The 72,089-nt window shown below is 37.5% G+C and overlaps 1 protein-coding gene across 1 annotated transcript; it reads right to left on the bottom strand.

The window, feature by feature from the left end:
- Positions 1-27,087: 27,087 nt before the first annotated feature.
- On the bottom strand, positions 27,088-61,478 carry EDN3 (endothelin 3). Its single transcript, XM_044661141.1, has 5 exons — positions 61,427-61,478; positions 60,169-60,484; positions 30,791-30,967; positions 28,975-29,066; positions 27,088-27,120 (listed from the first exon to the last, which is right to left on the bottom strand). The coding sequence occupies exons 1-4, from the start codon at positions 61,476-61,478 to the stop codon at positions 29,000-29,002; spliced, it is 612 nt and encodes a 203-aa protein (XP_044517076.1). The 3' UTR covers positions 27,088-27,120; positions 28,975-28,999.
- Positions 61,479-72,089: the final 10,611 nt, after the last annotated feature.

The following is a 72,089-nucleotide window of genomic DNA, read 5'->3' as shown; positions in this document are numbered from 1 at the left end:
TAGCTTCCACAGAGCTGGGAGGGTGAAGTGGGGGAGTGGAGGGCCGGGAATTCTAGACATTCAAAGGGCATCTAGGAACTATGAGAACTGATCTTAGCTCCCCCCTGAAAACAATCACATTGACCCTAGAGAAGGGTTTATGGCTCTACCATGCCTATATATGTCACTTTCACAGAAGACCATTCAGAGTTCCCGAGCTTTTGGTAAAAGTGACAAGGGTACAACTCAAAGCATATGTACCAGATAATCCCTAATTATTCCTAATTAAGAAAACACCTTGTTTTCATTTCAATAAGACATAAAAGAATATTGGATTTGGAGTCAGGAGACCTAAATAATTAAACCTCCCGAGGCCTCCACTTCTTTTCTGAAAAACAAAAAAGATTTAACTAAATAGACGGAGGTTTCTTTCTCTCTGGATCCAGGATCCCAAGGCTCTGCTCCTCATTACTTGTGTGACCTTGGATAAGTCCCTTACCCTTTCTAGGTTTCAGTTTCCTTGCCTCTACAGTGATACAGCTGGACCAGAGGTTCTCTAAGGTGCCCTCCAGCTCTGAACCCTATGAGTTCTCTCCCTTGACTATAGAAAGAAAGTGAAAATTAATACTCTTAATCCTATGTGATTCCAGTTTATCTGCTCGGAAAGTGGTCTCTGAACTTTGATTATGTACCTATATATGTTTTTAGAGAATGGATTTATTTAATGTATTTATAATATAATAATTTATTTGTAGATATTTTAATACATTTAATAAAAATGCTTTTAAAAGAAAAATTTCTGGCATGATCACAAAATAAGAATATTAAAATAGATAGCATTCATATAGTGCCTACTATATACAGGAATTGTGCTCTATAAATATTATCTGCTTTAATCTTCACAGCAAATCTGGTAGGTAAGGCCTATTATTATCCCCACATTACAGTTGAGGAAATTGAGGGAAACAGAGGTTATATGACTTGCTCAAGATCACACAACTAGTAAGGCTTGAGGCCAGATTAGCAACAAGTCTTCCTGACTCCAGATCCAGCACTCTACCTACTGTGCTACCTAGCTTCCCCAATAGGTGTATATTTACCCATATGACATATTTATCCACACTAGTATATTAGCAATTATGTATGTAGCCAATATGTTCTTTGCTCACTCTCCCAGAGCCAGGAAGGCTGCATCTGCCTCTCAGGGTTCTAGAGTTAAACTAATGGGTTCTAACTGCCTCTTCTCTAATACCTTTGGTTCAAGTCCCTGCCATATTTCTCTCACTATTTAATTCCAGGGACTATCAATGCAGTTCCATTTAATGACTTCATCTTAATTTATGAAGGGGAATTTACTTAGAAAATATAATAATAACAAAAACACACAAAAAAAAAACCCTCTCATTATTGCCTAACACATTCCTCTCCTTTCATTTTGGTGTCTGGGGAGAGTTAGGCTCATATTTAGTTCAATTCATGTACAGTATTGGTCTCACCAACTTCGAGTCCATGTGTAGCTTCTAAAAGTGTCTCAGCTACCTCTATTGGACTGAAGGTCATTCTTTGATCTTCTGGGGACCAAAGCTGAGTTAGCTGCAAAATCTGGACATTGGGATGCCCAGACATTCAATGTCCTGACCTTTCAAAATTCACAAGATTGGAGGCTCCAAACCCTTCACTTAGAAGGGAAAAGAACAAACACAGAGGCTAAGAATGAGCCATAGGTTTCAGGAGGCAGTTTCAGAGCAAAATGGCCACAGTCCTCATTATCAGTCCCTTTTGAATTCCCACCTAAAAGGCTTCTAATTACAGGATTGTTGTTGTTCAGTCATTGTAGGTGTCTCTGATTCTTTGTGACCCTATTTTGGGGTTTTTGAGACAAAGATAGGAGTGATTTGCCATTTCTATCTCCACATTATTTCACAAATGAGGAACTGAAGCATTCAAGATTAAATGACTTGCCCAAGGTCACACAGCTAGCAAGTATCTGAGACCAGATTTAAACTCAGGTCTTCCTGACTCCAAGTCCAGCATTCTATCCCCTGAGCCATCTAGCTGCCCTAATTACATGACTAGCAAGTCAGAAACAGTAACAGAATGCCTATACATGCTCCATTTTTTCTTACTTCAAGATATATTAAAAACATTCAATAAATAAGAACAAGAATCATTCCCCAATAAATGGTCAAAGTATATGAACAAGATATGAATTATCAAAAGAGGAAAGGCAAGCTATCAACAACTATATTTTAAAAATTCCAAATATCTCTTTTGGGTGTCAATTATAATTAATATCTTCTATTTATAATTCTACTACACATCATCACAAATATCTTGGGAGCAGGGCCTCCGGTCTCTCCCATGGAAAGGAATCTACAACAATTGGGTGCACTGATGCACTCTTTGCATGTACCAGTCCCCTGTTATATGTACATTGTAAAACCTACCCAAAAATAATAGCAATGAAACAAGATGAATTAAAGTTTAAAATGCAAGGTAGCCACTGGAAATTTTTGAGTAGAAGATCAACACAGTCAGACATGTTTTAGGAAAATCACTTTGGCAACTGTGTACAAAGTACATTGAAGCCCTTTCTAACTACTCTTTCTCCTACTCTTTCCTATATTTATCCAGAAGATAAAGATCCCAGTTCACCCATAGCAAGGATTACAATGAAATGAACAGGTAAGAGGAGAAGGACTTCCTTCTATTGTTCTTTCTTCTTTTTACACCAATTCAAAGAAATGGGTCTGGGGGGGGGTGCGGTGTTTGTTACTTTTTCCAGTTTTTTTCTTCCTTCTCAGGTTTGAGTTATCATCAGTAATTCTTATGGGAGCTAGATGTATGAACATGACAACTTTGGAGTTGGGATTACAGGAGGGATAGTGTGGGCAGTTAGTGCATTATGGAAGCTCTGAGAAGAGAAAGTGCCTATGATTTGGACATGAAGGGGATTTTGGACTTGGAAGTAAGCCTTTTTTATAGTATCTGTACTACACCGTGAACCTAATCCTCTTTTTTCCCTAGAGTGATGTGGTATAAATAAATAGTGTGGGAAATATGCCTCTGATATATATATTCAAATATATTGTCACAAATATACATATATTTGTGACAATATATTTGAATAGATGTGTCTTTACAAAAGAAAAAATTGTAATTTCAGGGGAGAGGATAATTTGAGGCCCAATTAGAAGACTATTACAAAAACACAGATGATAGGTAATAGAATTTTGAATTAGGGTGCAACTATATGAGTTGGAGAAAAATAGATATTAAAGTTAGAAATGACAAGATTCCAAAGGGATTGGATATGTAGAGTAACAATGAGGAGCCAAAAATAGCATTAAGTTCTGAACCTGAGTCACTAGAATGATAATGGTTAACTGGACAGAAATAGGGAAGTTAGGAATTTAGAATTTAGAAGGAGGGAGGAAGGAATTTAGAAGAAGGGTAGGTTTAGGAAAAGAAAAGGGAGAAGACAAGATCGAAGATGTAGACTACTACCCATCCATGCCTGCTTATCCTATGAGGTTCACTCTGTCCCACTCAAAACATGTTCCCTATCTTCCCACTATGATTAGTGGATCACATACACTCTTTAGTGTCAAGTCAGACTCCAGAAAGCCCCAGTCCACACTTTAGAGACCATTATTTTATAATAGAGGACTACTTTCCCTGAATTGAGAGAAAAGACATGTCCAATTGTTTGAAGAAAACTTCTCTGCCTATTAATATCGCTGTGTTGTCCATCACCTCTCAATGACCTGAAGGTCACTTACCACTGAGATATGCAAATATGTACAAACCCTTAGAAAAAGGAAGTTGAAACCAACCAGATGGGAAACTGATCCCACAGGCACTGCCCCCCTGAGCAGTGCCAAGGAAATTAAAAAACTATGGTTTGGTTCCTGAGATGTGACATGGGAGAACTTGTGGGTGGAGAAAACTGCTTATAAGGTCAGACTCAGCAGGAAGTGAGGGGCTTGTAGCTGGAGTTGGGAACCTGAAGGAACCCATGGTGGTAGTGATCTTCAATCCATCATGTAGATGTAGAAAGCGAAGCAACTCTCTACCCCTTTCCTACATTTCCCTCTCTTTACTATCTCTACTTTGATGTAATAAAGTTATTAAAGCTACTAACAGCCTCATAATTTAATTTTAAATATCATACAACATCAATTAAATAGAGCATTTATTCCATGCTTACTATATATTAGGCATTGTGCTAAGTTCTGGGATATAAATACACATAAGCAAAAATCTCTAGCTTAATGGAATTTACCATCTAACAGAGGAAGACAACGCATAGGGAGAGCTGGAAAGAAAAGCAGAGTTTTTATGGCATAGAAAGTCACAGAAGTATTCTTGAGGCCTGGTTCTGGTCAAGATAAGGCAGAAGTTCAACCATTAGAGCCTAGAGTGGTTCAGGGAGTGGATATCCAAATATCTATACAGAAATGGCTGGGAAAATAAGATTCAATTAGAGATTTTTGACTAGAAAAATCAGGCAGCTTATACTCTTCTTTGGAAAGTGACTCTGGAATTTTCAGTGATAATTGGAATTCCTTTTGCACCTAGGAACAGTTATAGCCAATGTTGCCTAGGCAGCTAGATTTCATCTTCATTTAGATATTTATATAGATATATTTCAGTTCTATTCTTAATGGTTCAGAATGCAGCTCCTTTATACCCTTTCATCCTGTGGTATTCTTCTAATAAGTCTTCCCAAAAATCTTTTGTAGAAGATCTGTCACATATTCTGAAAACCTTCCTTTTTTATTTTTATTTTTTTGGCATCTCAGGGATACTCATGTAATATATCTTATATTTTTATACATTTTAAGATTTTTTTTAATGTCAAAAAATTGTAGTCACAACATCCTCTTGCAGTAGGTGCTATCAGCTATTATCCTCAGAAAATGAAGACCAAGAGAAGTTAAGTTACTTGCCCAGGGTAACAAAAATATCAAATAACTGAGGCAAAACTGAAACTGAGATCTTCTAGACTCCAAGTCAAGTTTCTCAAACAATGACTTCGATGAACTCAACAAGGTATATAATTCCTGTTTACTCTGTTCTGATTGTTTGATCTAATCAAAAAGTTTTCTGCATTTTCCATAGCCCTTTAGGTCACTTTATAATTTAGCTTAATATAATTGAAGAAGTCTCTTTGAGAATAATGAACAAATTAAGTATTAAAATTGCTTTACTGTATTTTTTCATTATCTTCTAAGTCAAGTGCTATATTCTTTGCATATTTTTATATGTGCTTTTTTTTAAGATTTCAAGAAACCTTTATTTCATTAGTGTTGCTTTTCCCTCTATCAGTGCAAATCCCAAATCTCTATAAGTAAGTAATGGAAAAAATTATTAATTAATACTTTATGAATTGTTGTAACCAAAGAATTCAAGGGCCATTGGCCAATATTCTGATAATGAACATCTCTGAATCAGCTAGGTTGGTCCTTAGATAACAGGCACATGATCTGTTGCCAATGCTATATTCAAATTCTTTCCAGCTTGGTAGGCCTGCCAGTGCATGCATTCACCTGGAATAGACTTTAAAAACTCAAAGTTACTTCCTCATCACAATTATCAGAATCCTTTAGCTTTGGGCACAGGCATACTTAAGAGAATAGGTACAGATTCAAATACTGCGGTCAAAGATGAATAGCCCAAGGCATAATAATAGGTATCTGACACATGTGCAGATAGCACAACAGTTTGCACAGTTGATGCAGCTTTTTGCATTAAGGTTGCTCAGAGCGAATCTCACAGGATGAGCAGACACGAATGGGTTGGGATCTGCAGCTCAGATATTACTCTCTTTCTCCCTTAATTTCCCCCTTAAATCCACCCTTCTTCCTAGTTCTGTCCAGGGCTACAACCCTCCATCAAGTCATCTAGTTCACAACCTTTATGTCATTTTTGACTCATCACTCTGACTTACTTCATATATTTGACAGCCAAATGCATTTTTTCTATCTTCAAGACAGTTGTGAGAACCTGTTGCAATGATGGACATAAAGCACTTTTTAAAATTTTAAAACAATATATGTTTGAGCTATCATCATCATTGTTGTGTTGTTGTTATTATCTTTGCTACCTCTTAATAGAAAGTCTTGGAAATCCTCATTTTTACCAGCATTTTTCCTTCTACCGCCAAAGCCCAAACTTCTCTCCAGTAAATTTGCTGTGTCTAGGCATGTTGAGTATACTCCCAGATGTTGCCTCTTTCCAAAATTTATTCCTTCCACACATGAATGAACCCAAAGACCCTATTCATTAACATTCTCCTCACATTTTCTTTCAACACAAAGAACTCCATGAACGCTATTCTAAGATATTTAGACAATGACACAATTTAGGCTAAAATTCTTGCTTTGCTGATTTTAAAGTTCCAGAGCTCTATCTCGGATCTCCAGAGATCTAAAAAACCCTTCAAGATTTTCTTCACTATATTTGAGGTTGAATCAATACAAATTAAACTTTTTCATCTGTATCATATGACTAGAACATGAAGAGATTTAAAAAATTTGAAGTTTACCAATCAGTTTTGTTTAATATTGTGAAGAAAAAGTAAACAAATGAGTTTGGTACCCTGGGAACCTGATGGCAAGTAGGGACAGACTAAGGCACACCACACAAGGTGAACAAAGTATATCCTCTCTCTATCACTTTTCACCAAAGGCCTGTAACCTTCACTATCACAGACAACTTGGTTTATTACAAAGTCAATCCTTAAGAGTTATAAAAAGAAGAATTTTCTATCTTTAAATATATATATATATATATTGAATTTTTAAAGTTCTATTAAAAGATATTTTATATTGCATCCCCTGCATAGTGTGCCCTTAGAAGCTGAAGTTCTAGAGATTTTTTTCCTACTTCTGGGTCTAGTTCTATTATAGAGAACTTGTCAAAAAAGAATCCAATAAATCAAGTTCAATTGGTGTGTTGATTTGTTTCGATGGATTGATTTTTCCTTATTTTATTTTTTTTTCATTCATTCATTCTTTTTTTATCATGAAGAATGACTTGTTTAAGAGAAGGGGGGAAAGAATTTGTTGATATTTGGTTGTTGCAGTTGTGTCCAACTCTCCCAGATCCCATTTGGGATTTTCTTGGCAAAGATGCTGGAGTGGTTTGCCATTGCCTTCTCTAAGGAGAAAAGGATACATTTGGAAATTAAGGCAGATACTCAGACACTTCCTAGGGATATAAAACATAAGCAAGTTACTTAACCCTCATTGCCTAGCCTTTACCACTCTTCTGCCTTGGAATCAATAAACAGTATTGACTCTAAAATGGAAGTTAGAGGTTTAAAACTTTTTTTTATAATTAAGGTAGATAGAAAAAAAGGATAATCCGGAAAAATATATTTTAAAAATGAGCAGCACAACAGCACAAGGATTAGAGTTCTGGGCTTGGATTCAGGAAGATCTCAGTTCATATCCTTCCTCCTTACTAGCTATGTGATCTTAGATAAATCATATAAAATCTCCTTGCCTCAGTTTCCTGTTTCTCTTGATTTTTGTGGTTGGATATCAAACTTTCCATTTAGTCCTGATCTTTTCTGTGCAAATATTTGGAAATCTTCAATTTTGTTGAATGCCCATACTTTCCCCTGGAAGTATATAGTCAGTTTTGATGGGTAGTTGATCCGTGGTTGAAGGCCCAGTTCTCTTGCCTTTCTGAATATCATATTCCAAGCCTTGGGGTCTTTTAGTGTGGAGGCTGCCAGATCCTGTTTGATCCTGATTGGTGCTCTTTGATATTTGAATTGTCTCTTTCTGGCTTCTTGTAAGATTTTTTCTTTTACTTGGAAGCTCTTGAATTTGGCTATTATATTCCTGGGGGTTGTCTTTTCTGGGTCTAGTGTAGAGGGTGATCTATGGATCCTTTCAATGTCTATATTGCCCTCTTGTTGTAGAACTTGAGGGCAATTTTGCTGAATAATTTCCTTTAGTATGGAGCCCAAATTTCTATTAATTTCTGCTTTTTCAGGAAGACCAGTGATTCTCAAATTGTCTCTTCTAGCCCTGTTTTCTTGATCTGTCAATTTCTCTTTGAGATATTTCATGTTTCCTTCTATTTTATCAGTCTTTTGACTTTGTTTTATTTGTTCTTGCTGTCTTGAGAGATCATTAGCTTCTAATTGCTCAATTCTAGCCTTTAGGGACTGGTTTTTCAGTTATAATCTTTTGGTTTTCCTTTTCAATCTGGTCATTTCTGGTCTTCAGTTGACTTGCCTCACTTTCCAATTGTGAAATTCTGCCTTTTAAACTGTTATTTTCTTGCTGGATCTCTTCCATCTTTCTCATCATCTCAGATTTGAACTCTTCAATAGCTTGTGACCAGTTTTCATTATTTTGGGAAGGTTGGAATGTGATTAATTGTTTGTTCTCCTCTGCTGTTTGCTCTGCTGTCTGGGCTTTCTCTGTGTAAAAGTTGCCCAGTGTTACAGATTTCTTCTTGATGATCTTTCTCTTTTGGGGTTCTTGAGAATGACTTGCCATTGTTAGCCCTGCACCCTCTTAGGTTTTTCCTCACACCCAGAGTCTGTTGGTGCTCTCTAGGCTCCTGAAGTCTCAGATCTCGTTGTTCTCAGGGTCAAGCCTTCTGGTGGCCCCCTTATTTGTTCCTCTGTCTGAGGCTCCTTTAATAGTTTCAGGGCGCTGTTTCCACAGTCGTGCACCCCTCTACATTGGGTCCTCACTAAAGGTCCACTCCTGTTCTCAGGATCCGTGGAGTCAAGAGCCTGCGCTTGAGCCTGCGCTCAGGGTCTGTGTTCAGAGTCCTCATGCGTTCTTTAGCCTCTTGGGGTCTTAAGTATTGCTGCTTTCAGGAACAGGCCCTGGTGACCCCAGGTAGCTGCCAAGGACTTAATGGAACAGAGAAGAATATCAGAGGATGGATAAGGTAACAGGGGAAAATACAATAACTAGAAAAATAAGGAAAAGGGAAAAAAATACTCTGACCTTAGAAAGTTATTTTAGTGATAGGGAAGACCAAAATACTAAATCATAAGAGGACAACAGTGCCAAAAACAAAACTTATATCACTTAAAGTGTGAAAGGATGTCAGGCTTCAAAAGAATATCTAGGAGAACTTGAAAAGAACTTAAAAAACTAAATAACAAAGAGAATTGGCAGAAAAACTCAATAGCTGGAGGAGGAGCAAAATTCACTAAAGAAATCAACTTCCTATAAATTAAAATAGGCCAAAAGGAAAGAGAGGCACAAAAAAATACACTGAAGAAAATGACTCCCTAAGGTCAAACAGAAATAGAGACCAAAAAAATTGAAGAAAACAATTCTTTAAAGAATAACATTGGGGACCAGCTGGGTAGTTTAGTGGATTGAGAGCTAGACCTAGAGATGTGAGGTCCTAGGTTCAAATCTGGCCTCAGACACTTCCCAGCTGTATGACTCTGGGCAAGTCACTTAACCCCCAATGCCTATCCCTTACTACTCTTCTGCCCTGGAACCAATACACAATATTGATTCCAAGATGTAAGGTAAGGGTTTAAAAAAATAACATTGGCCAAATGAAAAAGGAAACACAAAATCTCAAGAAAGAAAATAACTTCCTCAAAATTAGAATTGCACAAATAGAAGCTAATTAAACCATAAGCCATCAGGAAACAATGAAGCAAAAAAAATTTTTTTAATGAAAATTAGAAGAAAATCTTAAATACTTCTTTGGAAAAAAGATCAATTTGGAAAATAGATTCCAAGAGAGATAATCTAAGAATATTTGAATACCTGAAAACCACAATCAAACAAAGAGTCAAGACACTAAATTACAAGAAATCATCAACAAAACCCATAAAAGAGAATAGGATAGGAAAAGGGATTAAAAACCAGAATTTTGCAATATGCTGACTACAAGAAATACATTTGAAACAGAGACATGCACAGTAAAAATAAGAGGCTAGAGCAGAATCTACTATGCCATAGCTAACGTAAAAAAAAAAAAAACAAAACAGGAGTAGCAATCATGATCTCAGACAATCCAAAAATAAAAACTGTCCTAATCAAAAGAGAAAAGAAAGAAAATTACATCTTGATAAAAGGGACCACAGTCAATGAAACATTATCAATATTAACAATATATGTACCAAATGGCATAGCATCCATATTCCTAAAAGAAAAGCTATGTAAATTATAGGAGGAAATAGATAGTAAAACATTACTAGTGGGGGACCTCAACCTTCCCCTTACATAAGTAGGTAAATCTATTAGAAAACAAACAAGGAAGAAGTTAAGGAGGTAAATAGAGCTTTAGAAAAGCCAAATGGGATAGAGCTATGGAGAAAACTGAATAAGAATAGAAAGGAATATGCATTTTTCTTAGCAGTACATGGCACCTTCACACACACACACACACAAAATATGACCACATCCTAGAGCATAAAAACCTCACATCCAAATATAGAAAAACAGAAATAGCAAATGCATATTTTCAGATGACAATGCAATAAAAATTGCGCTCAATAAAAAGCAGCCAGAAAAAAGACTAAAAATTACTTGAAAACTAAACAATTTTATCCTAAAGAAAGAATGGGCCTAAGAAAAATCATAGAAACAGTCAGCAATTTCATTAAAGAAAATAGCAATGAAGAGAAAACACATCAAAATTTATGGGATGCAGCCAAAGAAATATGTAGGGGGAAATTCACATCTCTAAATGTTTACATCAATAAACCAAAGAACAGTTAAGTAAATTGGTCATGCAATTTGAAAAATTAAGGAAAAGAACAAATTAAAAATCCCTAATTAAACACAAATCAGAAATTTTGAAAAATTAAAGGAGAAATTAATAAAATTGAAAAACCATTGAACTAATAAAAGACAAGGAGTTGGCTTTACAAAAAAATTAACAAAATAGATAAACCAATGAGTCCTATCTTCTCATTATATGGCTAAAGTTTTTAAACTTCAGCTTACAATTAATAATATGAATGAAATTCTTTAAGTTTTGGCTGATTTGATGTCTTTGCTATCCAAGGAATTCTCAAAAGTCTTCTGTAGCAGCATAATTTGAAAGTATAGATTCTGCAGTGCTCGGCTTTCTTTATATTTTAACTCTCATAGACTTACATTACTCCTGGAAAAAAAAAAACAACATAACTTTAACTATACAGACCTTTGTCAACAAAGTGATGTCTCTGATTTCTAGTTGTGCATGTAACTACAACCTCCATCCTCTCTCTTTCCTTACCTTTACTTGTATAGATTTCTTTCTCAAGTGGAGGTAGGGAGACATATAACACATGACAGATTTACTCTAGGCTTCCTTCTACATAATTTTCCCAAAACTTTTAATACCTTCACCAAAAAGAGTATGTTTTCTCTAGATTATAAAAATAAATAAAACTTGAAAAAGCAGGATCAAAACTGTAAATTTCAACTTACTGAGTTTGCAATTAAACTAAGTTCAATAGCCTAAATATGTTTCCTAACTATATATCACAAATAAATTATCATAACATCTCATCACTTACTACTTGAACAACGCACAATCCATCTTTGCCAACTCATCTCTTTACCAAGGCCATCAGAAGGTGACAAATGATAAGCCAAATAACCGCTAGCTACTGTCCATACATCATGACTTAGCTGGAGAGGGTAATGGAGTAGAGATGGTAAGGTACAAGGTGTACTCACTATCATCCAAAAAAAGGCAACTGCTGTGGCTCTCCCAGAACTGAACTGGCTCAGACATTCTCTGGGTTAGTGATCTGGAGAGCAGAAATACTGTACAATCTACTGCACATTCCACACCACACTCCCTTACTTTCTGGTCTCTGTAAGGTAGTGTCCCTCTCCCAGAAATATCACCCCCAACCTTCTCTAAGGTAAATAAACCTCCTCCCAGGCTTTCTACCTCAGGTTTCTTCCTGAAACCTACTTAGACCTGATATAATTCAACAAGCATTTATTAAGACTTACTATGCACTGGAGTTTTTTATTTATGGAAATATTTCTTGCCCTCAATGGCTAAATAAATTGTGGCATATGATTTTGATAGAATACTGTTGTGCTGCAAGTAATGACAAGCAGATCAATTTTTTTAAAATAGAGACCACTTTGAAATTATGAAAGTAAAACAAACAGAACTAAGAGATCATTACATATAGCAACAGAAATATTGTTTGAAGAATGGCTTGTGTACGTCCACCTCCAAGGAAAGAACTGATAAATGGAAACAAGCAAGATATAGTTTTATATGTACATATACCTTTTTGTCAAATTGTGTTTTCTCTAGAGGGGAGGAAGAAGTAGGAGAGATAACTGGGAATTATAATGTAACAAATAAATAAATAAATATACATATATATATATATTTTTTAAATATACATAATAAGGTAATTTGAAGAAAAGATTCAAAGAAAGATTAAAAGGAGACTAAATAATATAAACCTACTGAATAATGAATCAAAGAAAAAATTCTAAAAATAATTGATAAATCAAAGGAAATATAACATTAAAACAGCATATCAAAACTTGTCGGATGAGCCAAAGAAGAAAAATAAGCTAGAAAGAAATATATTAAAATGCCCCACATAAATATAAAAATAAGAATTCTGAAAATAAAAGACAATAAAGACATTGAACTAATAAATAAAAACCAGCAGTTGTTTTTCTTGAGAAGACTAATAAAATAGACAAACTATTAACTAACTTGGTCAAGAGGAGAGAGAAAAAGCTAAATATCAAAAATGAAAAATTAGGAACCAAGATGGATAGAGAGGAAATAAAGACAACTGTAACAAACTGTTTTGTCCAACTGTATGCCAACAAAATTGATAATATAAAAATAATAGATGAATGATTAAAAAAATGTAAAGTATTCAGATGAACCAAAGAAGAAGCAGAAATTTTAAATAATTGAATCTCACAATAAAATATTGAATAAGCCATAGATTAAATTTAAAAGAAAAAAAGCTCATATTGATTGACAACTGAATTTTGTCATATGTGCAAAGAACAATTATCTTCAGCATTGCATAAGTTGTTTGGAAAAATAGAGAAAGGAAGAATCCTACCAAATAACTTTTATGAAACAAACATGGTCCTTTTAACTAAAGTGGAGAGAGACAAATTAAAAAACAAAATAACCCTAGTGAACATTGAAACAAAATACAAAATATTAACAAAGAGGTTATGGCAACATATTCAAAAGACTATCTACTGTGGTCATGTTGGGTTTATACCAGGGACAGTTTGACATTAGGAAAAATGAAAAACTCATCAAGCTTATTAATAATATCAACAGAAAAAGCTTATGAAAATGAGGAGGTTGGACTAGGGTCACTTCTGATTCTTTGTCTAAGTAAATAACAGCTAAAGTATATTGAGCACTTACTCCATGCTGAACAAAGAAAGCTTAGATGAATTTTTGTTTTGTGCAAAGTGTATGTTTCTGAAGTTACATATAAATTTTATGTAAATTGAATTCAATTATTGTATTTTCCTATATCATCATTTCAAATGCTTTTTATTCAGTCTTTTTGTATGGTACAGGCAGGAATTTTGTACTTGAAAGCATGCAGGAACAGTTTTATTGAATATTATCTTTCATATGCTGATCCCTGTCAATACATGTTTACTCATCCTATGTGAATCTTATAGAAGAGGAAAATGAGGAAAACAGGAGTAAGGATCTGAGGTCAAATTTAAACGTGGGTTTTCCTAACTCCAGGTCCAGCATACTAATGTAAGTTAAAAATGAAAAAAATCTACTACAAAAAAAAAAATACTGAGTAGGCCCCTTCTAGGTAAAACCATAATCTTTTTTTTTTTTTTAATATGGATGGCATCCTAATATCCCTTTCACCTACATATACTACTCACTACCTCACTACTCACCACCATCACTATCTACAATAGCAACATTTCAGTAGAAGTATTTTAAGTACTCATAAATTAATATGTTTTATGAAGGTGGGGATAGGGAGAAAACAAACCAGACCTGAAGTATATGACTGTTTGATTAGTATGTAATGATCAGAAATCACCCTTTCTCTATACAGAGTATAAGTATAGGGAGGACGAACCCCTGTATATAGCATGGAGGTGTTAATAGTATGACTTGAAGGGAGATAGGATAAAGACCTCTAGCTTTTTCTCATTGCCCCCACTTCTATAAGGGAGACTTTATTTCCTGCTAGGAAAAGGAGCAGGAAGTTGGGACCAGATGCTTGATCCCTTTGTCTTTCTCAGAAAGGAGTACTGGGCTAGAATTGTATCTTTCTATTCCCTTAAATATTATTATTAGTATATATATATATATATATATACACATATATATATGTATATATATAAATTATATTGGACTTAAAATATATATATATTTTAAGTCCAATATAATTGCTGATCACTGTTTCATTCATTTGAATGATACAAGAAAGACTCAAGCTCTACGTTCAAGGCTTGATTCCCTTCAAACCAAATTCCAATTCCATAATGTACACACAGAGTAGGTATCCAAGAAACCTATTTATCCAAACTGATAAAAAAATAAAAACAAGAAATCAGAGAGAGCATATATAGGAGAATATATACCAGACAATACAGAGTGAAAGAGTTCTTCCATTGGAAGGGAGGTAACTCAGCTCTTCTGAGAGAGAGTCCTAAATCTCACTGAAGGGGAAGTACCCCAAAGTTTCTAGTGTAGGAAGCCAGGGATAGAGACAAGATGGAGCCTGCTAGCTCTTCTCATGTCAATTATTCCCGGAATCATTTCCTTTAACAGCCTGGAGGGGATTGGATTAGCATATTCTGTCTTCCCTCTCAAAGCTGCAAGTTAGAAGTGCCTGGAAAGACTGAAGCACCAGAAAAGACTCAAGAAATTCAAAGAGAACTGAAAAGTTCTCTCTTTCAGTCTTGCCAACTGTGCCCTACCCCTCTCACAGACACAGGACATTGACCTCCACTAATGAGGGGAGAGTATCAATGGACTTTGAGACACATGGGTAATACATAATTAGTTCTTGCTTGTGAAGACAAACCTCACCATAATCACAGAATATCAGAGTATAAATGGACTTAGGTTGTTCAGTTTAACCCCAAACTAAAACTCAAAATTCTCTCCACAACAGCCTAGAGAACTCCAATGATGGTTGCTTCTAAATATGAAGTTTTTCTCCCATCAAGCTGAAATATGCTTCTATGCAACTTTTCACGCATTACTCCTAGTTCTGCAACTGTATGGCTAAGTCAAAAATGTACAATTCCTTCTCCACTCTATTTGGGGAAAAAAGGTCCTTTGCTTGTCTGATCCACATTCTTATTTGTGGGATTTCTCCAAGATTCTATGCTAAACCCTCATTTCTTTTTCCCTCTGGACTCCCTTTCTTGGTCACCTCATTAATTCCTATTGGATTTTGCTTTCATTTCTATACAAATCTACATAACCAGCCCTAGTTTCTCCCCCAAGGGTCAGTCATATCACCAAATAGTCTATTGGATATTTCAAACTAGCTGCCAGTTTAAAACAAAACTGATTACTTATCTCCCTAAAACTTCCCCTCTTCGAAACTTCGCTATTTCTGCTCAAGGCATCACCATCGTCCCAGTCTCAGGTTTGTGATCTTAACACTATCTTTGACTCCTTTCCCTTACCCAACATACCCAATCAATTGCCAGATTTTGCTATTTTTGCCTTCACAAAATCTCTCTCATTCCTATCCTTTCTCTCTTTACTTATACAAATGCTGACCTAATTTCAGGCTCTCACACCTTTGCCTAGGCTATTGCAACAGCCTCCTAATTGGTCCCCCTGCCTTAGGAGTCTTTCACCACTCCAGTCTGTTCTTCACACTGCTGCCAAAAAAATTTTCCAAAACTGCAGATTTAACTATGCAATTTCCCTACTCAACCAACTCCAGTGGTTTCCTATTACCTCTAGAATAAGATCTAATTTCCTCAGTTAAGCTTTTAAAGCCCTAGCCACAATTTAGCTTTCTAGGTTCATCATACATTATTCCCTCTTCCACACTGCAATGCAGTCAATCTGATGTTCTCTCTATTCCTTACTCCATTTTCATCTCCATTCCCCTGCGCAAAACTAAACTCATTGTCTTTCCTCCTGACCTCTCCACTTCGTACCTTTCTTATGACTTTAGAAGAACACACCACCCTGCTAGTGCTCCCCATATCTAATTGTTTCCAAGGCCTGTTGATTTCAACTCTGCACCATCAATCCAACATGCTCCCTTTTCGCCTCTGATTCTGCCACCACTTTGATGCAGGCCCTCATCACCTCACACCTGGAATACTGCAATAGCCTGCCAGTGGGTCTGCCTACCTCAAGTCTTTCCCCTCTCCGATCTCTCTTCCACTTAGTTGTCAAAGTAATTTTCCTAAAGCACAGAACCAAAGATGTCACTCCCGCGACACCCCCCACACACTCTCCACTTCAATAAACTCTAGTGATTCACTATAGCCTGTGGGATCAAACACAAAATCCTCCCTCTGGCATTCAAAACTCTTTATAATCTACATCCCCTTTTCAGTCTTTCTATCTATGCCAGTTATGGGCAACCTTTTGAGCTTGGTGTGTCAAAATTCACCCAAAAACTGAGCATAACTCAGATGGTATGTCACTTGGAGGAAAAAAAAAACCACATTTTCACGATATTTATAGTTTAAATAACAAAAATGTATAATTTTATAATATATAACTGTATTTAATAAACCAAAATAAGTAAAATAATATAGGGAGAATTGTCATCTATAGTGCACAGAGCATCTACACTACATTACAGCAAATGTTTCATCCTTGGCATGCAGCCCTCTACTTCTCTGTATGTGCATGCAGGTGCCTGTCATTGAAAATGGCTACACATGTCAGTGCTGACATCTGTGTCATAGGTTTGCCATCACTGATCTATGCTGTACCTTACTCCTGGCCACATATTATTCAATCAAGTGACATGGGCTTTGCAATTCCTAAATAAGAAACTTTACCTCTTGGCTTTAGAAAATTTTCTGAAGTGGTTGGAATAAGTGATGTAATAGCTACATGGGGCAAGAGTGAAGAAGACTTGAATTCAATAACAACCTCAGACACTGTGTGATTCTGACCAAGGTACTTGATCCTGTTTGCCTTAATTTCTTCATATGTAAAATGAACTGGAGAAGGAAATGGCATAGTGTCAACTTGGAAAAACACAAAACTACTGAAGTAGTCAGAAAAACCAAGTCTTTAATCAGGAAAGAGATAGGTCCAATATAATTGGTTACTAACACAGAGCCAAGTGCCAAAATACTACACAGAATCAAAAACCCGGGGCTCTGGGGACAGTATCTCTGGGAAAATCCACATGTGAGGAGATTCTCCAAAGAATTATAGAACTTGGGGAACTTCTATATCATTTGGGGGACTAAGGACAGGGAAGTATAATTGATTGGCATTACCATGGCTACAAGAAAATGAGAGGTCCAAAAGAGGGTTATCAGGGAGAGGCTGATGCTTTACAATGGATACAAAAGAGATAGGTCAAACCCAGGACTGGGCTACCTGGGAGAGAACTTTGATACAATGGGAGAAACTACTAGGAGTAAAGGGTACTTAATATTTTATTAGATCTACTAGTCCCTCCTGAACTGGGACCATTAAGTACTTTAAAGTCAATTGTTCAGTCCTGGGTTATGATGGTGGCAGAGTAGAAGCAGCATGTTTAACCTCTCCTAACCCACTCATACAGACTCCTCTAGGACATAAAAACCAAATCCAGGTGAATGAAGGGACCCCACAACAGGGCCCAGCATTGAAGGTATGTGGGATCTGGGCATTTCCATGCTATAAGGGGGTGAAATAGCTCTCACTAAAATGTGAGCTGAGCAACCCCACACACACACCATCTAAGTGCCAAAGCCAGTGCACAAGAGTCAGAGCAAGTTTGGGGCATTCATTAAGTTCTTGGCAGCTACCTGGGATCACCAGGGCCTGCTCCTGAGAGCAGCAAGACTTAAGACCCCAAGAGGCTAAAGAACTGGACTTTGAACATAGACCTTGAGCTCAGGTGCGGACATTGAGAGCAGGTACAGACGCGGACCTCGAGCGCAGGCGCGGACCTTGGGTGGGAACCCAGTGCAGAGTAGTGCATGACTATGGAAGCAGGGCCCTGAGACTGTTAAAGGAGCTTTGGGCAGAGGAGCAAGCAAGGGGACCACCCCACCAGGAGGCTTGACCCTGAGAATAGCTAGACTTGAGACATCAGGAACCTAAAGAGCACAGACCAACCTTGGGTGCAAGGATAAAGCTTAAAGGGCACACAGAGCTGTGACTCAGGCGAAAACTGCTCCACAGCTCGATAGGCAGAGAGCCTGTCTTCCTCACCCAGACTTCTGACTGAGAAAGAAAAATATCATAATAATAATGGCAAGCCACACATAAGAACATCCAAAAAGAAAGATCAAGAAGAAATCTTTAACACTCAACAACATAGTAGGCACTTAATAAATGTTTATGAAATGACAGATGATTCTCCATATTTGGAATTCACTATCTCTTTATTGCTATTTAAAAATTTTTTCCTTTTCCTTTAAGATACAGCACAAAAACCTTTTTGCTAAACTCCACTGCTAGAGTCCTCCCTCCTTTCAAACAACCTTATATTAAGCTACTGTGTGTATGTATATGCATCCAAATTTATTAATTTTTAATTATATGTATGTATTTTCCATCATTAGAATGCAAGGTTATTATGAGCAAGAATTCCTTATTACTTTGTACTTATATTCCAGTACCTAAAACAATTCCTGGCACCTAGTAGATGCTTAATAAATAATTTTTGACTGATTGCTATTCAGAAACAGGTATTGTGTTCCCTCAAGTCTAACAAACCAGAGGGAAATCAACTCTAATTAGTAAATTTTAAAATTTCATAAATTTAATTTATTAATTTAAATTACTTCATTCAAATAAAATATGTTTGTTAGCAAGCAGCATTTACAACCGAAGGGTCTGCTTTGATGAATATATAAGAATCATCTATAGCTATCAAATGTGTTTATTTTATTATGCCAATGTCTGCTGTTAACTTCTTTTCAAAATAGTTGTTCTGTATGTAAATTAAGAATACTTTATTAAATCTATTTACATTATTCATATGATTTTCATAGAGCTAAGATGAAATGTAGCCCAGACTCAAACATAAATTCTGATTAGGCAGGCCCCTTTAAAGCACTTTGAATTTGAGAGTAAAGAAAATATTTCCTTAAAAAATAATTTTCATTGAGAATATAAATTTCACTATAAGTAAGGACCTATTTGGTGATTAACCTTGAAACTTGGAAGAAAGCTTAGAACATACTAGCCCTCTATTGACTAAATCCTTTTGATAAAAATCATAACAATTCTTTCCCCATTTTCCCCCTACAGCATGCTAAGAGTAAAATCAAAAAGCCTCACACCAAAGTTAAGAATTTGGTGAATAGAACAGGTGGGACCACCTGTGGTTGGCTCTGATGTCAGTCCCACAGCTGCTTCCCAGCTGTGAGCACCCAAACTCACACTTTTTAGAAGATTTTCCCACCATCTGGACTGTGAGTACCATTGCCTAGAGGTTTCCTTGTGAGCAAAAACTTTCCTTTTCGGATGTATGAAATGGAATTCATTTTAAAGTGTCTGCTTTCCCAAGACATTATAGTCCACTCCATCTCATCAATTCTTAAGTCTCTATCCATCATCCAATGCTGAATTAACCCAAGAAGAGAGAGGGCACCAATTAAAATTTGGTTCCATGACAGTGTTGACTGAAAAGAGGTTGGATTTGCTCTTTATATACAGAAATACTGGCTGTCATCACAGATTTCTCATTTGTCAATTTGGAAAAACGGAGAACTACTGAAGTAGTCAGAAAAACCAAGTCTTTAATCTGGAAAGAGATAGGTCCAATATAATCAACAACTATCACAGAGCCAAGTGCCAAAATACTACACAGAATCAAAAACCTGGGGCCCTGGGGACAGTATCTCTGGGAGGATCCACAACATGAGAAGATTTTCCAAAGAATGATAGAACTTGGGGAACTTCTATACCATTTGGGGGACTAAGAACAGGGAAGTATGATTGATTGGCATTACCATGGCTACAAGAAAATGAGAGTTCCAAGAGAGGGTAATCAGGGAGAAGCTGATACAAAAGGGAAAGGTCCAACCAAGGGCTGGACTACCTGGGAGAGGACTTAGATATAATGGGAGAAACTACTAGGACAAAAGGGTACTTAACATTTGATTAGATCTACTAGTCCCTCCTGAACTGGGACCATTAATTACTTTAAAGTCAATTGTTCAGTCTGAAATGGGTGAGTCTGGGACCTCCCTTGGGGTGAGTTCTCAGGGGACAGGGGCAAAATCGGGGTTCCCAAAAAACCCAGTTGACACACATAGTTTAACACTTAACACATTTATAGGGGAAAACAAAGTATGTCATTATATCATTATCCTCTACTGAAAGTCTTCTGTACAGGGCCACCCTTTTTTTTTTTTTTTTTTTTTGTTTGTTTGTTTGTTTGTTTTGAGGCCCTTCTTTTAGCTATGTAACAATTCTGCCACCTTACTAAGTAAGTGCTGGGAAGTGAAAGAAGATTTACATCCTAAAAAGCAGATTACAAGAGACTAATCAAATTTTCTTTCCCCATCTCCTTTCAAAAGTCTAATTATATTTTTCATTCCCACAAAAGTTGTGAGAATTTACTTACAAAATTGATAATATCTGAATTGCCCAAATTAATTGGAGTTGGGGCACCTTCAATTGTATGCCCATTTGTTTTACTAATTCATATCAGCTTGACAACTTTTCAATCACTTTTATGTGAACTTAATACTTGATAACTTTTACTGTAAATATGATATCCGTTCTGTTACAGTAAAATTGAAGAAAAAAACACTAATCTTGAAACTTGGAAAAGAGGCAATATTCCATTCATCAATAGCTACTGGTTAACCTATGACTTCAATGTGGGGGAAATTCCCTCCACTCATGCATAAATTACAAATTGACTACTCTTATTTAGGTTATTAATTAAGTATGGTTCATTCCTTTCCAAACTGCACTCTAACTTCTCTACTGTGTCCCCAAACTTTATTCTGAAGTTCTGAAATTCATATATTGGAAATACTAACCACCCCTCCTACTAACTCTCCCTCTGATTCGATGGTTCTTCCCAGAACCTCCAGTTATTTCTTCTTTCCTATCCAGGCTAAGATTCCTGACTTTCTCTACCTGGCATCTAAGCACAGGAATAACTTCATTCCTCCTTTTAGGTATTGTCTTCCTTTAAGAGAATGTAAACTCCTTGAGGGCAAGGATTGTCTTTCTTTCTCTTTGCATTTGTAATCTGACAAGCTTCAAACTTGTTGGTGAGATAAAGGATGTATACCCCAAGCATGTGAAGACTTTCTCTGGCGGAATGAGTGGATAAGAACATTTGATCCAAGGGCCATAAAGGTGGCTGAAGCAGGTGCTATAGAGTGCTTAGAATTTGAACAATCATCAAAGATGCATGGGAGCCATTACCAGTCATCCTGATTTTTGTCTCCCCACTGTGTTTTGATGGCTCTGAAAGAGTCAGACTGATGACTTTATGCAACTCTGCCTCCTTAAATCCAATTCAGTGGCAAGTCTTACATCACCGCCCCATGAGGTCAATGTCTTCTTTGAAAATGAAGAATGAGCAACAATTTGCAATCACACTGTTTAGTAAAATGCCTGGCAAAAAGGTAATGTTTCACAAATGCATCTTGACTGACTTTTTAGAAAGTTGTCTGTGGCTGAAAAATTAAGTGACTTGCTCTTGATCATTTAATTTAAAATGTTCTGTCTCCAAGTCCAGCACTGGCATTATACCTACAGTCTCCCAGAGTTATGAGAAATATATGATTCAATATGGTCAATCTGATACTCAGATTATTAAAATATTAACCTTAAATATCAAGTGGATTTCATACTGAGGCAATGAAGTGAGCAATTTTATTTTATTAAGTAATTAATCAAGATAATGACAATATTTAATAATAGTAAAAGGTACATTTACATAGTATTTGCTTGACCCAGAAGAGCAAATAATAAAAGAGAGAAATTAGCAAGTGGTAAACCTCACAATGCTGGAGGACAAGGTGAGGCACAAACAGGTTGTACATTTCTCTCAGTGGACAGAGTAAGAGAATGAAGACTTGAGATGAACTGGAACCTGGAAAATCTTGAAAGGACTCTGGAAGGAGGTGGTGCGTTAGGTCAGACCTTCGAGGGAACAAGAGGTCCCCTTTTTCCAAGAGGCAGAGATGAGAAAGGGAGAACATTCCAGGCAAAGGAGTCATCTTGTGCAAAGACATGAAAGTGGGAGATGAGATGCTATGTACAAAATATGAGTATAATTAAAGCTTTGGCACATCTTCCCAAGGTGGAAATTGTTTTAATTTAGGACTGGTGAAAGATGGTAACTATTTTTTGAAGGCTACTTGAGCTAAATTCAGAGATGTCACCACCATAATGTTGGTCAACTGATGTATATTTTGGCTAGAAGAACTCATGAAAACTATATACTAACATGCAATGGAGTCATGATAAGTAAAGAGAGTACCCATACTAATAAAATCAGCAAAGTACTAATTACAGAGTATAAGTTATATCCCCAATTAGACAATAAGCTCTACAGGGGACAGGGAATTTTTCTAATACTTTTTCCCATATCTCTCATAGGTCAAGCACTGAGTTTCACACAGGCTTGATTAATTAATTGATTAGTAGATTGTCAGAAAAATTCAAAAGCTTCCATTAAGAAGCTTGCTCAATATCACCCTTCCCTAGATTAATTGTTTATAAAATAACTTTGTATGTTAAAAATATTCATCTTTTTTTCCCAAAATTCTGTGCCTAAATAAAAAAAAATTGGGAAGCTCTAAAGCCTCAAAAATATTTATTTCAACACTTTGGATTACTTTATATTTGCTTTGTATTTACTTATTTACATGCATTTTATATTCAACCCCACCACCACCCCCCCATACTCCATAGAATATAAGTTCTTAAAGAACATAATACAAAGTCCTGCCCACGATTGTTGCGGTTGTTCACTTTTTGTGACCCTGAGGAAAGTTTTGTCTATGGGATTTTATGAGCAAAGAGCCTGGAGTGGTTTGCCATTTCCTTCTCTGGTTGAACATATGAAAAGTACTGAACAAAACTCTATTGAATCAAAAGTCAAAAGAAACCAATACTACTATAAATCATAGTGTTATAAATTCTGCATTGTACATGTGGAAGCTTCTGCCATTAAAGGCTTAACTAAGGAGTAGAGTTCTTGGGGTTTAACCTTCAATAGAAGGGACACTGCTTTTATCTTCATTTGCTTAAAACTCCAAATGTTTAGATCCTATGTATAAGTTTTGCCTTAAAATATTATATGAGTTATTATTATCCATTATTATTGTTCCTAAGGCCCCCCTTTCCCATTACTTACGTTTTTCCCAAAATGTTCAATTTGAAGAAGAGTCCAGACCAGCCAGCCCTCTTTCTCCAGACTCTGCCATCATGTTCCTGTATATCCTCTCATCAAACCCTACCCCTTCAGTCCACATTTATGTGCTGTCTTCCCCCATGAAAATATAAACTCCTTCAGGGCAATGACTATATTTCTTTTTGCTTATATCTGTATCCTCAGTGCTTAGCCCAATGCCTGACACATAGTAAATGCATAAGAAATGTTTTTCAACTTAACTTAGCTGTTTTCTTATATATTTAAATTTTCCCTGTACAAGCATAAATTACTTGATTTTATCTGTTCCCATTACCCAGGCACAGGTGTTTAGGATAGGCAGCTAACTGCCCTTCTTCTAAACCTATAGATCAAATTTAACTTTTACTGAAATGAAGACCTCAAGGACCTTGTGGTGAAAACAGAATCCAGAAGAGGACTTTTGCCCAAAGTCTTATTTGTATATTTCTTTATCCATTTTTAATTTCACATTCACAGTTCCTGGCCCTTGAGTTCCTTTTTTTTTTTTAAATTTAGATACTTAATAATATCTAAAAAAACTACATTATGATTGTGCTTTTCTGTACTGGCATCATTTAACATAGGAATTAATTCAACCTGAACATTTACAAGACCAGAGATTAAGAGCTGAAAGGAGCCTTAGTAGTTTTCTAGTCAAACTCACTCATCCTTACCAATGTATAACGCTTAAGGAAATTAGTAGCAGAGTTGTGATTCAATTCCAAATCCTCTCACTTCGGAGCCAACTGTTCATCTGCTACATCCTACCTCTCTTAAAGTTTTTAAAACACATCTAATAATAGGCAAATTTTGATCCACCAGCTTCTGGATTTTGGGCCTCTCATGTTCTCATTGGACTGCTATTACTAATTTCCCAAGATTCAAGGCTTTGGAGTTCTGTAAAATGAATTGGTATCCTAATTTATTAATCTTTTACATTTTTTATTAGAACATGAAACTTTTTTTTTATCTTTCATAATGATCAAACCCTTTTAGAATGTTAGAATTTCATTTCCTTATCTGGTGACTTGGTTCTCTACTCAGCAACCCAAAAAATTGGAAAGGGGGAAATTAAAGAAACTGAATTTCTTCCTGAAACACATAGATACCTGATACACATAGATATATAGGTCAGAGAATTATAGAGCTGAAATGAACCTTGGAATACTGAACACTTGAGCTGGAAAGATCTTTAAAAATAGAATGTCATTAACTACATACAATGGCAAAGTCAGGAGGAAACTTAGTACATAGAATGTTGGAGCTAGAAGGTTCCTTGAAGGTCATGTAGTTCAACCTATCAATTTTACAGATGAGAGATCTGAAACTTAGAGGTGGTGACTTGCCTAAGGCCATACACAGCAAGGAAGTGGTTTTAAAGAAATAAAAACACTACATTTGTTGAAAAATAAAAGTCACACCTAAAGAGTGCTAATTCTAGACATTTATAATAGGGCTCCATAATTCACTTTTAAAAATGAAGGAATGTAGGGAAAATGTGAATGTAATTAACATGTGAAATGTAGGAGGAGAGTTCATTCAAAAAGTAGAGTCAAATGTTATAACAGTCAGAAGAGGCTATACCTATGGAAATCAGTGGGATGTACAGGGTGCTGGATATGTTGATCTCTAAGGTCTCTTTTAGCTCTGACTCCTAAGATCTATTTTACTATGATTCTGGAGAAAGATGTTTGTCTGTTTGGGAAGAATGGTATATGACGTCACAAGAAAGAGGTAACCCCTGCAGAGTCACTTCTCAAACTTGTCTCATAAATGCCTTAGTTGTTTTAAGCCCTTTCCTCTGGTGGTCACAACCCCTGGCTTCTTCTCTACCACCCAAACAATTTCTTATCTTGGTCTGCAGTTGAGTCTTAATCAGAAATATTGCCTTGCCACTTCCTCTCTGGAGCGAAATATATGAATGATTACAATTTAATGTATAATGATCAAAATAACAGGATAATGTTTGGAAAGTTTATTAGGCATTTGACTGTTCCCATGTATAACGTGTTGATAGCACTAAGAATTTCTTCCAAAGAGAGCATATAGCCAAAAGGCACATATGCATTTAAAAAATAATTTGTGTTTTACTAGGTTTGGGGGAAATCCAAAACACGTTCTTCTTAAAATATATATACAGTGACTTTACTTTTTAAAAAATCCAACCAAAGAAATAGTTGCAGTAAATAGTTTTCACAATAAATAATCTGCTTCTCTAAAATGTACAAAATCTCCTATGAAATCAGAAACTTACCATTTACTTGTGATATTTACTTTTACAACTATAATAACTTACATAATATTCATATAGAATATAACATTTTAGCCAAGACGTACCCTCATTAACTATCTCCACTCTGCTTCAGCACCTACTCCAAAGCCTATGCTATGTAGTAGGTTCTGAGCTCCTCCACCAAACATCTTCTCATGGGCTATAAATTACATTTTAAGATGCTTGGAGTGAAAGAAGCTTACAGTGAGATCCAGAGGAAACAGAACAGACAAAGCCACAAGTTACGATTCCAAGTTACTTTTTTTTTTCAATCATATAGTTAAATATGAATTTACATAATTTACAAAAAAAAGGGGGGTTGAGTAGAGTGGGGAGGTTCATTTTGAAGTCATCCTCAAAAGAATGTTAAAAAAAAATACAGAATAAAACAATATGTTGAACTTTAACATCTTGGGCCAACAACCCCTCCCCCACCATAGTCAGTTTTCCAAGAACAACTCATGCTGGGAACTTAAATTAATTCTCCAATGAGCCACCTTTGTACTGGGAAAGATGAAAACGGAAAGGCCAGTTAAAAACACAAATGAGTTACATGTGGAACTTAGCATAGTTTTAAGATTATATATATTAATTTGCTTGTCTTAATGTCCCCCAAAATGCAATTTTATCCTTGAGATATATTCTTTTCATGAGTAACAATATCCTCAGATTTCTTTACATTAAGTACTGCGAGTTTCGGAATCATAACCACTGGGGTAGATCTGATTCCTGTCTTATGTGGATAACTTACTAAGTGGCTAATTTCATAGGATGCTAGCCTGCTATATTTTCAGATACAAGTTATCAGCTGTGATTTTTCTGCATAGATATTTGGCATTTATTATAGTAAGGACATTTGTTTACATTTGTAAATAGTTTGCTATCTACTTATTTAGGATGTGATTTATGTATAGAGGCAAATCAATGTCTTTCTAACTTGCCACACTTCTCCAAATGCAACTTCCCGCCTGAAACCAGAGTTGTTGGATGCCTTGCCCTCCAGAGCACATCTGGGAGTATTTTATTCATTAGAGAAACTTGTCTAGTTTTATTTTGCTACTCTTTGGACTGGGACATGCCATTTCGATGAAGAAACTGGCTAATTTTCTGAGTGAAATTCATTCCTTTACTGAGAAGAATGGAAATTTGAATCCTATGTGTCCCAGTGGTAGGAGCAGTTGGGGAACAGGGTATCACAGAATGCAAAATTCTTCAGCAGTTTTCCCTTCTCTTTAGAGTAGCATGAATGCAGGGACACCACACGGTGAAATCTGATGGTTGCCTGAAGCATTCATTTGTTTCTCTTATTGGAGATAAAGGGTCTTCTTGTTTCTTCTTTTCTTACCTTCAACTAATCTTGGAGACACAAGAAGAGAAAGAATAGCGTTTAAAAAAATATATCAAATGATTCAATTTAATAAACAATTATTTAGTGTATACGATACACAAGTCATGTTACAGGAAACCTTTCCTGATCTTAATAACTCTGCCTTCCCTCTGTTAATTATCTCCTATTTATCCTGTGTATATCTTATTTGTACATAGTTCTTTGCATGCTATCTCCCTCATTAGACTTTGAGCTCTTTGGAAGTAGGGCTGTATTTTACCTCCCTTCAGAACCTCAGTGCTTAGCCCAGTTGTTGTTTATGAGTTAGATACATAGTCAAAACAGGATACGGTGCCTGCCCTCAAGGAACTTACAGTATAATCAAGGACGTAGCAAATTTTAGGATACAAGTTATAAAACTATGAGGTGGGGATTACATAGTTTAGGAGATCAAGGAAGACTTCATGGATAATGTAGCACATAAGAGAAGGATTTCAACAAGAAGTAGTGTGGGGAGATACCATTCCAGTTATAGGGGATCATGTGTACAAAAAAAAGGAAGGGGCTGGAACAGGACAGGATAAGATTGGGAAACAGTGGGAAGCCTGATTTGGCTGGAATGAAGGGAGATATATGGAAAAGCAGGATGCATCTCCTATTTTCATGCTTTGGCACAGGCTTCATGCTAACATTCCCATATTCCTGGAAGTTACTCTCTCCTCACTTCCACTTTGTGAAGCTGCTAATATTCTTCAAAACTTGGCTGAAGCACCACTTCCTACATAAAATTTTTTGGTCTTCCTCCCAACTAATGTCCTTCCTCCCAAAACTACTCTGCATTCACTATGCATGCATCCTTATAATATGTGTATAAATGTTGCCTCTTCCATTAGAATGTAATGTCCCTGAGGACAGGAACTATTTTAATTTTATCCTTGTATTCCCAGCTTATCCCAGGGCCTAGCACATAGTACAAACTTAGTAAGTATCTATGAATGGATTGACTAGAATCACATCCAGGTAGCCCTGGGAGCCCTGTTAGACAGTGCAGAGAGCTGTCAAGGACACAACATCAAGGGGAAGACAAAGAGATTTACTTACATTACTTTTTTTTGTAAATTCACATATTTTAGTGCCAAGAAAAAAGTGCCAAGTAGGTATTTATTTTGGGATAAGGCAAGTCTCAAATTCTAGCAAAGGTTCAGTCTCCAGTAGATAATAACACAATAAGAGATACAATTTTCAAAGCTGGGTAGAGAGAAAGAAAATAAATACCCTATCTTTCTCAGCTTCTATATTTATCTTTATCTAATTGGTTAATATCTTTATTTTATTAATTAATTAATATGACTAATCAAAAGTTTAATATAATCAATGAATGAACATGAAGGGAATGAACATATGGAGATCAAAATTATGGAAGACTATAAAGAATAAACTTCAAATCAACTGATTCCTAAATGGGCTCATCTTCTGACATCCTATCTTGTCTGTGAAGCAATGAGATATAACGAGAAAGCTAGATTAAGAGGTAAAGGATTGAGATTCAAATTCAGTCTTTGCTGCTTATTATCTGTGTGACCTTTAGCCCTTCTCTCTATTTCCTCAGGTCTTAGTATCTCCCACTGTCAAAAGAGGACACAATCTCTAAGGGAACTTCTACCTCTAAATCTATGATCTTGTGACAAGGAAAATGAAAATTATTTCCCTTGATTCTGAGAATCCAAATGGCAAAAAGAAATCACCTCTAACCTTTTTAAGACTCGTAATTCTATTTGGGATCAGGTTCCACTCATTGAGTTGAGAAATGCTCAATAGTCCCATTCAAAGGTTTCTAGTTGCTACATAATAAAGGTTATGCCTAGTAATTCAGCTCACCTCTACTGATACAGCATTTGTGCTATCAAGGCCACTTTTCAGGAGGTTGTTCCATCTCTTTGTCTTGATGTTTTTCTACTGTCCTTGAATTACTGTGAAGAGAAAGTTGGTTTCAATAATCACCTGAAATTATAGCATTCTAGATTTGTCTTCTGGGAAATGTGTAAGATGTTTAGTTATGCAATAATGACTGATTTATCTTTACCCTCATGAATGTAGTCCATATTGGTGCATTCCAGAATGCAAACATATTCATATCCCTTTCTATAATCTGAATTCTTAGCCAAAGAGAATTTCAGGATTTCCCTACTATATTTTATCATGCTGACCATTAGCCTGTCTGGGAGAGGAGGGGAAAATATACAGTAAATGTTGAATTTCTGTAGACTTACAAAATTTGAAGCTGGTTTCCACAAGTAGTATCCTTTTAGTAATATTCAGCAGTTTAAAAAAATAGCCTTATTTTAATGTCAGAGGCCCTGGATTCTAATCCAGTGCTTGACACAGTACCTGGCATGTAGTAGGTGCTTAATAAATAACTGTTATCTTTTACTCTCAATAAAATAAAAAGCTTAGACTAGATTAGTCATTCCAGCTCTGATACTCTATGTTTCCATCTTCAGATTTACTCACAGCAACTATTCTAAGTAACTACTTGCTCAATTGACAATTCATGTTTTATTTATTTTTTAGGTATCGAGGAAGTTCTCATAATTACTTTCAAAGCAGTCTTTTTGTTGGACCACATCAAATACCAGCTCTCTCTGGGCCTTTTTTTTTCTTTCCAGAAGTCCCAAAAATAAGAATAAGGCCAATGAAATATGGGCAGTACCTGGAAGTCTTCCCAGCCTGCAGCCTCTAAATTTCTATGGTATGTTAACAACTCTAAGGATGGGAAAGCCCAGGACATACCAAAGGCATTATTGAAGACATGTCACTGGAAAAAGAGGTGGAGCAGTCATGGAATAGAATGGCAGATAATTGATGCACAATAAACAGCCCGAACCTGAGATACCAAAAGAACTGGAGGAAGGCCACGAGCAAGATAGGTTGGTACTCTATGTAGGATGAATGAATGAATAAGTGAATGAAAAAGAATTAATTAAGCACTTACTTTGGGCAATGCACTGGCTAAGTACCAGAAATAGTAGATAGAAAAGGAAGACAATGCCTGTTCTCAAGACACTAACATTCTAATAGGTGAAGTCAACAAAGATAGATGGTTTCAACTGTGAGTCAAATGGAAAGGCTCCATTGTGGCTAAGATGCAGAACTAAAGCAGACGGCAATGTATCTTCTTTAATATCCTTTCCACTGATAAAAATCCTATCTTTTTCCAATGCTGGATTGTTTCTGAATTTATGGGAAAACACAAACAAAATCAATCCAGAGGGCCCAGGGGGTTACCATCTGGACTGGTGGAAAAAGCATCCATGTTGATGAAATCACAAATCCATCAGAGGACTACATTAACTGCTTTTTATTTATATTTTATTACAAGCAGCTAGGTGATATGGTCAATTGAGTGCTAGGCCTGGAGTCAGAAAGATCTAAATCTTTCTGGGCAAGTCACTTAAATGTTGATTGCCTTAGTTTCTCCATCTGTAAAAGGGAGATAATAATAACATCTGCCTCAGGGTTGTGACAATCAAATGAGATAAGTATAAAGTGGTTAGCATATGGTCTGCCACATAGCCTGTGCTATATAAATGTTAGCTATTATTAATAAAGTGTCATTTAATGTCTTACTAAAGTATGCTGCTACCAAACGATCGCTTTTCTTTGGATGATGAAAATTTCCTAGAGGGTCATTTACCTTCTGTTGTCCTCAGTTCTGGTGCAAAAATGAAGGCAGGCATCATCATCTTGCTCTGTGCAAGAACATCTGTTCAGTGGCCCTTTAAATGGTGGTAAGCTCCTGCTTATTGGGTCTGCAGATCTCTTGCCTCGGAAACTGCCTCTGTAATTGGAGAGCCCATATGGTACAGTCCGCCTATAAAGGATTTGGAGACAAATAGAACATGTGTCATATCACTGTGCATATTAATGTCTCAACATACATGAGTATCACCCCAAGAAAGAAAATTAAGAAAAGAGATGTTGCCTGGTGTATATTTAAGAGGGGAGTAACAACTACCACAAGAGAACTGCTGCCAGAATCTACCCAATGATAAACAAACAAGCACCAGGGATGAGCTTATTCATCTCCACCAGGAAAACTCATATCACATGACAACCCTTTCTGATAACAAAGAGCTCTACGTTCATTGCTACATTTGAGCCTTATGACGAATGTGAAATAAAGATTATTACTCCCAATTCTTAGGGTTTTGTTTTTTTATAGATGGGGAAACAGTGGTTCAAAAAGGTAAAGTGGCATATTTGTGGTCAAACAGCTACTGGATAGTGGCCCTGAACCTATATCTCCTGCCTCCAAGTCCAATCCTCTTTATAGAGCAGTACATTGAAGAAACAAGAGATCTAGCTTTGAGTCTTACCTCTGTGCCTAAAAAACCATGTGACCTTGAGCAAGGCCACTTCTTCCCTCTGAGCTTCAGTTTCTACTTCTGAAAAGAGGGTCTAGTGGATAGAGCAGTGGGTCTGGAATCCAGAAGACTATTTTCATGAGTTCAAATCTGGCCTCGAACATTTCCTAGCTGTGTGACCATGGGCAAGTCACTTAACTCTGTTAGACTCAGTTTTTTCATCTGTCAAATGAGCTGGAGAAGGAAATGCCAAGCCACTCCAGTATCTTTGCCAAGAAAATCCCAAATGGGGCCATGACTGAGCAAAAACAAAGAAAATGAGGGGACTTAAAAGTCAACTAACCTAGTTTGGGTCATCTGTGAGTCTATGTTGTATCTCTTCTTTCCCACTCTGCCATTAGAAAGATATAAACTTCTTGAAGGCATTTTCTATCATTTTTGTCCTTGTAACCCCAGCATTAAGTGCTTTGCACACAAGTGCCTAATAAACATTTGTGGAATTATACTGAATGAAGAATCATTTATTTAGGAAGCCCAAACATAGTGATATTTCCCAATGACTGGAGCCCCCCCCCCAAAAAAAAGAGGAAGCATCTCTCCTTAGATTCTCTGCTTAGACGGTGTTATGAAGGAATAGAAGAGGCTCCCCTTTTGGGAAGCTTCTCCCAAAGACCCAGAATTGGGATCATCTCTACTCTGCAATTCTGCCTAAACACTACTCGTTGTGGACTTGGGCATTCATACTGCTCAGCTTCTATAATCTTTACCTAATGGCCTGGTTTCCTGTCCCTGGGATGAGGAAGGAGGTAAGTGCTTCAGCATGCAAAAGGTCCCAACATTCTCACACCATCTGCACCAGAAACCTTTTCTGTTTACATTTCTAATTATTTCAAGCCAGAGTTAAGACAACTGTGATAAAACCTAGATGTGATCCCACTAAGTCTTCCTTCCTTCCCCACTCCCACCCCCAAAATCTTGGAGTCAATTTTCTCTGCAGACTTCTTTTACTTCCCCTCTGTAAATTTTGCAGGAGGTTTTTACCTCCTTTCCCCCTGGAAACAGAAGGAGTAATTACTGGTAACTGGAGCTGGCTGTCCAGCGGTTAATATTCCTGAGTTAGTTCAGAGAGAGGAAAGGGCAACCCAAAATGTGTCACAAGGACATTTCAACTGACAGGCCTGCTAATCCCAGAATGATTCTATGTCCTGTGAACACCTGTGTAATGGGTCAAGTTATACAGGTAAAATTCCTTACAAATTCCAGAAACTGGTAGACATCTGTGGTATTTGCCATATGGGGGACTTTTTTTCCCCTTTAAGGGTTTTGCCCTTTGTGGGTTACCATTCAAGCTAAGAAGGATCAAACAAACCCAATTACAGTCGTTCAAAAAAAAAGAATTTGCCCTCCAGGTCAACCTGTCTCTTGTTAGTTTTGGCAGTTATTGACTGGTGGGTGATGGTGCATTGCTCAAAGAGGGAATTGGTCTCAAGAAAAAGTTTGTCATCCAAATCCCTGACCTTCTTATGGATCCAGCTCATGATTGTTTTGGTGCAAAGATTCTGGTATTATGAGATGCAATAAGACAATTAAAGCTTGCTAGCTATTAAAGTCTATACTCAAGCCACAAGAGATTCACAGGAGAAAAAGGCTGCCAAATTTGTGCAGTGGAGAAATGTTTAAATGATGTGCTTCTTAATTAAAGTTAGCTTTGGAAGGATGTGACTTAATTTTGTGACAAATTACTAATAACTTAGAAGGATGTACAGTCAGAAATGACTCTTTCAAAAAATATTTTGACTTCTTTACCAGAGATTCCCATTCCTGATTTTTTGTGACACTCTAGAGTATCTCAGATTACCTCAAGAGGTTTCATGAAATTCTCCAAATGTTCTCAAGGTGATAAGAAACAGGGAACAGGGACAGGACCCATGATTTCATTGGTTCAAGAACTCCCAGGTAAGGAAACTCCCTTTACCTAGGCAGGTTGGCACCTTCTCTACAACTTACAAAGTCTTAGCTTGCTTAAGGCACTGAGACATTGTGTCTTGTCCAGAATCACACAACCAATATGTGTTAGACAGAGGCATTTAAATTGGCTCAATACCTATATTCCATATGAGGAACTACCTCTCAAATTAAAATAAAATCAGGTGTGGTGAAGCACACACACCTGTAATACCTACTACCAGGAGAGACTGAGGCTTGCGGACAGCTTGAGTTCCAGACTTCTGAACTAAAGCTGATATCCACACTAGGCCCAGCACAAATATGGTGAGCCTTCAAGGGAACAGAAGTCCACCAGACTGGCTGAGGAGAGAATAACCCTCCCAAGTTGGAAAAACAGAGCAGGTTAAAGTTCCATGTTAATCAATATAAGATTCGATCAATGGGTGGCTACCAAACTATCAGCCTGGGCAAGATAGAAAAACCTAGGGTCAAAAGAGAAAGGAGAGGGTTAGGGGGGCAGCTAAGTGACTTAATAGATTTAGAATCAAGCCTAGAGATGGGAGGTCCTGGGTTCAAATGTGACATCAGATACTTCCTAGCTGTGTGATCTTGGGCAATTCATTTAATTTCCATTGTCTAGCCCTTATCACTCTTCTGCTTTAGAACTAATACACAGTATTGATTTTAAGATGGAAGAAATGGATTTTTTTTAAAAAAGGAAAGATTAAACTGAATTTACAGAATCCCAAAGTTGGAAAGGACCTCAAGAGTTTCTTTTTATAAAAATAGCTTACTTTTATACTATACTTCAAGGTTTGTAATGTATTTTTTTCTCATAGCTCTGTGAGGCAGGCTACTCAAGTTTTAATATTCCTGGTTTTCAGGTGAGAAAACTGAAGTATAAAGAGATGACATGATTATTTCCCAAGAAGACAGGTAAAAGCCCCAGGCAAAGCTTTAGATAAGGAAGCCACACAGTTAGTGATTGAAATAGACTTCCAACCTAAATGTTCCAAGTCCAATTTGAGTACTCGTTCTATTCTGCTATGCCGGTGTGTGTACACAGTATGTGTGCATGTGTGCATGCATTAGTGCATGAGTGCATTATGCATGCGTGTGTGTGTGTGTGTGTGTGTGTGTGTGTGTGTGTGTGTGTAGTTCAGAAGCTAGAGGATCATCTTTAGTTCCATAAAGATCTGGGTTCAAGTCACATTCAAGTTGAATGGCTCTAGACTAGTGTTTTCAAAATTGAGGCAACTTTGTACTCTTCCTTTTCCTTTTTTCCATTCTTTTCATTCAGATCTAGGACTGCAGTGGATGACCTTCTGACCCAGGCAGCCTCCAGATGTTTAGCATCGTGGGATCATAACATGGATCCTGAAAGCAGAACATGAGTCCTGTTCAGTCCTGGGCCTTTGCTAAGAAATTCAACTTTTCCCTATGAAAAAGCTAAGCTGGGTAGGGAAGGGTAGAACAATGAAGACATTGTGGTAAGCCAGAGTTTGGCTAAAAGTATATTTTTCCAGTAATAGGGTCATATTAAATCTCTAAGTGTTGACATTAAACCTAGTCCCCCCATTTCCATGTGAAAATCTCACAAAGGGAATAACAACGCACCCATTTTTCAATCAGCAGAGAGGCCTACAATTTTGAAAACACTAGTCTAGAGCCATTCAACTTGAACAAAACCCTTTCATATGTTTCAAGCGAAGAAACAAGAAATGTGCTATTAATTACTATAGACATTTTTAGCATTTTCCCATTCGCACAAATAAACTATATTTAAATGAGTGGGGAAAATATAAATCACACTGGAAAAAATCATAATGTGATGGAAAGAAAGAGCAATGGATTTAAAACCAGAGGGCATATATTTGAATCTCAGTGTGACTACCGTGTTGCCTTGGAAAAGTCACTTCTTTCTTGGCCTCAGTTTTTTCATTTGTGTAAGAAGGGGGTTAAACTAGATAATCCCTAAGATCCCTTTTAGCTCTGCAGCCTATACATACATTCCCTTCTTTTCTTAATAGTTTCAAGATATGAAGCAGAAAGTATTCCTCTGATCTTTTTCATTTACTCATTCAACATACATCAACATGAACCACCTGTTAGATACACAGCATTATTTAAGGCCCAAATGGGAACTCCTGAGGAAAGAGAAGAAAAATCTTTGGCCTAAAGAGGTAGTCAAGATTATAAGTTTCTAAAGGAAAAGGTACCACCATGTCTTCAATTCCTTCTGTAGCTCCCACTGCACCAGCCACAGAGCTGAGCAAAGTATAGGGAGTCAATAAATACTTACTGGCTGACTGCCAACTCGGGATATTTAAACCAATAAATAGTTTCCTCTGGATTCAAAATGCATCTTAGATTTGCATGATCCTCTTTATCCATTGCAACATCTTTTGAAAACAACTGCCACTCTGAAGGTGTGAGAATTGTACCAGTTGTACATACTATTATTCTTGTTATGTTAATAGACTTTAAGATCTGCAAAGTACTTTACGAATGATATCCAATTTGATCTTCATCACAAGCCTGAGAGGTAGGTTCTATTATTATCCCCATTTTACAGGAAGGGAAAAGGTAGTTGAGGGAGATTATATGACTTGCCCACCACCACACAGACAGGAAGTGTCTGAGGTAGAATCTGAATTCTGCTCTACCTAACTCCAAGTATTCTATCTTTTCAATGATTGAATAATAAAAAAAGAAAGATTGAAAAAACAGAACACTAGACACATGGCATGGCATACAGATGTCTCTGCTATCTACCACTTTGCATTTTCTTCATCCCTAAAGCTACCCGTGGTCACCTTTTTTTTTACTAATTATCAGCCACAAACACCAGTGTCCACCCTATTTCCCCTTACCAGGGTCCAAGCACCATCTAGTGGTTAAACAAGTAAATACAAGCATATACCAGCCATGGAAGTAGTTGGGCATGCCCACTTTTAGAACACAGGATTAAATAGAAGTAGCAAGGCACCGTAGAAGATATCTGAACCAACTGACTAATTTTACCCAATAGAAAACAGATTCAGAGATTTATTAGATAATCTGATGGTCTTTGTGAGTTATTGGTCAGTCGTCTGGCAATGAACCCTTTGACAGTAGTGAAACTGATCTTTGGATGACGGAAACATGTTCAATGATTAGGCCTGGAAACACGTGAAGGATTTGGATCGATCTGGAAGAACTGATGTTCTACTGGAATAACCTTTGAGAAACCAAGGCCACCTGGACACCATGAGGAAGCATCAGGGCAAGATATTGGGGAAGGTGAAAGATGTCTAACAATTGACAGTGAAAGATAACTAGTTTAAAAAATCTAATAGTAACCAAAGTCACATAGCAAATGGCAGAGTCAGAATGTGAATTCCTCTTCCTTACCTCCAACCCTGCTTACTAAAACATCTCACTACAATATCTGCCCTCATATCAGTCCTAGGAATGTATACAGATTATAAAATCTCGATCCACCTGTATCTGTTCTTGGGATCATTTATATCTGGGGTATAACCTTTAAAGAACAGCACAAAAAGGAGAAATGAGCAAAAAAATGAACTAAAGATCTTTAGATAAAATAAATGTCTACAGTATATAGAGATATTGATAGATGAAGAGAGAAGGGAGATATAGATACAGATACAGACAGAGAGAGATGATATAGAGGCAGATATAAATGATACAGATATAGCAGCAGAGAAATATAGATATATAACATATATACATAAATCTGATATGTATATATAAATTATAGATATCTTTCATTGTCAATTATTAAACATCTTTTACCTTCACTAATATCTTGCCCTGGTGCCTCCTCAAGCTGTCATACCAGCAAAACATCAGCTCTGCCAGATCCAAACACTTCAAATGTTTCTAGACTTAATAACTACATATGTTTCTGTCATCTGAAGACCAACCTCACTATGGTCAATAGAGTTCATCATTAGAGGGTAGACTAATAACTCACCAAAATCATCAAAGTATCTGGTAAAGCACAAAGAGATTGTGAAAGGGGTACCCAGATGGACAATTTTATGCCTTCATTTGACATAGCAGGTCATAAATTTTGAGTTGGAAGAGACCTTCAAGATAATCTAGTCCAATCCTTCCACTTTAAAGAAACAAGAACTGAGACCCAGAGTAATTAAATCACTAGTCCAAGTCATATAAAAGTCATACTAAATAGTAGAGCCAGGATTTATACCCAGATCTACTGGATTCAAATTCAGTGCTTTCCCTCACTATATAATTCTATCTTCGATGTCATACATGTTATTTGATGAAGATGGTGAAGACATTTTTATTGTACTTTCCTAAAATTGGCAACCCAATCAAATAAAAACATTATTAAACACACATGGTAAATTTCCATGGACAAATCACCCAAGTACATTTTTTCCCAAGTTAGGGGAGGCATGAATAGTCAATAGTTTATCTGAGAAAAGATCTGGAAGTTTTAGTAGACTTCAAATTCAGCATAAGTCAATAGTGTAATATGGTGGCCAAGACTGCTAACAGAATCTTAAGCAGCATAAGAGAGACATGGTGCCAAAAGACAAGAGAAATGATAGTCCCACTAAACTCTGCTTTGGTCAGGCCACATCTGAAGCATTATTTTCAGGTCTGGGGGCCACATTCTTGGGAAGAATATTGATAAACTAGAGAAGAGTCTGTAGAGGACAAATGGGACAGTAAAGGGCCTTGAGAATATGCCATATGAGGATGATTGAAAAAAAAGTGGACTATAAAAAAGGAGACTTAAGCAGGGGATACTGGCTATCTTCAAGTATTTGAAGAATTATCATGTGGAAGAGAAATCGAGGCTTGTTCAACTTGGCCCCAGAGGTATGAACCAATATAGTACTAGTTATACGTTGAAAAGAGGTAGATTTAGACTTTATATAAGGAAAACTTCCTAGCAATTACAGCTATCCAGATTAGACTGAGCTGCCTCAGGAGTTAGAGGATTCCTTCTCATTTGAGCCTTTAAAAAATAAAACAAAACAAAAAACTTTGCCTTCAGAGTTGGAATCAATACTTAGTATCAATTCCAAGGCAGAAGATTGGTAAAGGCTAGATAACTGTGTTTAAGTGACTTGCCTGAGGTCACACAGCTAGGAAATGTCCCAGGCTAGATTTGAACCTAGGATCTCCTGTCTCTAAGCCCGAGTCCCTATCCACTGAGTCACCTAGCTGCCTCTCATTCAAATCTTGAAGCAAAAACTAGGTAATCATTTCTCAGGTATGTGCTATAGAGGTGAATTCATTTCCAGGCACAAGTTGAATTAAGCCTCTAAAGTCTCTTCCAATTTTAAGGTTCTGTAAGTTCTTACAAGTGTAATTTTAAAAATAGCTCACATTTCCATACTGCTTTATGATTTACAAAGTACTTTGTTAGCAACAATTTTGTGAAATATAGAGTGTATTATCATCCCCATTTTGTAGATGAGAAAACAGAGACTCTTAAAGGTGAAGTGACTTACCTTGGATCACACAGCTTTAAAATGACAGAATCAGGATTCAATCCTAGGTCTTTGGATGCCAAATCTAGTATTCTTCCCTCTACACTATAGAATAATGTTGGGAGCCTTTTATTTCTCTCTACAAAGAAGTTTGTAATCGTGGGGATTAGGAGAATGAAACAGGGCAAACATTTTTTTTCTTATCCCCTGCAAGGGTACCTCGGCCTCTGACTGCCAGGGCCCAGTGACCTCTGGCACAGGTGAGTCCTTAGGGAAGGGGAGTGGTTCAGATAACGTCCTTAGGGACTTGTTAATATCTTTTATCACAACCCAACCTCAAAGAGAAAATGTTTACAGAAGCCGGGGAAGCCAGTGAACAACAGGAGGATATAATGCCCTGAAACACATACAGCAATTCCCCTGACTGTAATTTCCCCAGAGAGAGTGATCAACAGAGCCCCAAAATGCATAGGAGAGTTAAATGCCCAAAGATCTAAACCAAAGACACCGAGGTACTAAGGCACACCCACAAGCCTCACCCAACTCCTGCCCTGGCTCTATAATAAAACTCTATCTCTTTGCAAACAGCGGTATCATATCAGCCAGCTTTCTCCAAAGACACCAGCCCCCTTCTTTCTGCTTTCTTTCCTTAAATACTTGCTGGCTGCAGCCTGGCACGCAAGTATCCAAGTTATCAGGCAGCATCCTCCCACCCGCAAGCCCCAGCTGCTTTTTTCAATTGCCCTCAAAATCAACAGAAGCTTCTGAACCATCTCCTTCAAGAAACAATAACAACTAGGCTTCTATAGCACCTTGGTTTACAAAGCACTTTAAAATATCATCTCATTTTTCCTGTACAAAAACCCTGGGAGGTTGATACTATTATTATCCCCATTTTATAGATAAGTAATGAGGCACAATAGAAGTTAAGTGACCTGTCCATGGTCACACGGACTAGTTAGCATCTGAGACAGACTTGAATTCAGATCTTTCTGACTCCAGATCAAGTAGTCTCTTCACTGCACCGCCCAACGGTGGGCAACCTTTTTGGCCGTGAGAGCCATAAATACCTGCGGAAGGAGGAGGATGGAGGCGGAAGGCGCTGAAATATGGGGTGGGGGTTGAAGGGCCCCCTGAGGCACATCCTGGGGCTCTGCCCAGACTGGCCAGTTGGGAGGTGGAGCCAGATATGGCTCGAGAGCCATACATTGCCCACCCCTGGCTCTAGCTGCTATATGTGTATTCCCATCCAAGTTCTCCCACTGCCAGACCCAGCTGAGCTCCCTCCAATAATGTTCATAGGACATAGATCTATAGTTAGAAAGGATCACAGGAGGCATGTCACCTAAACTCCCCATTTTACAAATGATTTAGTGGATGCCCAAGACAGCTTAGCGAGTTCCCAAAGGTTGTACAGGTGTGAAGCATGAGAGACTAGTGCTCTAAATGCACAAACCTCTGCTTTCCCCCCATGTACCATGCTGTTCCACTACAGAAAACTTTCTAGGATGTCCCAACCTCATTTTTGAGCAACTGAGCAAGCAATGTACAGTCTTCTCCTTTCCCATCATTAACCTGGGCTGAAAAGAAACTTAGTCATTTATAACCAGAAGATGCCAGAAAACTGAAGAGAGGAGTTTTCCCTCAAATCCTCAAGATATTGTGCCCTAGTCACTTCCTCAAAAACCAGATTTTCATTTTCCTCATCCCATAAATCAAATTCAAACAAGTCCTTCCACTCTATTACAAAATTAAAGCCATTTATTATTTTACTCTTTATTTCTAACAAAGTTCACCTGTGTCTATCACTGTTAGTTTTGAAAAAAAAAAGTAGGATTGAGTTAAAGAATGGAGAAAACACAAGATTTTTTTTCCTTTTCTTTTCTTTTTTTTTTAAACCCTTACCTTCCGTCTTGGAGTCAATATTGTATATTGGCTCCAAGGCAGAAGAGTCGTAAGGGTAGGCAATGGGGGTCAAGTGACTTGCCCAGGGTCACACAGCTAGGAAGTGGCTGAGGTCAGGCTTGAACCTAGGACCCCCCGTCTCTAGGCCTAGCTCTCAATTCACTGAGCTACCCAGCTGCTCCCCAAGATTTTTTTTCTTAACAAGGTATATGAATCAGAAATTGCCTTCACTATGGAGCAAAGAAAGTTTTATTGTTGGCACTACTTATTCTCTAGGTCTCATCTGGAAAAATCTGGAAAAATGCCCTCCTATTGTTGCCCTTGTCTGCTCTCCCTGGGATTAGCCCCAGAAGAAATTGCTAAAGCGTTGCATCAACGAGGAATTGGGGGATTTGGGTAGGGAGGGGAAACACTAGAAAGTGTTACTTTTTTCCAAGCTCATATTAAATTGTCCAAATGTCCAGGCTCTGAAAATAGCTGAAAGAGTGACTGATTTCTAAACATTCACCTGCTTTCCAGGAGTCTACCTGAAATGAATTTTGTCTCAATATGGCTTTGAATGGAAGAAATATGTCTGCTTAATAACTCTTATTGATAAAAAAAAAAAGTAGCAACTTACCAGACCATTACGTTGTAGGTACAGAAAAATCTTCATAGACCAAGTTCTATGAGAAGGACATTACAGAACCTTCCACTGACAGAACTTTTACTGAAGAAACTGTCCCCAAAACCTCTCTGGCACCAAAGGCTAAGACTGAGAGTATGCTGTTTTTCCAAACCATTCCCAGAGATAGATACCACAGAAACTTCAATCCTATATTTGGAAAATTGAACGTATGTTGTTTACACTGTCATATTACCAAAGACCACTGTGGCTCAATTTGAAAATACCCCAAAGCCGCAGAATTTAATATTCTGTCAACTCCCTGGTGCCCAGAGATACAAACATGACATCCACACAAGTATAACTGAGAGAAAGATCAGAGATAATTCATGAAAGACACAAACAATATTAAAATGCTTCTATTTCTTCCTACACTATGAAATTATTTGAGAGTTTATAGCATAAAAAGAAGTCTAAAACACACACACACACACACACACACACACACACACACACACACACACACAGAGTTACAGCTATGAGGGAAAGAGTTCTAAAATTGCCCTTCAACTGAATTCTACAGATTAATTGGCTTTTTCCTTACATCTGCTAGAACATAAATGCAGTCCAGTGAGTTAGGCTAAAGTTTCTTTACCCAACCCCCCAGTGACCCTTAAGAATTCCAGGTCGAACATAAGCACGTACATTCATTCCTATCTGGTATGGTCTCATTATAACTTTATGCAAAGCTGCAGACAGATGCAGCTCAAAATAGTTCCCAGCAATGGAAACAAAGAATAAAATGGGGATCAGGTACTTTTCAGAGGATGAGTATGAAACCATATGTGCTTTATTCTATGGGATACATATGTACCACCATACTACCACACTTTTAAGATTCTGCAAAAGAGAAGAGCTCTTTTTAAAATGTTAGTTGAGGAGCCTATCTCTTTTTAAGAATCACTGTAATGGAAAGTAAAGACCAAATAGGGGCAAAGAATCCTATTGTTTTATCTCTCTCTTAAGATAAACATATTCCAAAGTTTTGGGATTGTGGCTCAGTGTGAAAATAATGTAGTGAGAAGAACACTGGACTAAAAGTCAAAAGATCTAGGTTCAAATCCTGACTAAATCACACTCATCGAGTGACCATGGGAAAATCATTTGACCTCTTTGAGGTACAGTTTCTTCATTTGACCAACGAAGAGATTGGACTAAATGATATTTTTTAAACCCTTCTAATTCTAAAATTCTACAAAGTTCTTGTCTTTTTGTCATCTATTTTTGACATTCTAATTGATCAATCAACATACCTCTCTGTGCTGGACACTATATTTGGAACTGAATGGAAAATTTAAAAGTCCCTACCCTCAAGGAGCTTATAATCTAGCAAAATATATATACAGACATAGAAAATAGGTACAAGGTAATTTTGGAAAGATGGTAGTGGCAGCTGGGATTATCAAAAGGCTTCATTTTGAAGGAAATGCTTCAGAATTTACTCCCTCACAGAGGGAGAACAACCACTCTTAGAGTAATGCCTTTATAAGATGAATTAAAGGATGTAACAAGAATGTAACAAAAATGATTCCTTACTCTTAGTTTTTTCACAGTGAAATATATCTTCCTGTTACCATGTAATTTCTCCAGGGCAAGAATTGTTTTATATCCATAGCGCTTAACACAATGACTGTTGCATAATTAGCTTGTTGGTTGGTTGATTTCTACTTGGTAAAGTAACGTATCAGATCTGGCAGAACTGGAGCTATGGTGAGGTGATGAGGCTTTGTCCCAAAATGCAAAATTGAGAGGGCATCCACAGTACTGTTGGTACTTCAGCAGTGTAGAAACAATAGAGCTGAACATCTAGTTAGGGTAGAAAAATAGTTCAAATAGAAAGCTACAAGATGGCAAACTAGAGTTCGATTTTTTGAACCTTATGATAATTTCCCAGAATCTTTATATCCCCTGCCATTGTGGGGTATCCTATTCTTCTTACCAAATGAGTATATGATTTATGTTTCAAGTGTGGTTTTGTAGTACTTTCCCAGATACACAAATTGTTGGTGATAGCTGTGTTCTCTTTAACCCTTCTTCCAGAGTTATTATTGATTGGATTAGAGTGTTTTACCCCAAATACATCAAGGAATAAAAGATTAGCCTTGATTTCTAACCTTTTTAAGTCATGAAGTTGCTCATAATTCACCTAAGGCTTAAACTAGATCTGAACTGCAGCAGACAAGAAGAATTGGAAGTTGGAAGAGAGCTCAGAGGTTACCTAGTCCAACTCTTTCATTCTATACATAAGGAAGTCACATATGACCCAATGAAGTTAAGTAATTTTCCCAAAGTCACATAACTCATGTGTTCCAGACCTTAGATTCAAACCTAGATCTTCTGATCCTAGAATCAGACTTCATTTCCATTGAATCACATTCATCACCACTCAAAGAACAGGCTCTTCCTTTGCCTTACCTTAGGAAGATTTTTGCTTCATAGTTTTACAACCCTTCTAAGAAGAACAGATGAGATGGGGAGAAAAGAAAAGAAGAACAAATGCAAGTGATAGAAAGAATACTATGGGGTCAGGAATAGAAGCTAGCAATTGAGGTTCTAATCTACATTCTATCAACTCACTGTTAAATGTTGGACAAATTCCCCTCTTTGGGCCTCACTTTTCTGCAGAATGAGTGGGTTGGTGAGATGATTTTAAGTGCTTTTTTAGCTCTTGTACTCTGACTTCCATAGAACCCCTTAGGGAAAAGGAAAGGAAAAAGAAGAAAGAAGAAGGAAAAGAAAAACACTGGCACATAATTAATGTAGTTCCCTCATTTGAATTAAATTAAGTCAATTAATCATATATGGGCTAGAGAGCTGAACTCTCATGTTAAATCTGCTTGCTTCCCCAACTGAGCCAGTCACACGGCAGGATGTAACAATATAAAAGAATTCTGTTGCCTGGTGCTGGCAAGAACTCTAAGACTTTTTAATGGGAAGCTTTGTTTCCTTTGTCTTAAAATTTTGATGGAGGGAACAAAAAACACAAGAGATGTCAGAATCTTCTGTTTGACCTCAGATCTAAGGTCAAGTTAATTCACTGCCAATTTTCTTTTCATTCTAAGGGAAAGTTAATGTTTCCTTTGGAGGTCATTGATCAGTCCTAACCTCTATGCCCAGGTTTTCCTTAAATTCACTGAAATCTTTTGTGGCCTCATTTAGAAAGATCATTTGAAATCAGAGGATCTGGGATCAAATTCTGGGTCTGCAACTTACTTGTTGCATGATGGTGAGCAAGTGACTTCTCTTGTCCATGCATCAGTTTCCTCATTTGTGTTTGTTTTGAAGATCAAACAAAACAATAACTCATCTAAATCTCTTTGTAAGCCCTAAAGTGTTATATAAATGGCAGTCATTATTATGCAACATCAAATTCATTGTATTGGAGCCAACCCTCATAGTTGTTCCTGAGCATTTCCAGATCTAATTATGATGAACTGAGAGTAAATAAAAAAAACTGGGTTTTAAGTGTATGTGAACCAAAACAGAAATGTGTGTCCTCATTAGGCAACCTTTCCCATGAACTCTGAAGTTTAGTCACCTCTAATTTGCAATTCTAGCCACCAACAATGCCAGCAGCTCCTGATAGCTGATAAGTCATATTAACTAAAACCAATATTTCCTTAGCACTTTTACTATCCCCATTATAAAGACAAGGAAAGTGAGGTTTATAGACCCTTAAATGGCTTTTCCAAGGTCACATAGCAAGCAAATGTAAATAAACATCAGAACCAGGATGAAAGCTCACTGACTTCATTCTCTTTTCTCTGCACCACCATGCCTTGAATTCCAAACCACAGGCTAAGAATACTGGATTCTTAAACAAGAAAGGGAGGTCATTTAGGGTACAGGGGTGAGATTCACTATGACTTACAACAAAACTTCAATTAAGCAAAGTCGCCAATTTTCTAGGATTTATTCAATGTTCATATCAGGAATTTGTTTTACAGAGTATCTGGAGGCCACCATACATTCAGTCCAATTTCCTGTGTCCACATCTATCAAAGAATCACAGAAGCTCTGAGTCTGAAGGGACCTCATAGGTCATCTAGTCCAAACTGTAGTTAAATTAAATATATATATATATATTCTACAATATCTCAAACTTGCCTCTATAATTTCCACCTATTTGTATTTATTTTATGCACACTGGAACTACAGGCAAATCAAATTACTATTTCTTCCTAATGGCACTAATTCAAATGCTTGAAGACATCTTTCCTTTCATTCCTTCTATCCTAAATTTTCTCTCCTCAAGTCTAAAAAAAAAAATCCCATTTTTTTCAAACAATCTTTGTATGGTATGGTTTCTAGTCTTCTTACCATCTTGAAAACCTTTCCAAGAGCTTTCTCTAATTTGCCAATGTCAAAGCAATTATTTTTTTGTTTACCACATTACATTGTTGGCTCATACTAAGTTTTTAGTTCACTAAAGTCCCCAGAAATTTTTTCATAGAAATTGCTATTTCTAATGACATTTTTCCATGTCTTATACTTGTATAGTTGATTTGTAAACCCATGTAAGGCTTTACATTTTTATCTACCCCTGTTAAAAGGTATCTTAATAAATGAATGGATGGAAAAGTCTCTTTGGAGACTGATTGTTATCTATGTGAAAGCTAGATCTATTGGGTTTGTATCATCTGCAAATTTCATAACGATGCCCACTACTTTTATCTAAAAATTTTGTTAAAATGGTGAACAACATGCGTTTGAACCAAATCCATGGGCCACTCCACTAGAGACCTTTTACCTAAACACTGGTTAATATCAATAAAAAAGCTATTCTTCTTTGCATCTGGTTATTCAATCAACAAGTTCATTTATCCATATTGCCATCTAGGCCAAATATTTCAATCTTGTCTGAATGGATATTATGAGATACTTTTAAATCTTTACATAAACTCCAAATATTTTATTTAAGGCCTTCCCTTGATTTTTCAAATTCATGACCTATCCCCCCAAAAAGGAAATTAAGTCTGATACTTATACTTAAGTCTTGATGAACTCATATTGATTTTAGTGATGATGATTTTCCATTCTAAATTCTCACAATCTATCCAGTTAATAATGTACGTCAAAGCCCCTTACTCACATGTTCAGAATTCTTAGCCTAAAATCTTTCAAGATACCCATCCCCAAAAGAAATAAAGAAACCTTTCACATGAAAAAGTGTTCTAAATCTCTTCTAATTAGAGAAATGCAAATCAAACAACTCTGAGGTTCCACCTCACACCTAGCAGATTGGCTAACATGACAGAAAAGGAAAGTAATAAATGTTGGAGGGGATGTGGCAAAATTGGGACATTAATGCATTGCTGGTGGAGTTGTGAATTGACCCAACCATTCTGGAAAGCATTTGGAACTATGCCCACAGGGCTTTAAAAGATTGCCTGCCCTTTGATCCAGCTTGTTTAAACCACTACTAGGTTTATATCCCAAAGAGGTAATAAGGAAAAAGACTTGTACAAAAATATTTACAGTTGTGCTCTTTGTAGTGGCAAAAAAATTGGAAAATGAAGGGATGCCCTTCAAATGAGAATGGCTGAACAAATTGTGCTATCTGTTGGTGATGGAATACTAATGGAATGGTGATGGAATGCTAAAAAGTATAATGAACTGGGGGAATTCTATGTGAACTAGAATGACCTCCAGGAAGTGATGCAGAGTGAAAGGACGTAGAACCAGGAGAACATTGTACATAGAGATGGATACACTGTGGCACAATCAAACATAATGGACTTCTCTACTAGCAACAATGCAACGATTCAGGACAATTCTGAGGTACTTATGAGAAAGAATGCTATTCACATCCAGAGAAAGAACTGTGGGAGTAGAAACACAGAAGAAAAGCAACTGCTTGATCACATGGTTAAATGGGGATACGATTAGGGATGTAGACTCTAAACGATCACTCTATTGCAAGTATTAATAATATGGAAATAGGTCTTGATCAATGACACATGAAAAACCCAGTGGAGTAGCTCATTGGCTATGGGAGGGGAAAGAAAAGAACATGAATCATGTAAGCATGGAAAAATATTCTAAATTAATTAATTAGATAAATAAACTTAATTTTAAAAAATAGAGAGCCAAAAATGAAACAAAAAAGATCTGAGTTTAAATTCTCCCTCACAGATATCTGCTAGCTCTGAGACCCTGAGCATAACACTTAATTTCTTTAGATCTCAACATTTCTAGCTATAAAATTAACAGATGACCCTTTTAGAAGTTAATTTCTCTCTCTCCGGTGTTGCATTTTTTTTTTTAACAACATCTTCTAGTGACCTGGAGGTCAAATATCACTGAGTAAATTCAGGTATAAATGAGCCTCAGGTAAAGAAAGTTAAAGAATCAACTAATTAACAAGACAGGAATTAATAATTACACAGGAACTGCCCTTCTGGGCAGCCTAGGCAAATTAAGAAACTATGATTGGTTCCTGAACTGTAGCATGTGAGAGTTAGTGGGTGGAGAAAAGAGCTTATAAAACTGAGACCAGCAGGAAATTGACATCTTTGGTGTGTGTGTGTGTGTGTGTGTGTGTGTGTGTGTGTGTGTGTGTGTGTAGGAACCGAGTGGAACTTTGCTAAGTAGTAGCTACAGGCCCACTATGGCAGCCAATAGATTAGAAAGCTAAGTATCTCTCTACCTCTCTCCTACTTTTCCCTCTCTTTACTACTACTACTACTACTACTACTACTACTACTACTACTACTTTTGATTTAATAAAGTCATTAAGCTACAAATAGCCTCATAATTTTAAATATTATAGCCCCTAAGGTCCCTTTCAGCTCTAAATCTACAAACCTATGATCCTACAATTTCAGAATAAGAAGGAACCTTAAAAGTCCAATTCATACATAAAAAAAAAAGAATTCTCTCTACAATGTATCAGACAGGTAGTCAATCCTGGTTGCCTTCCTTGGATTAATTCCATAAGAACTATTCAACAATTGAACAACTTGCCTCATTAGAGAGTGAGCTTCCTCTCTCCAAAAATGTTCAAGAAAAATACTTTGCAAATCATAATGTGCTCTAATTGTTAGAGCTTACTGTTGTTATCATTACTAGTCCCAGAAGTCTTAGCACTATGAACATTAGTCATATCTGGCCCTGTACAATATACTTTTTGTGGGCAGACACCACTATAGGGTTTTATTGTGGGGTTTTCCTTCCCCCCTGGACCTAAGCCTATGTAAATGCACACAAAATTTTATATAATCTCTGTACAAAATTGATAATCCCTTTCTTATTCTCATGTAAAAAAATGAATTAAACATCATGAATTTACCAAGTATCTGCCAAAATTTCAGTAAATTCCATAATGTTAGAACTTGGAGGAACCTCAGAAGAAACAGAGTCCAATACATACCTAAGCAGGAGTCCTCTGCATAATTTTCCAGACAAAAGATCATCCAACATCTCCTCTCTGAAAACATTTAGTGGTAGGGAAAGCTCTACCTTCTGAGGCAGTCCAGTCCTCTCCTGAAGAGCTTTTATTCTTGGGAATACTTTTCCTTACATCGAATAGAATCTGTTCCCTTGTACTTGCTGCCATTGTTTCTAGTTTTGCCCATACAACTAAGAATAATCATAGTCTCTTCTCCATAGGATGACTCTCTAAATAGTGTGGTATGACACTAGTTCTGGAGTCAGACAACTTGAATTCACATCCTGCAAAAAACTTGGGCAAGTCATTTAACTTCTCTGGGCTTCAATTCTCTCATCTGTAAAGAGTTGGATGAGATAACCTCTGAGGCTCCTCCAGTTCAGAACTTTGATCTTAGTCTTTAATGCCAGCTATGTTTTCCAAGAAACTTCAATTCTGCAACCTAAACATCGCCAGTTTCTTTAATTAATGTTCATAAGCCATGTACTACATTTCCCCTATTGTCCTAGGGCCTTCCTCTAGACCAGGGGTCGGCAACCTTTTTGGCCGTGAGAGCCATAAACGCCACATTTTTTAAGATGTAATTTCGTGAGAGCCTTACAGTGCTCACAGTGCGCGCTCCTGTAACAGTGCCTGAAAAAAATTGACTTTATGGCTCCTGCAGAAAGAGCCATATCTGGTCCTCAAAAGAGCCAGATATGGCTTGAGAGCCATACATTGCCGACCCCTGCTCTAGACTTATTCTAGTTAATCAGTGTACTTCATGAAATGGCAGTGCCAGAACCAAATATAATATTCCAGGTACAGCCTTATCAGGGCAGAGTACAGACTATTGCCATCCTTTTTTTTTTTTCTAGACATTAAGCAAAAACTTTTAACTGCAGCCTTTGATCTCATTAGCTTTGGGGGTATATCGCATCACACCACTGACTCATATGGAGTTACAGCCCACTAACCCCCTGGATCTTTTTCATATTAACTGTTGTAATTAATTTTTTTTAATTTAAGTCTAAGACTTTACATCTATCTCAGTTGGATTCCATCTTATATTCAGCTCATTGCTTTAGTTTGTCAAGACATTTTTGAGATCTATTACCTCTATGTTCCAACTTCCTATCATCCACATAAATATATGTGCTATCTATGGCCAGCAAGTTACACTGAATATTTCCCAGCAACCCGTGCTAATAACTCATATTTCTCTAGCATTTTGTAATTTAACAAATTGCTTTTAATATTAAAGACACCAAAATAGATAGTACAAATCTTATTAGGCCTACATTACAGGTAGGAGAAAAGGGAGTCAAAATGATTAAATGACTTATCTATGGCCACATAGCTATTATTACCAGAGCCAGAAACTAGGTCTTTCTCACTTTAAATCTAATTCTCTTTTCATTACTAAACTATTCTTAAAAACAAAGGTGGCCTCAAATGATACACTGAAGTCAGTGAAATTTGTCTTTAGTATGCGGCATCCCATTTCTTAAGTTTTCATTAGACTATCTTGCTCTAAATTGGTTCTTATCTCTTCTTCTCTAAGAGCCTCTTGTTAGCTTCAGGTTTTGTCCAAGGCCACACAGCTAGGAAATGTCTGAGCCCAAATTTAAATCCAGGTCCCTTCAAACCTAGGCCTGGTACTCTATCGACACCTACCTGTCCTGGTTGATACACTTTGTATCAATCAATCAATAAGAATTTATTAAGCACCAGGCATATTTGCTAGGCATTGTGCTAAGCATGAAAATAAAATTGGAGCAGTCTTGCCTTCCAGGGGCTTACATTCTATCAGGACAAATGTGCTAAGGCAGGAAGCAATTTTGTAAGAGAATATTTTAAAATAAAAATGAAGCATGTTTTGTTAGATAGTTTCTTTTCTTCGAAAAAGGTAAAAATGTCTTTTCTGCTGGATAAATTAAACCCAGAGTACTCTAAATCTGCTGTCCTTCTTGTTCATGAGATCATTGACTAAAAGAGATAAAAGATACTTATCAATGCTCTTATCTTAGAACCTGGAAATGGAGGTCCAGAAAGGGCAACAGACTTGTCCAAGGTCATAGCAATATGTTACTGGCTAAACCAAGATCTAAGACAATTGATAAAAGAGAAATGTGTCAGTGAGAGAGAAGAAAATGAACGGAAAAGTCGAAAGTGATATGGAGTATAGAGAGGAATATAGCAGGTATGGGGTGGAGACTAGGAAAAGGAGGGATAATTGAGATCTTGTGAGAAAAGCATTTTTAATCCTTTTCTATGTGTCTTAAAGCACTTTAGCAGGCTGATAAAACCTATGGAACTCTGTTCAAAGTAACATTTTCAAATTCATAAAATAAAATATATAAATGTAAAAAAGAGACCAAGTATATTGAAAGTTATGACAAAATTTAAAGTTAAGAAGCCTCCCTCAAGCAATGTGAGATGTAAAATAGATAATTTTGATTACAGTAAAGTCAAAGGCTTTTGTATAAATAAAACTAGTATAACCAAGATTAGGAAGAAAGCAGAAAAATGGGAAAAACTTTTTCTTAACAGTTTCTCAGAAAGGTCTCATACCTAAAATATAGAGAGAACATTGCTAGATTTATAAAAATAAGAGCCATCTCCCAATCGATAAATGGTCAAAAGCTAGAAACAGGTTTTGAATGAAATAATCAAGCCAAGTATAGATATATGAAAAAAATGCTTTAAATCACTACTGATTAGAGAAATGCAAATCAAAATAATTCTGTGATATTATCTCACAACTATCACAACAACAACAACTTGGAAAGATCTATATGAAATTATGAAGAGTGCAATTAGTAGAACCAAGAGAACATTATTCATAGCTACAAAATGAATATTTAAAGAATAACTTGCGAATATCCATCTCCAGAAAACAAACAGAAATATAAAAATGTGAAAGACGTATTTTATACATTTCTTTTAGTCAGGTGACATCTTCTACACAGAGAGGGAAGGGAGGAGCTGAGATACCTGAGAATAAATACTATTTTTAAAAAAATAAAATTTACTGGCCCCAGGTTAAGAATCCCCATGTAAAAGAATGCACCCCAACTGATAGATTGGTTATGTTGTCCAAGAAGTTCATTTTCTAATGGCAACTTTTTGATCATTTTCTAATTAGTGTAGTAATTAAACCTCAGTTCAAATCCTGCCTCAAAAGCTTACTAGCTATGTAACACTGGGCAAGTCACTTTGCCTCTTAATCTCAATTTCTTTCTCTATAAAAAGGGGATGATAATATTTTCAGTACCTATTCCATAGGAATATTGTGAAAATCAAATGAGATAATACATGTCAAGCACTTTGCAAACCTTAAAATGCTATATAAATGTTGTCTATTATTGTTGTTGTTCCCAATATTTAAAATGGAAGGAAGGAGAGGGGCAAAGCTAAGTCAACTTTTAATGTACTTATTGAGTTTCCCCTTATGGTCCAACCCCACCTCCCAATTCCTGGTACAACAAGTGATTTTATTACTATAAGAAAACACTTTAAAATGATAAATTAGAATCTTAAGTACAATACTGGGCATTTGTTTAGCCTCTTTGACATTATTAAAATGACTGATTCTTCAATAGGTGAGTTCTAGAAAACCAGGGGATATAAAATCCACTAAAGAATTCAGATGATTATAGATTTTTTTAAAACCTTACCCCTTGGGATTCCTTTTCTTCTGTCTATATACAGAAGTGCTCAGTAACACATTTTGACTAATGATAGATTGATTATGTCCCTTGAGACAGAAAGGTGATCCTGTGAGGAAGGACAGTGATTCCCAAAGTGGGTGCTACCGCCCCCTGGTGGGTGCTGCAGTGATCCAGGATAGCGGTGATGGCAACAGGTGCATTTATCTTTCCTATTAATTGCTATTAAAATTTTTAAAAATTTAATTTCCAGGGGGCTAAGTAATATTTTTTTCTAGAAAGGGGGTGGTAGGCCAAAAAAGTTTGGGAACCAGTGGTCTAGAATAACTTCCCCCATACTCCAACATTTTATGCTGCTAATAAGAACCCTCCATTAAAGTTTTTCTCCCATTGTGGATTGGCATTGATCCAAGGTTCTTGAAGACTATGTTCATTAATAAAAACCCCAGCAGGTTCTACCAATTGAGTACATATCTGAAAACAAGTCTAGCTGAGGGAGGAAGGGCTTATCACCAGAGACTTTGCATTGGGTAAAAATTTTAAAAATTCAGCTACAGTAACAGCTCCTAGGAAATTGGTGGCACTCATCATGGTAGCACAAACAACTGACATGAACCAGTTTTGTTATACATGCATTACCACCCTTTAAACCTCACATCAACACTATGGGATAAGTATCACCAATCCTATTTTAAATATGAGGTAAAATGGTTTGCCCATGTCATGAATGGGTCATGGGATAGTCAATAGCACCTGTGGAGGAAATACCCACATATATGAAATCATTAATCCTTGAAAGTAAAGTAAAATAAGATTAAAATGAAAATCAAAGGGAATCTTGAAGAAGGAAAAAACAAAAAAACAGAAGGAAGATTTAGTCTGGAGTAAGAGTAGAGAAACTGAAAGAAGAATTATAAGCCTAGCAGCATTTGGCCATTTGGGGTTGGTGGGGTGGGTAGAGATAGGAAGCGAGGATCACAGAGCCTCTTTCTCTTCTCACATGGTTCAGAAAAGCAAGAACCTAGGCTGAGAGTAATAAGGCTCACCCAAATCTAGAGACACTAGATATTGTGATATGCAAATGTTATGCAAATGACTTTCTATCTTAAGGGCCCAGCTCAAATCTCAACTCACTCAGGTAGCTTTCCTTTCCCCTTCCCCACAATTTGTTTCCTTTTGAATTAATGTTGTTCATGTATGTCAGCTTCCCCTCCTCCCCCCAGTATTATCACCTCCTTGAAGGCAGAGACTAATGTCTTATTTAAACTTTGTATCTCTCCCAGTACCTAGCACACAACAGGCACTTCATAAATGTTTGTCAGAGCTGAAACCCACCTTTAGCCCTTCTAGCTATTTTATATATAGGACTATTTTATTGCTCTCTATAGAGCTTTGGGAATGCAAATCATGGCACATCAGGAATTAGGATTTCTGGTGACCCAAAGGATGATGGAAATGTGCCCAATCTGTGTAAACAGACTGTACCAGTGCTAGGAGGGACTGGAGATATATAATTTCCTGATAATCAAACCAGGTATCACCGCCAATGATTTTACTGCCCAGTACTTGAAAAATAGATAAGCTCCTCTTCCCAGGTGTAGGACCTAGAGCTATGCGGTTCATATGTGCCTTTTCACAAATACGGGACAATACAAAGCATGTGAACATAGAGGAAAAGGTAGACAAAGGGGACTGAGGAGTGAAATGGGAAGCAGGACCACATTTGTCTTAGGGCATCAGGGAAGGCTTCACAGATGAAGCAAAATATTGTATATTGGTTGGGTTCTATAGAAATATTTAGAAGGCTTGTCACACTCAGAAAAAAACGGGGCTTCGAATTGGGGTGAAATACTAAAGGGTCTTTTTCTTCCTTTAAGACTTTGCTATTGGGTTCAATTTCATACTTAATTACTAAAATTCAAATTAACATACGAAGTGAGAAAGTCCTAGTTGAGACTCATGGAATGGCAAGGTGATATAGAGGGAAAAGCATTGGATTTGAGGTCAGAAATCTACCACTAATTGTGTGACTCTGGCCAAATAATTTTACCTCTCTGAGACTCAGTTTCCTCATTTCAAGGAGAATTGAAGTCAGTTGAATACAACCAACACATATAAAGCACATGTTATGTATTAGGCACTGCAGCAGGCACTGGGGGCAAGAACCAGTCTTTACCCTCAAAGAGCTAATATTTTACTGGAAGATAAAACATGTACTCACATAATTATAGTCAAGGAAAATTGAGGAATGGAAACACAGAGATGTCAAACACAACATTTCTGAGGTCAGAAGCAGATTAAATACAATTGGAAAATATTTAAAAAATAAATAAAAATGCAATAAAACATAGGTAACATTAATATGTGCTTTTCTAAGTCAATATGTAGTCCACAGGAATCTTTATGTACAGCTTAATGACCTCCATTTCTACATAAGTATGATACCACTGGAAAGAATATTCATAATTCAGGGTTTTATAGGGAAGTCTTCATGATGAAGGTACCTGGACAGAGTCTTGAACAAAGACAAGAATTTAGATTTTTTTACAGTCAGCAAACATTAATTAAATGTTTACTTACTATATGCCAGGCACCATGCAAAGTACTGGGAATTAAAATACAAGTAGAAAAAAATAAATTCCCTGCCTTCAAGGAATTTTGTCCTAATGGATGAAGATAACTCATAAAAGGAAGCTGATAAGTTGGAAGAGGAAAAGCATAGAAGTTATCTGGAGAGAAGTGAAAACCATGACCTAGCTGATCTAAGTGCCCTCCTTAAATAGGGGCTCTGGGAGGAATCATTCAATCAGAAGGAGATGCTACAGAGTGAGAGGGAACTTCTAACATGTAAATTCTGGGACTGACCCAGATTCCAGGACAAAGAGGTTTCTGGGGCATAGTGGAAGAACATATAGTTAAAGGAGAAATTCCCCTAAAGTGTGGCATAGTAAGGCCTGCATGGTAAGTCTATTAGAGAAGGGATGGTATTCTAGGTGCATTTGACTAGAAAGTAAAGTTTATAGAAGAAATAAAAGGGAATAAAATAAAAATGGCTACAGAGATGGAAGCCAAATTCTGGAGGTCTTAGATATTATGTCCGAGAGAAAGGCTCTTATTCTATAGGAAGTGGGAATCTACTGAGGGTTTCTGAGTGAGGGTGATGCAATTGTCACACCTGTACCTAGAAAGACAATTTTGGCAGCTAAGTAAAGGTCAGCTAGGTGGTACAGTCAATAGAGTGACAGGCCTAGAGTCAGGAAGACTCATCTTCACGAGTTCCTATCTAGTCTCAGACATTTATTAGCTGTGTAATCTTGGGCAAGCCACTAAACTCTATTTGCTTCACTCTTTTTATCCATAAAATGAGCTGGAGAAGGAAATGGCAAACCACTCCAGCAAAAAAAAAAAAAAAAAAAAAAAAAAACTAAAAAACTAAAAAACTAAATGGGGTCAAAAAGAGTTGGACGCTACTTTAAAATGATTGTACAACAATAAGTAGAGAATGGATTGGAAAAAAAACTGAAAATAGGGAAGCCAACTAAGAGCCTACTTCAGTAGTATGGGCAAAAAGTGATGGGAGTCTGAATGAGGGTAGTATCTATGTGATTGGAGAAAAAGGAATATATACAAGAAATATAATAGAAGAAGAATTGACCAGACTTGCCAACTTAATAGATATGGGTGGTGAGGAAAAGAGAGGAAAAGAGATTTTCTAGGATTATTAAACTGGGTGATTGGGTGGTTCCACCAGCCAAAATATGGTTTAGAAGAGGAATAGGCTCACAGAGGAAGATATTGGAATTTTAGATAGAGTCTGAGATGCCTTTGGGGTTTCCAGGAAAATATATTGAGCAAGTATTTCATGATGCATGACTAGAGCTCATGAGGGAGATGTGGGCTAGATTAGATTTAGGAGTCATCTGCAGAAAAATGATATGAGGTCTCAAGGGAGCTGATGAGATCACCAGAGAGTTTATACAAAAGAGGCAAGAGAAGAAGGTGGTAGACAGCTCTTTGGAACACTCATCCTAAGAAGGCAGGGGATAAATGAAAAGTCAGCAAAGAAAACTAAGAAGGAGAAGGAAGAGAACCAAGAGAAAGCAACATCATAAAAGCCAAGGGAAGAGGTTGCCCAGGAAGAAAGTGTTGGGATAAAAATATTGTACTACCTACCTCACAAAGATAGCCTTATGTTCAATCGTAAAACACTGCACAAATGTGAGCTCTTATTATTTCTTGATTTGATATTTTAAGGATCTCTAACTTGTATCAACTCTGGGTCCTCTCTCTACTTAATTGGATGGAACCCTCAGTCTCCCTCAGTATAAGTGAATATGAAAGAAAAAAAAATCCTAACCTAGTAGCCATCCTCATGGGAATGAGTCTCTTGTTACTTTTTGGACAAAAAATGCAAGATCCATTATCAGGCCCATATTTCAGCTTGGTAGAACTTGTAAGACCTTATGTTCCATTAGCATAGACTTAAGAGAATCACCTTCACACCACAATGAAACTATTGGGGTTATTTTTCATGGGGGTGGTATTCTAGACCTGTGATTTCATCATGTAGGGAATTCTAGGTATAGAGTTCCATGGATTCAGATGAGCAACTTATTTAGAATTCCATTTTCATGGGCTACTTGGTCACATAGCATGCCCATGGTCATGTAACACAAATATATGATAGTCAAGATTTAAACAGACTCCAAATCCAGCCCTCTAATCATTCTGCCATCTTGTCTTCATATTAGTAATAATAATATCAGCAAGTCATCAATAATAAGCAATTATTACATTCCTCCTATGTGGCAGCTACTGTGCTAAGCATTGGGAATATTTAAAAAGGTAAAAGCAATCTCTGCTTTGCCCTCAAGATGCTTACAGGTAAGGAGATCCACTGATAGAGATCAGCAACTTATCTGCTAATATTTCAAAAATTGCAAGAGGTACTTGCGCATAACTTGCCCATGGTTATTCAGTCATTTTCAGCCATGTCTGACTCTTCCTGATTTCATTTGGTGTTTTTTTTTTTTTGGCAGAGACACTGGAGAGGTGTGCCATTTCTTTCTCCAGCTTATTTTACAGAAGAGGACATGGAGGCAAAGAGTAAAATGACTTGCCCAGGATCACAAAGCTAGGAAGTATCTGTGTCCAGATTTGAACTCAGAAAGGTGACTTTTCCTAACCTCAGGCCTGGGACTCTATCCACACAGCACCATCTAGCTGCCCATGCTTACATAGTTTAAATTAATCACAGACAGGACTTGAAATCAAGTCATCTTGATTTCAAGTCCAGCTTCCTACCCCTTATGGCCATTCTGCCTTCAAATTAGTAGTAGTAGTAGTGGTATCATTAAGTAAAGTAAATATCAAGCATTTATTAAATTCCTACTAGATACCAGGCATTGTGCTATACTTTGGGCTTACAAAGAAAGATAAAAATAACCCTTGCTTTGCCCTCAAGAAGTTCACAGTCTAATAGGAGAAAATAATCTGTGAACAATGATGTGCAAACAAGACTGATGAAGGATGAATTGAAGATAATCTTAGAGGAAAGGCACTAGAATTAAAATGGAGCAGGAAAGCCTCCTTGTAGAAGATGGAGTTTCAAAGGTAAATAGCTGTGCCCAGGGAGAAAAATAAAAGCCAGGATATTCAGGTAAATCCTATATATTCAGGAAAGCATATTTCTGTGAAACCGAACTTGAATACAGATACTCCCATCCCTATCAATACACACACACACACACACACACACACACACACACACACACACACACGTTAAGGAAACAGCCAGTGGGTGAAGGCATCAGACTAACTACTACAGTTTTTCCCATAGCTTTTACACAGAGGAAATAATATAGTACAATAATACTCTGAACTACTGACTTAGCAAGTAGGCTATGCCACCTACAAATCTTCATGACCTTATTTTTCTTATCTACAAAATGGGCTCATTAATAATTATTGAACCTGGTACAGATTATGCACAATAAGCAAATATGAACTACAGAATAAAAAACAGTGTTTCCCAGACTACATTTCCCAATGCTACAACCATACAGGAGGCAATCCAATTAGCTCTTCAGTTGCTGAGAATTCTAGGAAAATGCAATGAGTGTTGGAGAGAAAAAAAGAATCATAAAAACATTAGTACATGATTGCATCTTAGAAGCAATTTATTCCAACCTCCTCCTTTTACAGAAGATGGCACTAAGACCCAGAGAAATCAGAAGATTTGCTAATCATACAGAGGTTGGACTCAAATCCAGCCTTCTGATTCTAGAAAGTTTTTCTCCCACTACAGCACCAAGAAAAATAGAGGCAAACTCTTAGATTCCACCACTGTGCTTCCAACTTTGATGTGAAATTAGTCATAGTATACTGTTCTTTGCAGCCTCTAGTGTCCTTCCCTGGAAATCATATTATATATATTTTGCATTTAATTTTTGAAGCATCTTGTTATTTCTCTCCCCAACAGTGTGTAAGCTACCTAAGAGCAAAGTATTACTTTACATTTGCCTTTGTATCTGCAATGACTAGCACAGTGCCTGGAACTTAGGCACTAAAAGATGATTGTTGAATCAAAGAACCAAATGGGAACTGCCTAGTTGGTAACTCCATTAATTGGGATTCAAAAGAAATAATGATGTAAAGGAAAGAGCTATTTGTAGTCAGAGAATCTGTTTCTGAATCCAAATTTTGCTACTTACTACCTGAGTGACCCCAGACAAGTCACTTAACCTCTCTGTGACTCCTTCTTTATCTATAAAATTAGGTTGGAGTAAATAATTTCTATGTCTCTAAACTCTAATTGATTATCTTATTATACATAAGCAAAAACTCTTGAAGAAAGGTGGCTGGCATGAGTATCAGTCAGCCCGGATGCCCTAAAGAAATTATATCCGGATTGTGAAACACACACTTAGAGATCCAGAAGGCTGGCTGGCTAAGTCAGATTCATTCCCTGGCTTCCAGGGGACCTGCCCTGATTGTGCTCGATGCCCTGGATGGCAGGCTGCCTTTTAAAGAATTCAAAAACTATTTGAGCTCCTCAGGGTCAAGAGTGGTGAAGGCACCACTTACCCTCTGGGACAGGAGATAGCTTTCATGACTTCCTCTTACTCAGAAAAGAGGCTTAGAGGGACTTATCAGGTATCTAACCCCCTCCTGCTCAGTTGCATTTCACTTGAAGGCAGGTCTCACCCTTCCACTGGACCAGAAACTGAGAGATTGAATTTCTCCTCCACTACCCAAGGGCCTCCCAAATGAATAAGAGAAGGGACTAAGCTTCCAACTATAGCGAAGAGGTATTCTCTGGGCCCCCAGTGAGCCTATCCCTGTCAGAGAGCTAAGGGCTCTGATGAGAGGGCACAACCCGTGGGACCTGAGTTGGGATGGATTCCCTATAGGAGATATATAGTGCTTCAGGTCCTGGGAGGAGATCACCAGTAGAAGAGAGCTCAGGGCTTCTGGCGAGACCTCGACAACGGGAAAGGATGCAAGCACTTGTCTGTTTCTGTTTCAGACTATTTTTGTTGGGGGCTGGGAGAGGCGTGCACATGGGCACGAATATTGGAGCCCGAAGTCTAGGTCCTTGGTCTGTGCCCTCAAACCTTCAAAGGTTGCCCCTTCGTTCCCCAACCCACCCCGGCTCCACCTGGGGCGACGAGCTTACTCGGGCGTATTGATCCAGATGATGTCCAGGTGACAATAGTACACGCACTCCTTGTCTTTGTAAGTGTAGCAAGTGCAGCGCTTTTCTCTCTTGCGCCCGGGGCTCCCGCCTGGCCCCACTGATGCCTGCCTGGGGTCTCTGGGCTGGCCTGCGCTCTTGTCCTGTCCGGACCTAGTCGTGCTCAGCTCCCTGGTTGTCGCGATTGCCACTGCTTCATTCTCTTCTCCATCGCTTTCTCGAGCTTCAGGAACCCTGGGGGCCCCGCCCCCTCCAGCTGCCCCTGCCTCCGGACGAGGCACAGTGGGAGACAAAAATCCTACAGGACAGAAAGAAAGCTGCAGAGCCGCTCTCAGATTGCACCTTACCCCTTGAGGAGGGGAGGGGGTGCCAATGCCATTGGTACGTCCTGCTTTCTCTCCCAGAACCATTAAAATCCAACCGCCTAGGGGATTACACACTATGCTCTGCCCCCTCTCAGACTCTTTAATCTCCCTAACTTCGGGGATCCTGCAAAGCGCGCTCTTTCTATCTTTCTGTCTATCTCTGAACCTTCTTCCTGCCCTCTTCGCCTTCTTTCCTTTCCTCGGTCCCAGTCTAAGCTCCTCACTCTCTCGCTCTCTCTCTTTCTCTTTCACACTCTCCTCTCATCTTTTCCTAAGGATTCCTACCCTATGCCTCCTCTTTCTCCCAACAGCCTCTCCCCCTCCTAGGAGTCTCACCCACCCCCTACTCCGGGGAGTGCTCTGCTCCCACCTGTCTAGCAGAGAACAAGCCCACTCCAGTCCTCAGGTACCCTGGCCAAAGCAGGGACAGTTCCCAGAACCTGATCAATTTGCCCTCTGGGCCTCAGACTTTCTGACAAGGTTCCCAGGTTTGCCCGCGCGGGGGAGGGTTTCTCTCCTGGAGATTTCAGGGAGCCCTCTGGTCCTCGGCTTCAGGGTTGGTGGGAAAACAGTTGTGTACGTATTCTCTCTCCCTTTCGATCTTCCCCCTCCCAACCAGAGGAAAGTTTCTGTAAGTTGCACTAGCCTAGTAGACTGAAACCAAAGAAAATCGTTTTCGGCGCCTCTCTAGGAACCAAAAAGAGACCTTCTCCACACGGAGTCCTCTTTCCCAGCCCTCTGCAGCCAGGTCCCATTCCCAGCAATGGTCCTGGCGAACCGAGATGATTGGGGGTTGGGGGTTGCTCTCTCTGTGTATGTATAGGAGGGAGGGAGGGAAGGAGGAAAGGAGAGCAAACTGCCCTAAGTCCAGTTACCTGCGGTGGAGGTCACAGTAAGTCCAAAGAGGAACCACAACCCGAGCTCCATGAACCCAAATCAGCCGATGGGCACAAAGTCAGAGGAAGGGGGGAAAATGCCCCGGACGGAGAGAATTTGCCCCTCGCAGGAGGCTGCGGAGCTCCGGTGGGCTCCACTGCACACCACTGCCCTTGGGATCCAGATGTGATTAGAGCCAGTCCGGAGAAGACGGATATGTGCCGGCTCTCCAAGTCCAGAATCAACCCAGGAGGGCGCTGAAGTCGTCATATGAAACCTTCAGAAGAAGTTGTTCATTTCTTCGCCGCTCTGCAAATATTCCTTTTCTTCCCTCTCTCCCCACCCCCCTCTTTCCGTCCCTCCCTACCACCCCCCTCCCCGCACACCCTCTCCACCCTCACCTCCCCCGCCCCCAAGGATGGGTCGAAGCCTCAGCTAGTCTTAAAGTCGGGGCACTCGCGGCCACCTCACAGCTTGCCAGGACAGCTGCCTCTGGGACTCGGCTGGTTTGCACTGAGGAGGGCAACAGAGTTGGGGAGAGTGGGAGGGCGAACACTGGTAACTGGAGGCCCGGTGCTTCTCCTGCCTGGGAAAGGGGGCGGGGGCTCCGGGGGGTCTGAGCAGAGACAGCTGCCGGAAGGACACACACACACACACACACACACACACACACACACACACACAGAGTCAGCTGGTTATGCTGTTCATAGGACTGAGTTTAAGCAACTCTTGTTATCATTTAATCCAGCCTCGCTTTAAAGATGAGGAAACTGAGGCCCAGAGGCTTAAAGTGGCACTATTCAAACTTGGGTCTTTTCTGGATCCAGTTCCAAAACACTGTCCTTTATTCCATGCTGGTCCCCAAATTTGGAGAATTCAGTCATTGAAACTGCACTTTTTCTTAGTGATGTTTTAGTGTTTAACTTTGTGTTTTTTTCATGTTGTGGGAGTTCTGTATTGTGGGAATGTGTGTCCTGGAGTTCTGGTAAGGCCCTCAGATGCCATCTAGAACAACTCTCTAATTTTACAGTTAAGGAAACTGAAGCACAGGGAAGCTAAGTAACTAGCCCAAAGTCACACACACCAAGTAAGCATCAGAGTCTGAATAGTGTTTGAATAGTCCCTTGTCTCCAAAGGCAGTTGATAAAAGCTTAAAATTGCTAGACAAATCTTTTTCTCCAGATCTAAGAAAAACAGATTTCTTTCTTCATCCTATTTTTCTGAGGCCATATTTTGTCCTTGCACAAGTTACTGACAGTATCAAAAGGCTCTTGATGTCTTTAAGGTTAGTCATCTAACAGGCATTGGGTTAAGCTAGGGAAAAAGCAGAGGCACAGACTAAAGTTAGTGCAAGAGTTCGTAATCATGGTTGTAGGGTGAATGCCTCTGGCCATCTGGTGAAACCTATGGACTCCTTAGGATAATGTTTTAAAATACATAAAATAAAATACACAGGATCACAAAGGAAGTCAGGGGAAATATAATTATCAAGATATTAGGAGAGCAACCTGGAATTGTGCCCAAAGAGTTATAAAATTGGATATACCCTTCGACAGAGGATTACCACTATTAGATCTGTTTCTCAAGTTGATGAGGGAAAAAGAAAAAGAACCTATTTGTTCTAAAATATTTATAGCATCTCTTTGAGGTGACAAAGAACTGGAAATTGAGGGGATACTCATCATTTGGGGAATGGTTAAACAAGTTATGGCATATGATTGTGATGGAATTCTACTGTGACATAAGAAATAATAAGCAGGTTAATTAAAAAAACCATGGAAATACCTGCATGAAATCATGAAGAGCAAAACTAGCAGAACCAAGAGAACACTGTATACAGCAACAATACTATTTAAAGTATGTCTAAGAATGTTATGGTTTTTCACGTATACATCTTTTTTTTTTGTCAAATGATTTCTCTAGTTTGGTGTGGGGAGTGGAGGAATGGGAGGGAGACAGCTTAGAAGTCATAATATAACAAAAAATAAACTATTTTAGAAATATACTAGGAGTTCCAAGTTCAGTCTGAAATGTTGTGTCTCTAAATCTAGATTGTGTTAAAAATTCTCAACATTTCTAAAAAATTTATAGGTTCTGTCCAGGTGGTTATTGAATTAATAAAAAATGTAAGGGTGAAATATGCCAGGTTTTGGTGTTCTGTACCCTGCTCGTATCCTCTTTTCAATTTATTAAACAAGTATTTATTAAGAATATAATATGAGAAACACTATGCTAGTCAATGAGGATATGACTGAAACTTCCCACATTCGTCCAAAGCAACAAAAACTACTTTTCCATTTTGGGAATAGGTGAACAAAATAATGATAACATAGTAACTCCCATTTTGATAATATTTGAAGATTTACAGAGCATTTTCTTCTAAATTCTGGAAGGGAAAACAGTTCAAGAATTATATACCTTATTATGCCTATAATCAAGGGAGGGCAAAAAGCAATTAATGCTTATAATGTACCAGCAACTGTACTAATCAGGTAAATGGTTTCATTTTTCTGGGATTTTATGTGATTTTTTTTTTATTCTTGCCACAGTAGTGGCTATAAAAGCAGCTGTTACACAAAACTCAGAAAAACTGCACTTCTGTTTCAGATGGGTCTCGTGCAGTGTAAGCCCTGCTGTGAATCAACGTTTTCACACATGGCAAGAACAAAGCATGCCTCTGATGAGTGAGAAGACCAGTTGATGCTGAAGACAACAGAAATTAAACAACCACTTTGTCTGTGGATTCTTAGGTCACAATAAACAAATATAAACACGCAAAGTCATTGAATTCTACTGGCATTTTTGTGATTTAAAAAAGTTGGAATGTGTGAAGGAATAAGTTTTTTTCTTGGTCACTTCTATCTATGTGTACTAATAGAGAAAGGTAGTTCTCTTTTTCTTTTTAACTTAGTATAATGGCACCTACACTGGACTTAGTGTCAAGGAGTAGCCATGTTCAAACCCTGTCTCAAACATTTATCAACCTTCTTCATGATAAGTCCCCCAAAAAGGGACTTCAAGAAATGCATTTATCTTGCTACAGGCAAGTATATGCTATAAGGAAATTTATGTCATAAGTCAGTCAATAAATAAGCACTTTTTGAATGACATACACTATGCTAAGCTCTGTGGACACAAAGAAAGACAAAAGATTGTTCTCAAGAAGCTCACAGACTAATAGCAGAGAAAACATGCACATAAGATATAGAGAGAGGAAAAATTGGAAATAATCAACAAAGGCACTAGAATTATGAGGGTTTAGAAGAGGCTTCCTAGAGAAGGTTAGATTTTAGCTGGGACTTAAGGAAATCCGGAGAAGCAAGGATGCAGATATCCAGGCACTAGAAACAGCCAGGGAAAATATATCCAGTGGGGAAATGAAGTTTCTTGTCTGAGAAACAGCAAAGGGGCCAGTATGTTGAATTAAAAAGTACACTGGAAGCAGGGAGAGATTGGGCTAAGAGGTGGTTTAGAAGGCTGGAAAGGTGAGGATGGTTACGTTTTGTATGTCTTTGAATACCAAACAGAGGATTTTATTTTGATTCTAAAGGTAATTGTGAGCAAATGAAGGTTATTGAATAGAGGGATGACATGGTCAGACCCATATTTAAAGAAAATCACTCATAATAATTGTAATAATGGGAGTAGGGGAAGAGAACAAGCATTCATGAAGCGCTTTGTAATTATCTCATTTGATCTTCATAACGACCCTGTGAAATAGATGCTATTATTAGCCCCACTTTGTAATTGAGGAAACTGAAGCAGAGAGAGGTTAAGTTATGTGACCAGAGTTGCACAGTCTATAGTTGTATTTGATTTCAGGTTTTCCTCACTATAGGTTCAGCACTCTACCCATTTTGCCACCTAGCTATCTCATAATAATTGTCTTATGTGTTGATTTAAAATTTGTAGAGTTTTACAAACTCTTTGATTACTTTTAATCATTGCATCTGCTCTTTGAAGTAGATAATGGTATTATTTATCATTTTGAGAGTTTTAGAAACTGAGGCCTAAATTAAGTGTCTTATTGACCATATAACCAGTTACCAGCATTGCTGGGATTCACTCCTACATTTCATGAAAAGTCTGATGCCCTTTCTGCTGTGTATCTCTCAAGATGGAAAATATAAGAAACATTTCTTCGATAAATTCATTCTCAAACCTATCATATTGGCCAATATGACAGTAAAAAAAAGTGATAAATGTTGGAGGGAATGTGACAAAATTGCATTGCTGTTGAAGTTATGATCCAAATATTCTGGAGGACAATTTGGAACTATACCCAAAGAACCATTAGTTTGAGCATAGCCTTTGATCTTGCAATATCATTACTGGGTCTGTATTCCAAAGAGATCATAAAAAAGGGGAAAGGACCTATTTCTACAAAAATATTTACAGTAGCTCTTTTTTGTGGTGGCAAAGAATTGGAAATTGAGGTAATGTCCATTAATTGAGGAATGACTAAAAAAAATGGAGTATATGTGGTGACAGAATAAGAAATGATGAGCAAGATGATTTCTGAAAAAGCTAGACACATCTACATGAACTGATGCAGAGTTAAATAAGCAGAACCAGGAGAATATTATACACAGAAACAGCAATATGGTGTGATGATGAACTGTGAAAGACATAGTTACTCTCTGCAATACAATGATCTGAGACGATTCTGAAGGACTTATGATGGGGAATGCCATCAGCCTTCGGAGAAAGAATTATTAGAATTGAATGGATACAGATCAATCTCACATTAGGATATTTACTGTTTTATTTTGGGGTTTGGGTTTTATATGAATGTGCTCTTCAACAATAACCAATGTGGAAATGTGTTTTGGTAATTACTTACCATCTCTGAGTCAGGGAAGGGAAGAGAGAGAGGGAGGCGATTTGGGTCTTATAATTTTGGAAAATGCATGAAATATATATATATATATGTGTATGTACATATATATGTGAATGAATACATGTAATTAGTAAAACAAAATACTTTGGATTAAAAAAATTAAGAAATTCATTCAAAAATACTGAAAGAAAAAAACAACAACACTGAAAGCTTGTTGTGGTTTTTCCCCCTATCCGGCCCTGCCTACTTAGATCAGAAACCTTTAGTTGTATTTTATCTTCTCCAGGTTCTGTTTGCCTGATTACCTTTGGGTATAAAAAGTAAAGGAAGAGAGTCAATGAAAAAAATGTCACTGAAGAAGAGCATATTGGATGATGCAACCTTGCCCTTTTCCCCCCAATGTCAATCAATTCTTCATTAGAATCCACACATACTGAAGGACAGTATATCCAGAAAACACTTCTCATCAGGAGCACATAGGAAAGAATCATCTTGGCAGTTTTTTTAGGCAGACTTTTAGGTCTGTGAAATTGTAGGACCAACGAATAACTGAAGTTATCTCTTTGTTCCTGACTTGCCAAGAATTCTACTTTTATGATTTAATCAATTCCAGTATCATTTCTGTTAGGTAATATGCAGAATGGCCATTAATAGGGAATGAACTGGGAATTTGCCCCAGGGCTTAAAAATGGGGGAGGGTGAGAAGGGGAGAGTGTTGAGGTAGGTGGTGTTCTGCTTACTGGCTAAAGCTCTCATTTGGCAATGAATATTATCTTCTACCATTATCTTCTTTTTCATTCATTATGACTCTGGGAAGAACATTTGACATCTATGCTTCAGTTTATTCATCTAAAAAATGGACATAATAGTACTTACAATGGCCACATTTTGGTATCATTGAGAAGGGCAGATAAGACAATGCATGTGAAATTATTTTCATTAGCAAAGCAAACTCTGAAGGGCTATATGAACCTTAAGCTTTATTATTAATATCAATCACTATCACTTTCTCCTTCTCTTCCTTCCCCCTCCTCATTTTTTTCAGTTAACTCTTCTTAAGTTAAAGGTAGTTTTCCATCCCGAAGTTATTCCTTCACTCCCAGTCACCTGGGAGAACTTTCCAATAAAATCAAATCTCATTCATAATTAGACCTGATTTGCCCATAAGAAATGTCTTCCTCAATTCCCCTTTCAGCCTCCCCACTGCCAGCTCCAATGCCAAGATTCTACTTCTGATATGTCAACTTTCTTGGTTTTCTCCAACTATAAAACAAAGAGTTTGGACTCTAAATGTTAAGACAAAATCAGTTGGAGCTCTCCAAGTACAGACCAAACTAAGTCATTTTTACTAGGATCATTTTAAAATTATTATCTAGAGATTTTAGCCATTGGAGGCAAAAGCACATTCAATTTTATTTCAAAATCATCATGTGTTTGCATTTAAGGAAAACAAGATGGTCAGGAGGGGAAACCATGGCATTCAGTTAGGAGATCAAAGTTCTAATCCCCCAAATTAACAATATGACCTCAGACAAGTTGCTTTACCTTGCTGTACCTGTCTATCCATTGCAAAGAATTATTATATGAACTAAATAAGATAATATTTTTAAAAATCTTTTGAAGAATATAAACTATCCTATAAGGTTTCAAGGAATTATTACATTCACTGTGATAATAAAGGACAGTCCAAGTGCTAGTATTCATCTATAAATAAGAAGTCAAAAGATAAAAGAAAGTCTCAGAAGAGGAATCATAAACCATTAATGAAAAGAAATTTTGCTCCAAATCACCAATAAAAAGAGACATGCAAAAATTAAAACTATCCTGATATTTCATTTCACACGTAGGAAATTGACAAAGATATTAAAAGATAGAATCGGTCAATGTTGGAGGGTTTGTGGGAAGACAAACATAACTAACTAATTGTTAGTTGGAAGACCAACTAACTAATATATTGTTAGTGGAGTTGGTTCAACCATTCTGAAAAGAATTTGGAATAATGAGGGGAAGAGCAAGAGTATGCCAGAAACATCTGGAAAGTTGTTTAGTAATAGACTCTTCACAACTCGCATTTGCAGTTTTCTTGGAAAAGATATTGCAGAGGTTTTCAATTTCCTTCTCAGGGTCATTTTACAGATTTTACAAGTGAGGCAATGAGAGTAAAATGACTTGCCCAGAGTCACACAACTATTAAGTATCTGAGACTGGATTTGAACTCATGAAAATAAGTTTTCTTTTCCAAGCCCAGTACTCTAGACACCTAGCTGTATATCTGGAGAGAACCCATTGTTAAATTTCGATTGTGAACATTTATATCTCAGCAAATGCTACAAATTAGAACTTAATTTATTGTCTTGTTTATTGTCTGGACTTAAGTGATGGAAAAAAATGTAATCATGTCAATTAAACTTTATAGTGCATCCTGCTCACATTTTTCCCCTCTGGAGAGTTGATTATTAAACACTTACAAGCATACCAAAAGGGGAGAAATGACCTTATATTTACATAGATTTACTTACATGTATGAATGCAATTTTCCTTGATGGAATTTGGGCTCCTTAAGGACAAGGGACTTGCCATTTTTATCTTCCTATCCTCAGCCTACAGCACAGTGCCTAACATAGTGGATATTTAATAAATATTTTCCTTATTGAATGTTAGTAATACAAAATAAATGTTTAATAAAGATGGTAGTGAAATGCTATGTGAGGTTCAAAATTAATAGCGTGCTTTTCAGGGAAGGTGATATTTGGATAGGGTTTTACAGGATGAAAAAGAATTCAATAAGCAGAAGCGGTAAGGAGGATTTATACGTCAAGCATAGGAAACAGTCTGAGCAGAGATGCTTGTGGAATAGAAGTTCAAGTCGTGAACAAATGACTCTGGGGAGTCTAATAATGCTGAAAAGATGAAGGGGCACCAAACCATAGAGAACATCTAATGACAGACCAAGGAGTTTGAATTTTACATAGATGGGAACTGATCACCATTACTACTAGCAGCCAAGATTTTGAACAGATGAATGATATCCAGCTCTGTGCATAAAGATTAATGGGGCAACTTGTTATTTATCCTTCATTTCAAAGACGACCAGTGACATCAGAGGGTGATGTCTTGACTAACACACAAATTGGATTTAAGTGAGGCAAAGTTGCACAAAATAGTCAGCCTCACTCTCTCTTTCAGTCATTGAAGTCTAGTGCCAAAACAAGTCAGGATAATTAGCAATGGCCCAGGATTCAGCAGATGATCTTGGTATCTTCAATATCAGATCAAGGTCTAAGCACTCTGCTTCAGCCACCTTTATGGCCACTAGAACAAAATTGTTCTCATCCTGCCTTTCCATGGAGGCAGTTGAGTGATAAGGGCTAGGAAACTGGGATTAAGTGACTTGTGCAGGGTCACACAACTAGGAAGATTTGAATCAGAATCCCCATCTCTGTGTCTGGCTCTTTATTCACTGAGTCACCTAGCTACCCCTAGACGTGAATTTTAAAAAATGTTTTAATTGTTCCAAATCCTGCAGCCTACAAATTGCCTCAGCCCCCAAGTAGAAATCATATACGATTTCTGAATTTTAAACCTAGATACCCAAAGCAGGTCTGTGAGTACATCTGATATATTACTATATATTTAATTAAAGCATTATGATTGATGCGTCTCTGAATTCTTTGGATAGTTCCACAAGTTATTAGTACTTTCTTTGACCTTGAATTCTCAGTCTCATGAATTTTTCTAGCTAAATGACTTGTTTTGTTTTTCCTAACAGTTATTTCCATATGTGTGTATATGTACATGAGTATATATATATATTTGTAAAGATATATATATATCTTATAACAAGATAAATAGTTACGTATAACCAACCAACACAGTAGAATGTATCTGACCATCTATGTGATATTCTGCATCCATAATGCCTCACCTTCCCATCAGGAAGAAAGTAAGTTTCCCCATTTGTCCTCTGGTTACAAGATTTCTCATTGTATTTCATCTTTATTCAGTTCCCTTTTAGTGTCATTTTCAGTTGCATTAGTACATTAATTACATATGTTATTCTCCTACCCAATATTGATTCCAAGATGGAAGGTAAGGGTTTAAAATAAATTTTTTTAAAAAAGAATATTTACTGAATTTTTATCTTAGATGAACATCCTCAGTGTCTTTGTCCAAGGTCTTGCCTTGAAGTCTTGGCAGATTCTACCAGGTTGAAAAGACTCCAAATACAGGCTTGGTGATGGGTTATAGATCTCTTACCTGAACAGAGAGACCCAGCACCAGAGGACTGGCCACTAGAAAGTGAATTTTTTGGATCTCATCAGCTTACAAACATCATTTGCTAATGTAGCTAAGGTGGAAAGTTGGAATCTAAATAGGAGATGGGAGCATTAACACTGATAAAGTTGTTTTCTCTTCATTTCCACTATGATTCCCTTGAAGAGTTGTTTTATGGTATGTGTGCGTGCATGTGTGTGTGTGTGTGTGTGTGTGTGTGTGTGTGTGTGTGTATGTGTGTGTGTGTGTTTTAATTTAGTGGTTCTGAGCAAGAGTAACATAATACATTCTGTAGTTTTCCACCATCCCTGAGCTTCAGGCCCCCCAGAAGGAATGCCTGGCTTTCTTTGATATCTTGGCCAATTACCAGCAGTAGTGTATTTCCATGTTATTCAAATCAGACAACAAGTTTCTTCAAAAGCCAACATCAAACTAAAGCTTAGTGAATGCAAAGGGTACAAAAAGAGAACTGGAGAAATACAATGTGGAGTTTCATTTCCACACAATAAGACAAGGTTCTTTGAAGTCAGGAATTAGACCTTCAAATTGGGGCAGCCCAATTTTCTATTCCTTATCTCAAGATTAATGCAGCATAAATCTTTCTGGGAGTTTTATGGGACTCCATAATCTCATATAATTTTGAACTGGTTGTACAAAGGATAGTTCATTTGACTTCAACCTTTTTCATTAATCATGAACTCAGAATAATTGAGATGCAAAGAAAATCAGGCTAACCTTAAATGTAGCAGTAGTTCTAATGAAGAAAGTCAACTAGTTCCCAGAAATCTTTAATAAGCTATGCCCCCAATTCCTTCTTACTTTTGTTGAGATTTTCATGAAAATCCTGTGTTGGGTACGAGTCTGAGTGTATTTCCTGGTGAACATTCAGGAAGAAACAACATCAGGAAAAATTGATATAAAACCATATCACAGAAATTTAGGCCTAAAAGATCTAAACAGGGAACAGGACAGGCATATTTTAATAAAGGAAGGGGATGAGAAAGATAGAGAGTACCAGGCACCATCCAGGAAATATATTCTTAGAACTTATGCAATTGTAGTTTTATCTTGTCTCTTTGGACCCATCACTCTATTCATCTGGCCACTCTCCTAGTTCAGGCACTTGTCACTTCTTGGCTGGATCATTGCAATACCTCCTAATTCGTTTCCCTTTCTCTAGCTTCTCCTTTCTCAAATTCATTTTCCAGATAATTATCAAATCGATACTTCTATACCCTAGCTTTGATCATGTGACTCCTTTGCTTGAAAAGCCAATGGCTCCCTCTTGCTTCCAGGTTAAAATAAGACTCTTTTTAGCAATTACTCCTTCCAAGTCAGGCTCTAGTCTACCTTTCCAGCCTCATTTCATATGAATTTCCTTTACACTGTTCAGTGATCCAATCAAATAGGTCTGTTTGCTCTTCTTAACAGGTGACATTCCATCCCCTGTCTCTGGCACAAACTGTCCCCCATGCCTGGAATATATTCCTTCCTCACCATCTTTAGAGTATCCCAAGCTTCCTCCAAAGTTTATTTCAAGTGTCATT

The sequence above is a fragment of the Gracilinanus agilis genome, chromosome 2, assembly GCF_016433145.1.
Source record: "Gracilinanus agilis isolate LMUSP501 chromosome 2, AgileGrace, whole genome shotgun sequence".
Lineage (NCBI taxonomy): Eukaryota > Metazoa > Chordata > Mammalia > Didelphimorphia > Didelphidae > Gracilinanus > Gracilinanus agilis.
This window is presented reverse-complemented; position numbering and strand designations above follow the sequence as displayed.

Coding starts and splice junctions, on each gene's coding strand:
- EDN3 (XM_044661141.1), bottom strand. CDS start 61,478: ATGGAGCTCGGGTTGTGGTTCCTCTTTGGACTTACTGTGACCTCCACC. Junction 60,485..61,426: donor TACTGTGACCTCCACCGCAG/GTAACTGGACTT, acceptor TCTGTCCTGTAG/GATTTTTGTCTCCCACTGTG. Junction 30,968..60,168: donor ATCTGGATCAATACGCCCGA/GTAAGCTCGTCG, acceptor AATCCTTTATAG/GCGGACTGTACCATATGGGC.